At 47.9% G+C, this 69,147-nt stretch overlaps 3 protein-coding genes across 7 annotated transcripts; 2 read left to right on the top strand and 1 right to left on the bottom strand.

Annotated features, from left to right (window-relative positions):
- The first annotated feature begins 16,352 nt into the window (after positions 1–16,352).
- Positions 16,353–51,352, top strand: Rassf4 (Ras association domain family member 4). Of its 2 annotated transcripts, XM_052174659.1 has the most exons (12): positions 16,353–16,461; positions 21,616–21,687; positions 28,727–28,820; positions 31,213–31,288; positions 41,830–41,972; positions 43,672–43,754; positions 44,366–44,529; positions 46,438–46,539; positions 46,741–46,792; positions 47,842–47,963; positions 48,660–48,757; positions 49,911–51,352. In XM_052174659.1, exons 3-12 carry the CDS (start codon positions 28,759–28,761, stop codon positions 49,969–49,971), a joined length of 963 nt encoding a protein of 320 aa, XP_052030619.1. In that variant the 5' UTR covers positions 16,353–16,461; positions 21,616–21,687; positions 28,727–28,758; the 3' UTR covers positions 49,972–51,352. The 2 variants fall into 2 exon arrangements, with proteins under 2 accessions (XP_052030619.1, XP_052030620.1); XM_052174660.1 differs by lacking the exon at positions 21,616–21,687.
- Positions 37,151–38,886, bottom strand: Depp1 (DEPP autophagy regulator 1). 2 transcript variants are annotated; one of them, XM_052174663.1, is made up of 2 exons: positions 38,680–38,886; positions 37,151–37,811 (listed from the first exon to the last, which is right to left on the bottom strand). In XM_052174663.1, the coding sequence occupies exon 2, from the start codon at positions 37,807–37,809 to the stop codon at positions 37,192–37,194; it is 618 nt and encodes a 205-aa protein (XP_052030623.1). In that variant the 5' UTR covers positions 37,810–37,811; positions 38,680–38,886; the 3' UTR covers positions 37,151–37,191. The 2 variants fall into 2 exon arrangements, with proteins under 2 accessions (XP_052030623.1, XP_052030621.1); XM_052174661.1 differs by having other exon boundaries at positions 37,151–37,814; positions 38,680–38,884.
- A 7,232-nt stretch (positions 51,353–58,584) lies between the features above and the next one.
- Positions 58,585–62,659, top strand: Znf22 (zinc finger protein 22). Of its 3 annotated transcripts, none has more exons than XM_052174656.1 (2): positions 58,585–58,642; positions 60,485–62,659. In XM_052174656.1, exon 2 carries the CDS (start codon positions 60,581–60,583, stop codon positions 61,319–61,321), a length of 741 nt encoding a protein of 246 aa, XP_052030616.1. In that variant the 5' UTR covers positions 58,585–58,642; positions 60,485–60,580; the 3' UTR covers positions 61,322–62,659. The 3 variants fall into 3 exon arrangements, with proteins under 3 accessions (XP_052030616.1, XP_052030617.1, XP_052030618.1); XM_052174657.1 differs by having other exon boundaries at positions 58,633–58,673; XM_052174658.1 differs by lacking the exon at positions 58,585–58,642 and adding an exon at positions 58,777–59,164.
- Positions 62,660–69,147: the final 6,488 nt, after the last annotated feature.

Genomic DNA, 69,147 nt, shown 5'->3' with positions numbered 1-69,147 from the left:
AGAGGGTAGTGAGCAGGCAGGCATGGCTGCATCCTGGAACTGCAGAGATGGCAGTGAATTAGAGTTAGATATTTCTCAGTAAAAAAAAAAAAATAGCAAAATACCTTTTAATTCTAAATAGTATTATCGGTCCACAGGATTACTGCCCAGAAAAAAAACATGTTATTCCTCATAGCTGACCCCCAGTTAGTGAGCAACGGGAATTTAATAGTCCTATAGTTTGTGTCTGAGGAGAGGACTCACTTCAGGGCTCTCCGATAGGTGAGCCTCAAAGCATATACTTTATAGTCTAGATAAGGGGTATGTTTACTGGACAATGATCAGCAACTATAAGGTCTCTTTCTGTTTTTGTTTTGCTTTGTTTTGTTTTGGAAATGTGTAGAAATGAGGCAACCTAGAAGTCAGTGTCAGCCTGATGCTTAGCACACCGCCGGTGTTCCAGAGACACAGAACACTATTTGCAATAGAGGATGTGTTTGCTAAGATTGTAAGGAGTGAAGGCAGAAAGCAAGCCAGGGGGCCTGGAGTAGGTAGGGAAGGTCTACTCCACTCACCCCTCAAGTCAAAAGATAGACGGCCAATGGCTGACCACGGGGGCATTTATGCTGTTTCTTTGACTTTTCCAGTGAAGGATGTTAGATAGTGCAGTCAGGAAAAAATACAATTTATGGAATAGGAGGTTTGGGTGGATACGTCCCTATTACTACAGGGACCTTACAGTGAGGAAGAACAAGAAAACACCACCATGGCAACAGTGAATCTGTGTGAGATTAGGCCAGTGCAGACCCAGGAGGTGGTTAACTCCAGATTGAAAGGCTGGATCTCAGAGAGCAGAGCTTCCAGACCCACTGAGGCCAGAGGCCAGAGGGAATAAATCACTTAACCAAGAGGAGCCAGGTCCTCTGCCTGTGTCTCTGTATTAGTTACTTTCTGTTGCCGAGATAAAATACCACGGCCAAAAGCAACCTAAGGAAGAAAGAGTGAATGTGGCTTACGGTTCTTACAGAGAGCTGGAGTCCACGATAGCAGAGAAGACCTGGCATGCAGCAGGAGCTCAGAGGCCAGCTGGTCACATCCCAGCCACACACAGGACATGAGGCAGAGTGGAGAAGGCAAAAGTGACATGAGGCTGTGAACCCTCAAAGCCCACCCCCAGGGAGGCACTTCCACCAGCAAGGCTGCACCTCCTAAAGCATCCATAACTTTCCCAAACAGCACCACCGACTAGATGAGTGATGTGTCTCATTCAAACCATCACAGTCTCTATCAGCTTACACAGTGTTAGAAATCTTTGATTCTTGGTTGACTGCTTGGTTGGTTAGCTCGTTTTACTTTTCTTAAACATCCCTATTAAGATCTAGTTCGCTGTCATAAAATTGATAACTTAAAGCTAAGTGGGCCTTAGTCTATTTCTAATCTGAGTTTGTTATACTTGTTGCTATCTCAAGTTCATAATACACGCATCACTGCCCCCCAACACAGAAATCCAGTCTGGTAACCACTAAGCTCACTCCTTACCTCCCAGTTTCTATCCTATAAAACCATTAATCTGCCTTGCATCCTTGTAACTTTTACTGTTCTGAACACGTCATAATTTGAATCACATAATTTGAGCCTCCACACCCCCTGACCTGACTGCTCCCAAATGGGCACAGGTTGCACTCAGCCATGGTTTCTGCTGATCCCACAGGATTCTCCTTGGTTCTGTGTCTCGTTCTCTATTAAGTGAGGATTCCCCAATTGATTGTTTATTGCTACCAGCACCGTGGAGTTCTGAATGCCCTCTTATTTATTTATTCTCCCCATGATGTATTTACAGTGTTTCTGAGATTCATTGTGAATGAAATTCCTCACATCCTGTTCCGAAAGAGGACTTCCCCCAGGGCAGATCTCTAAGCTTTCCAGAGGTCTCTCCCCATCCCCCACTACCCCCCCCCCCCCCCCCCACCACCACCACCAGCAGATCTCTGAGCTTTCCATTCTTCCCTTCTGGCCAAGCCTTCAACAGCAAAGGTTCCCGAGGAATAGCTTTCCGGGACGGGTAAGCACTAGAGGAAGAGATCTTTTTTTTTTTTTTTTAATTTTTTTTTATTCGATATAATTTATTTACATTTCAAATGATTTCCCCTTTTCTATTTTCCCAACTTCCCAGCCTGGAGCCTCTACTGTAGGAGTCAGATTGGGTGGAGCCATGAAGGCTGTCATATATAAGTTTCCTGGAGATGACTGAGGGCTCAGGATGCACAAGACTCTAAGTGAGGCAAGCCATTAGAGGCAGATCCTTATATTAAAACATGTTCTGTATCAAAAGCATCTTTTCCCTTATTCTTAACTATATCTCAACGTATACTGACTTTATGATACAAGGTGAGTGTGCCCAGAAGTGTTTTTGTTTCTATCATTTAAACAGGTGCTACCCTGGGGGTGGGGAGGCTGCAGCTCAGCTTGGTATCCCTAGCAAGCCCCTCCCTCAGCGGTTTCCATTCAGGTAAAGGCAGAGAGCATTGACTCCACAGGAGAAAAGAATTTCAAGACAAGTGAGAGTGGAACCAAGTTATAGAGTTGATTGGATAAAGATGAGGACAGTACACCATTCGTGTATATGTAGGTGCTGGCAGAGAGAGGGGGATGGGGGAAGAAGTGGGGGGAAGGACATTACATAACTGATACATGAGGGTGATAGTGCGGACTTCTCCAAAGGAGATTCCCCACTCCCCTACTTGAGAGTCTTCACAATAACTGTGTGTAGGACTCAACGCCCTCTGAGACCACTGCTCCAAGGGTATCATTTACAGCAACATTTAGTGATTAAGCAAAGTTTAAAAATTAAGCAGTCCAATATGGTAAAGAATGCTCTTCTGTACATGAAATGATAAGGTGAGATCATTTGGGATTAAGGATGAGACAGAGGTACTGAAAAGGTTTAACTTGGGGTTACAAATGTCCTGGCCCTAAGTATGCATGCTTTATTTAGTGCTTTATAACATTTTTACCGGAGATATCTTCAGGAAAACCAGCATTTCTATAAACTGTTTCAGTTTATCAGTTGTATTGGCATTTCTTTAAAAACAAACTAAGTCTCTAAGTGAGGGCTACTTTTCCCTTCCAACGTTCCCATAGTCTTCCCCTGTCTTTCTATCTTACCTTACCATGACCTTGAACTAAACATGCCCTAAAGATAGGTCTTAAATCATGACCTTAAAGTAAGCATGCTCAGGAAAGAGTCCACCGCTATGTAAATGGATATATGTTTCCTGGATGAGGTCCTGGGCTCTCTTGGTTTGAGGGCATTGGTTTTGAACTACTCTGTTCTTCTCATTGCCTACTGCAGGTAGTAAATCTTTCTCCTCTCTTTGTGACTTGGCTGTGTTTGTTCTGATTCCGTACTCAAAAAAGATATGAACTTCTTGTATTGGGTTATAGGAGATTCTGGGTGAAGGCTCCATCATCCTCTAGGCCTCCTGGAACGGAACTTCAGAAACACAGAGGCAAGAGACATGAGGACACAGCATCTTGCTCTCTCAAAATGGGACCACAGCTTAGAGGGGAAGCTGAGGATATAGCTCTGTTGATAGACACTTGCTTAGCAGGCATGATGCACACTGGGTTTAATCCCCTGCCTCACAAAGTCAGGGCATGGCTTCCTTGGTACAATACAGCACTAGGAGGTAGGAGCAGGAGATAGGGAGCTCAGAGTCATCCTAGTCTTTGTATAATAATTTCCAGTCTAGCCTGGAATGGGAAACTTGAGGCCTTGTCTCAGAAAAGAAGAAGGGAAGAGAGCAATACCACGACTAAAGACTACACATGGAGTGACCCACGGTGCTGGACACGTAGGTGTCAGAGGATGGCCTTGCTGGACATCAGTGGGAGGAAAGGCCCTTGGGCCTGAGGGTGTTTGATGCCCCAGTGTAGGGGAGTGCCAGGGTTGGAGGACAGGAGTGAGTGGGAGGACCCTCATAGAGGCAGGGGGAAGGGGAGGGGATAGGGGGTTTCTGAAAGGGAGATCTGGAAAGGGGAAAACATTTGAAATGCAAATAAAGAAAATATCTAACCCCCTCCCAACAAAAAGCAAACCCTCAGAGGGACAAAGAGTTGGGTTTCAGCTGTCATTGGCTTTTTGTGACTATTTCTCCATTTGCTGTGCACCCCTACCTTTCTCAGAGATTTAAGTGATTGATATTACACACTTTTCCAAGATGGAAGCACATTGTATTAAACAGCAATCCTTTTGATTTTTGAGTTTTTTTGGTTGTTTTGTTTTTGTTTTTGTTTTGTTGTTGCTACTGCTGGGAAGAGGGTTCTCTGAGCCACTCTGAGTCCGGGAGAGTTGCTCCACTCACTCCTTGCTCACTCACTCACTCACTCGCTCGCTCGCTCGCTCTCTCACTCACTCGTTAGCTCACTCCCTGGCGCACTGGCTCACTCACTCTCCCATTCCTTCCCATGGTTGTGAGAACATGACACACGTCGATGAGGATTTCCCATCACATAGGCAAGCCCCAGTCTTGAGCCCTGTGTCTGCTCTTCAGTAGTGATATAGCTTATGGACCTCCTGTCAGCCACCACTCCCCTGGTTGTAAAGAGGGATTAATTACAGTCTCTCTCCCTGAGATTGGCTGAGGCTTAGATGTAATGACGCAAGCTACATCTTCACAGAACCCCTCTGCCCTCCTTTGCTGCATTCCTGGAATGTGTGTGCCTACAGCCACTCTGAGACAATGCTCTCCCTTCTTGGTTAGCTCTCCAGCCCACAGCTATCTCTCTAGGCTGCAAGGCATTTCCTATCAAGTTCCATTTAGTTCTTTGATCCCAGCCAAGGGTGTGTTTGTTTGAGAGAGAAGCAAAGCCTCTTTTCCTGGGTTCTATCCCACCCTACTCCTCGCTGAAGTCTCAAAAGAAGAAAAACCTTTATCTCATACCCTGTGTATGCTTGAGTCTCAAGTTGTCTGTGTTGACAGATTCACCTATCACCTGGCCCTCAAAGCTCTGGGCACAGCTGCTGGCCTACCTATTGGACTATAGGATATTTTACAGGCTAGAAATGGAAGACAGGGTGAAGTCTCAGGGGTAAAGGACTGCCCATGATAGCTGGAATGAGACTTCTTCCTGGGACTTAGTGAAGTGGCCAAGTATCTTGTCATTGTAGGAAATGAGGGAAGAACTAAGCCGTGACTTCTGCCCATGGAAATGAGAAGTTGAATTTCAGTTAAGTGGAATACTGGTTAAATTACAGTTTGGGTTCCACAGCTTGACAAGAGAGAAACAGCTGTGGAGGGATTAGATTGCCCAATGGCAAAAGGCTCAGAGTAGCACAGGTCTGCTAAGATTTGAGGCCTTAGGTTGTTCCTCACATGAGACTATCCGTAAGGGTCCTGCCACTCTGATCTGGAGGCACCCTGCTTTGAGTATTAACAAGAGATTTGTGACCGGGCAACAGAGCAAGCCGAGGGGGTATCCAGAGTCTAGAATAAAATGTGATTTTTTTTTAATAGCAAGTATTTCTGAGACTTTGTATAAACTCTTAAAGACAGCCTGTACGAGTGGAGACTATACTAGGCCTGACTGAGGAGTCTCTGGAAGGGACTGTTTACCAGCTCACAGATACAGAAGCGCCAGGAAGTCTCAAATCAAAACACTCTTCAAAGCACAGATAAGTGAAAAATGACTCATTTGTCCCCAAGCTGCTGCTCTGTTTGAGGCCACACCCATCCCCAGCCCACTATCACTTGAGTGTCCGGCTTCCAGGAAACTGAGCCGTAGATTTTCAGGCCCCAAGTGCTGGTTCCTCTTTCCAGAGTGAAACAGGAATGTTCCTTATTTCAGACTACCAGAGCCAGTGTAAGCACCAAGAATGGTGTTAGGGAAACAAGTCAGTTTAGCTCAGCAAATATTTATTAAGTACTTACTGTGTGGACTTGGTAGTGGGGCTAAAGAGCCAAGTCTAGCTACTCTGCCAGATCCCATAGATGTACGCTAAATGTGGCTACCAGGAGGCAGATAAGGCCTCACAATGCTATTATTACATGATGAATTTGGACAGCTTAGAAATGGAGGAAGGAGAGTTGGGTTGTATTTATTGTGTGACTTTTCCTGGGGAGATGTGAAAAAATGTCTTTTCACTCTAGTCAGGTACCAACAACAGACAAACAAGGATTCCACCCACGTCTAGCCTCATGAGTCAGTGAGTTAAGTTTATTGGGTTTACTTAGAGGTAGGGAGATGCTCCTATGAGCTTGTACGATTCCGAAGTGGACTGCATCACTTCAAAGCCATTTTATCATGAGAGGGTTCTCAGGAGCATCATTCATCCCTGACCAGGTGCCTCTTCCTCCCAGCCCCTCATTTACTGCTTGTATTACTGTGCTGTGGAACCCTGGGACTCTCCTACATTCCAGCTTCCCTGGGCCTGGAAAGGTTTTGTTTCCTTCCTGCATTTCCTCAGCCTCCCTCCAGAGTAAGAGCAGACTTCTGGTCAGATACACCATCATCTGTCCTGGGACCTGGGGAGTGTGGCCAAAGGCAGCAGTCCAAAGCGATCAGGTTAGTCTTCCACTGAGATCAGAAACAGTTCCTCGGGCCATGGAGCGATCATAAGGCAGATCACAGGGATTCTAACCACTGACAGAATAAAGTCCCGAGTGTGCACCCTGCTCAGGAGGACATTTCATATCCTTTGATCCTCATGGTCTAGAAGTCCTGGTCTACTTCCATCCCACCTTGTGGATGGGGAAACCAACGCATGAAGAATTCAGTCATGTGCACATTAGCCTGTGGCTGAAACCAGTACAGTATCTTCCCCACTGGGCTCCAGACAAGGATTCTAACTCCAGCAGGAGACCACCATAGGCTGGACTGGCTATAGACTTCACCCGTGGGTGGCTCTTGGTCCTAGAGCCCACTCAGAAGCCCCTCCTGCTGTCAAGTGTCTCTCCTGGAACACTCCCTTCTAGTTGGAGGATGGGAGCTCTTAAGACCCACAGGCTAAGGAAACTTAGAAGACCCAGAAAGCCAGAGTTACAGGATCCCTAGGCCCCAGCCCCTGTGAAAGCAGTGATGCTCAGGATGGGGGTGGGGGGAGGGAGTCTGCCTTAAAGCTATGCATGAGCCCAGGGATGCAGCTTTTAAGAGTCATCACCGATGCTAGCCTGAGCTTTCTGGTGGTATATCTGCCTTGGAGTCCATATTTCAGTTAATAAACTATAAACTCACTGGCTTACGAGGCCAGACTTGGTGGAATTGTTTCTGTGGTCTGCCATCGGTGACCTGTGTCAGGTGGACAAACATTTGTTCTTTTTCTCCCCTCATCTCTGAGTCAGGAGAGCTTTGACCTAATGCCCTGGCTTAGCTTGGGCAGCAGAGACAAGCAGACAGTGCAAACCAGACTTAACCAGCACACACTGGTATCTCACTGTTCTGACAGCTCAGGGTCAGGACTCCAGCATGGGAAGGGGCTTGGGAGGGCCTGCTTCCTGGTTCATACAACTTCCATGTAGAAATCATCTCTTCGTGTCTCCTCTTACTGTGACACTGTTCCCATTCCCACAGACTCCATGTAAATAACCCAGGCATTTTCCAGTGGCCTTACCTCCCAACCCCATCCCAGCACCATCACACTGGGGACCAGGCCTTCGAGAGATGAATTAGAGTGCAGAGGACTAGCAGATGGACATACAAGCATCCAGTCCCGATGGACACTTTCCCTTCTACTTAAGTCACCTGTGGCCCCATTTATCAAGGAGGGGATGAAGAAGAGGACAGGAAATGGTTAACAGGGAGGATGAGGAAGGTGGGGTGTTGAGAGGCCAGCTTGTGTAGACCCAGACGTGCCAAAAGCTCCCAGAATAGATCTTGACAAACTTATTTTCACCTTTGTAGACTACAGACACAGAAGAGCTCTCACAGTAAAGGTGGTAAGTGATGCTAAGCCAGATACAGAGGTGAGAGATAGATCAGTAATAAGCCGACTACAGCCAGCCCAGGATAATTTCAGCTGTGGTTCTGCAGCACCCAGGCTCTACAATCATGGCGTTCTACTTAGTCTGTAGAATCCTCAACATAGGTGTGGCGTTTTAGGGAACTCAGTTCTGGCAGTTTGCGGTTCTGTCTGGCTGAGCACCTGTTAGCTCACTCCCCAACGAGCAGAGAGAGTCCTCCACCTGCTGCCAGGTGAGCCTCCTTGTGCGCATGTGCTTGGACCCTCCCCCACCTCTGATGGGCAGAGTGTTGTAACAACTACCCCACGCCTCTCCACTGCCATCTTCAAACCTGGGATAAGAATCCTAGACTCAGCAAGGCTTCCTCGGCCCAGAGCCTGTGAGGAACAGCCCCAATGCCTGGGATCTCTAGTAAAGTTGACAGAAGACACCAACCCAAACAGCATCTCCAAGATCCTATTCTCCTGCACCAGCGCTTACAGGCTATCCCCAGCCCCAGGCAAATCCCCTTAGCCCCAGGGGCTGTTCCTCATTTCCTCCATTTTCAGTTCCTAGTGCTGTGGTTATGGGTAGTGCGCTGTGCCCCATGGTGATACTGCCTTTCTCTAGCAGGGAGGCTCTCAGTTCCCTAGAGCTGTGGTTTTGGGGGCATGGTGATCTACAAAGAGAGTACCCACCCGTTGAGCCTTCTGTCTGTCCAGCGAGTCCCCTCCTCTCCTTGTCACCTGCTGGCTCAGCACTGCGGGCCATTATCTCCAGCTGAGCTTCTTCCTGTGAACAACAGCCTTTGCTCCCTGGAGCCTCTGGAGGTCCCTAAGCTCCCAGCCGCCCCTGAAACAGGCACAGTCACCCAGCCTCAGACAGGCACCTTCCCTGGCTTTGGCCAGTGGAAGTGAGAGAAGAAACCCTCTGCAAGAGAAACCCTCAGCACTACAGGAGCATAGCTGTGACCTTCCCTCCCTCTTCCCCCAAATGCCAATGTATCCTTGGGAAGCTCAGAAGCCTTTGACAAGCAGCAGGAGTTGCTGGGCCGAAATGTTGAAGATGACCAATGGCAAACAGATGGCGGTCCCTAAAGCCGGTTTTGAGACACTGAATAAACCAAGCTCAAGACTATCAGTGTCTGGGCTTTTCATCATGTGAGATAATGAAGTCTTCTTTGTTTTGTTTGTTTGTTTGTTTATACCCAAAAGAATCTGGAGTCACAGTGCAGCTTACATGTCCTTCCACAGGTTTGGCAGAGAGGAAAATAAATGGAGTTGGGCTTTCTGCTTGTTTTATAAATAAAGTTTTATTATTATCAAACAGCGATACCCACTTATTTCCTTATGGTTGATGGTTACTTTTGCCTGAGTGGTTGCAATACCTTGAAAATATCCATTGCCCCTTCACAGAAAATGTTTGGCCATCCATATATAAACTCATAAAGCCGAGGAGAAACAAAAGTTCCCTGAGTTGCCACAGATAGCACGGATACACACATCCAAGCATGTAATTCCAGCTGCATGTGGTACCTGATTCTGAGTTCAAGGCCGGCCTGAGCGATGTAGTGAGACTCATAACCCAGATACAAGGAAAAGACGATGGCTCCATCCTCAGCTGCAGATAGCGAGCTCCCAAGGGAAGCCTGCCTGGCTAGCGGGAAGGTCCTTGCCCAGAAGGCGGGGCTGTTCTCGCGTGGCCCCATGTACCTGTAGAGGAAGCCTGGCTGGGCAGGAAAGTCCTGGGTCCTTTCCAGCGGCTGGAGATGCTGAGGCCTCTTTCACTGCTCCTACAAGGTGAGTTTTGATACGAAGAGGCAGCTCATAGTTTCAAAGCTTTATCATATAGAAGTAGGAAGAGAAAAAGAGAGAAGTAAAGAGGGAAAGAAGAGATAGAGAGGTGAGAGCTGGCGATGACCACATGGAAAGAGGAGAGAAGAATGGGGAGAGAGGGGGAACAGGGGGACAAGAGCGTAAGGGCAAGAGAGGAAAAGCAAGAGAGCTAGGAGGGGCCAAGAAGAAGGCTTTTATAGTGGACTGGGTTACCTGGCTGTAGCCAGGTGACTGTGGGGGTGGGGTCCAGCCAGAATGCGAGGGACCAGGCCCTACATGTGACTGATGGCCACAGGATTATGGAGTTGAGGAGTCAGGAGTGTGGAGATGGTGTCGAGAGCCTGAGTATCTGGGAGCATTGCTCACTGATTCTGCCCCTTGTAGAATATTCTACTGGGTCTCTGGAGTGAGCCTCACTCAACCAGGCCACAGACTGCCTTTCACAGTCCCACAGAAAGCCTGCTATAGCTCACACTTTGCATGGAGTCATGTTCCTTGTGGGGACATGAAGCAGTCTGGAGTATTGGTCACACTCCAGAATAGGCCTTCGCTGTGTGTGATGGCTAATTCGTGCAGCAGCTTGGCTGGCCTATAGGCCCAGAGGCCCCACTGTCGGATCAAATGCCAGTCTGGTTGCTATGGTGGAAGGATTTTAAGTGAGATGAACATATTACCTAATAAACCCTTGAATAGAAAGACTAGCCTCCGCAGTGTGAGCGGGCCTTACTTGGCCAGTTTGTGTCTCCAGAGGAAAGCTTGAGCTTTGATGACACAAGCACGTCACTGTCAGCCATTTTCCTCAGCTGAGTTCCCGGCTCACTGGTGTGCAGACTTCAGATTGCAACATCAGCTGTTGTCGTGATCTCCAGCCTGTGGGGCCTGCCTAACAGACTTTCCATTCGCCAACCCAAAATCTCCTGAGCCACTTTCTTAGTCCACTGGTTTCAGCCAAATGGGTATACCCAAAGATGCTGATACCCAAGGCCCTTAGTGAAATGATGTGGTATTTCCATGTAAGCCCCCTGTATGCTTCCACACACTGACTGATCTCATCCCATAAAACAATGTGAACATAGCATAAGTGATTCTCACTGCAAAGCACAGGGACTGATACCGGGAAGTTCTATAATGTCAGTACAGTTGCAATGCTTTTCCTGCCGAGAGAGACCTCCTGAGATGTAAGGCCAGTGCCCATTCCAAAATGGAGAGAAAGCATCAGAGGTCCAGCGAGCCCATGACTCTGCCTTTCCCCAACGCACAAGTCTTTTGGGACTCAGTCACAATTCAGAGGGTGGGCTTTAGCATCAGAGAGGGGAGGTCAACTCAACTGAAGCATCTTTTATTTCTTCATGTCAAGGCCATAGGCTGGAGGCCAGTCTGCCCCTGGCCCTAGGAATGTTTTGCATTCCTTAGAAGCCTCTTAATTTTGGTGAATTCCCTGGAATTCTCTGTTGTTAGGAGACACCCAGAGCTGGACAGATGGCCCTTGTGTGTATGTGAGTGATCTGTATTCCCTGAGGGTCCTTGTCCCTCCCTCTGGGAGGTCTCAGCTTCCTTTGACGGCCTCACATCCTGGCTTGAGGGAAGATCCTGGTTCCTGTGTCTCTCCGGCTGGGACTCCCCATTCTCAGGACCTAGGGCTCCCAAGCAACCCCAGGCTCTTTGTGGAGAACTGCACAATGCCCTCTGATGATTTCTGGGAAGAACAGTGTCCTCCTGTATGTAGTCCTTCCTGCCCTTGAACCGTTTGCTGTGGAATAAAAATATGGACCAACATGAAGCCACTTTCTGCTATCACTAAGATAAATTCTGTAGAAATGCAGCAGGCTGGGGACCCATGCATGCTGAACTGAACCATCTGCATCTTCTTTTTATTATGCAGCAAGTCACAGCAATGGTAGTGTAGATAACAGCACTTAACACTCCCTGTGCCCCACAACCCTCCCACCAACGCACCCCAACTACTGCAAGCTTAGAGGATGGGGCTGGAGATCTCAGATGGTGCTGGCCAAGGGCTCTGAAGGCAGGGCAAGCCTCGGAAAGCACAGGCAATCCCTCCCTCCCGTCCTTCCTCAGCCTTCTAAGTTGTGCTCTTGGACGGAGTTTCCTTCTCTTTCAATGTGTTGTCTTTCCAGAATCAGGAAGATAAGAAGGTGAGAAGAATGAGCAGCTACTAAAGGCTCTCTCCAAAGGTGACTTCAGGCCAGCCCTTCCTCCCACACGTTTTGGGAACAACTGTTGGTTCCACCTTTGTCCTCTTCCTCCAGAACTAAAGGGAGGAAGGGCTCCCAGACTGTTCTCTCTCTGCTTTCAGCAGCACTTCCAGCCACGTGACCTGGTAAATGCTCCTGGGAAAACCCAGCGCTAGCTAGCATTAAGAAGTTACACGGCGTGGGTACAAAGGCAATTCCAAAGCATTGCCATAAAGAAAAAAAAAAAAAAACATGCTCAAGTCAAGGAGAAGGCAGTTGTGAGTATGCCACTGAAATTCATGTCCATTTAGGGACTAAATGATCACCTCCAGCCAGGCTCGGATACGGGTTAAGAGTCTCACATCAGCCCAGAGTTACTATTTGCCCTTTAACAAATGGAATTGCTGAAAACCATTTGACAGAGAAAAGGTAAATAGGCAGAATTCCAAATTTTAGAGCAATTACCTGAAATCAAGAGCAAGCCCTCACAAAACCTCCTGCGCATTCAGAGAAAACAATGTCCTCACTCAAGGACCACACCCAAGCAAACAGCACTGGCAGCAATGTGTGACAATGTGTACTGTGCGACGGGGACTCCAGCAGATCGGGTACAATCACCAGCCACAGAAGTTCCTTTGGGATCACACATAAGTTCTAGAACAATTGCTCAGCAAAGGCACTTTCTCTGAATCTCATATTGGAGACGTTGAGAAGGACCACACAAAGCCATCTGCCAAGAGACAAGGGAAGTCAACAACTAGTTTTAATTCAAAATTCCAACTTATTCTTTGATTTTTTTTGTTGTTGTTGTTGTTGTCTGTTTTTTGAGACAGGGTTTCTCTGTGTAGTCTTGGCTGTCCTGGAACTCACTCTGTAGACCAGGCTGGCCTCGAACTCAGAGATCCGCCTGCCTCTTAGTACTGGAATTAAAAGCCTATGCCACCACCGCCTTTCCCAATCTACTCTTTTAAAGGAACTGCCTTGGAAATGGTTCTCAGTGATGCGCTCCCGTCATCCCGTCCTGACAGGACTCCCGTCATCCCTGACAGGACTTGGGAGGTAGAGGTGAGAAGACCATCCTCTGCTGCTCAGTCACAGTGAGTTCCAGGCCAGCCTGCGCTGTCTGAGACCTTGTCTCAGCAAAGGTGGGTGGGTGGGTAAGATGGCTCAGCGGGAAAGACAGCTGCCCCTAAGTCTGAGATTTAAGTCCTGGGAACCCCCCATGCCCAGGGAAAGAAAAAAAAGTAAGTGATTTTCATCTTAAATCATTTATATGAAAATCTATGCCTGCTTCAGAATTCATGTATCTAAATTATAGCTCAGCACATGAGGCCCTGAACAGAGGAACAAAGATGATTTCACAGTTGCCTTAGAACAGAACCGGTTGCCCAGATTCCTCGAGGCAGCCTATAGCAGGGCAGGCCCTGGGTGGCAGCCTCATCTTGGGCTGTGCTGTGGGCTTTAGCAGGGACCAGGGAACCTTAAATTCCCCCTTTTGCAAATCAAGACAAAACTCTCTCTTTCGGGCTCCTGCATGAAAGAGCGGGTCAAGAGTTTTTCCATTGGCCATTTTACAAACCCAGAAAAAAATCACTCTGGATTGTGACACTTCCTATAGATATCCCAATGGCCCCATGCTGTAAGAGTGGGCCTCCCATGAGCTCCTTGCAGAAATTCCTCAATGACTCCCACCCTTTGCTATGGTACTTCAGATTTCTGTGAGGCCTCAACCCCTGAGACCTGAAGGGGTCCTTCAGACCTCAGTCCTGGAGGTAAAATGTGCTCCCCAGAACAGTGCCAGCAGAGGTTGAACTCCACTCTCACACTATCTATGCCTTGCCTGGAATGGAACTGGGACTCGAGAGTCTGTGTCTTTCCTGAATCTGCAAAGAGACAGGAAACCAAGAGCACACTGGGTACTGACGCAACCCAATGACCTCCAGGTGCTCAGCAGCTGAGGGAAGGGCATTCCTCAGTTGGGGAGCCCAAGATGAGGACACGGAACACAGAGAGGGGTATGTGTAGGTTGGGAGGAACGTACTGAGGGCCCGAGAAGATCTGGAAGAAACCGTGAGTCAAGCCCTGAAGGAGGTGAGGGGTCAGCCTGGCAGTGTCTGGAGAAGAGACTTAGGGACAAAGGAACACCAAGTGCAAAGGCTGAGAGCCACGTTCCGTGTGACCAGAAGACAGGGGGCAGGAAGGGTGGAAACTGAGGAGGCGAGATCAACTGGGAAGGAGCTGTCACACGGGCCATGCATCACACGTATTACACCACCATTTTTGTAAAGCCTTATTGAAGACAGTACCGTAACTCCAAGATGTTTAATAAAGACCAAGATTCTTTTTTCCCTTTATAATCCAATACCTTTAAAGCATGTGGGCACACTGGGTGATGATCTCACGTTGGCCGCTAGTGCTCCAGACATTGTTATTAGATCCTCAGGAGACAAGAAGGCAAGGGAGACAGCTCTGCTTTCTACTAAGAAGACTAAAGTTTTCTCCACCCTCCCCTCAAGTCCTTCCTCCTTGAATTCTGCCTCCTCTCGAGGCCCAGAAGTAAGTGTGAAGACCAAGTCTAGCTTCAAAGTAACTAGGAAAGGCAGAGATTGTCAAGATTGAAACTAGTTTTACCTTGTTTCCTACAGTAGGACACATCTTATGCCACAATCTAATAAACACAGTTGAAGCATAGATAACAAAGCAGAACTTCTGCAAAAATAGGACGTACAATGTACACTGTGACCCGACATTTTATCAGTTACCTGTTACAATTCCAGCCATCCCGGCCTCTTGTGAATTGAGTGTAGCGTGGAAACACAGGCAGCCGTGCTCCATCACAGGCAGGGTGCTGTGCCTAACAGGTGGGCTTCTCTGAAATGTCTCCCCCCCCCCACTTCCTTCCCTTCCTTTGTCACAGAAGACAGAGGATGTTCAGTAGGCAACTGTGGGTAGCCACAGACTCCACCACAAGTTAGAGGCAACCATTACTGGGCAGCAGGGTGGCCCTTCCTACTTAAGGAACTAGAGTCTCTGTAAAAGACAGTTTGGTCTCCAGAGTAAATACTTGGATTTAACCAAGGCTGCTGGGGGCTGTGGAGCAACAGTAGTCTAGACCAGCAGCACATGTCAAACATACACGGAGGATTCTGGACACCTGAGGCCTTTGTCCCAAGCCAGGTGAGGGAGGCAACAGGGTGAACTGGGGCGGAGAGCATGATTCGCACTGGAGAGCCCCAGGGAGGCTCGCCCTCCCCACAGGCTGTTTACTTCTTCTGTTGGGCAAGGTTGATTGGAGAAGTTAGGCGTTACAGTGGAATTTCGTGCATTTGGTTTGTAAAAACTTCTAGAAGCACCCAAATAATGATCTCAGTTCTGATGACATCTAGCATTTGGGCTGTGGAAAGAAGTGTGTATTCCAACAACAGTTCCGTCACCCACAGGAAATCTGAGTTGGTAGAGAATGGACCACTCTCTAAGAATACAAGCAAAAGCTAAGTTGAAGAGGGACTGCAGGCTGGTCATCTTTAGCCTGCTGCAGGTAGGGAAATAGACACAGAGAATCCGTGACACAGGAAGCAAACGACAGGATACAATCTCTCTGCCATCTCTTCACCAGTCACAAATGGCACACTGCGCTGATTTAGGGTCCAGAGACTCTAATGCCGCCTGGTTTCAAATATGTACCTACACTTTTAGAAGACCCACTTCATACTCTTAAAAGGCCCTGTGACTCTAAGAGGGTTAGGAACCAGGGAGTGAGCCCAGCTGAGATGGCTTACTTTGCAAGGGAGGGCAAGAGGTTCTGAGGTCAGGACTGGGAACCATGAAATAAAACAGCCAACAAAGCTCCCAATCCTCACGGTCGCCTATGGCCTGGGCTCTGCCTCTACTCAGAAGATGCGACTGAGAGAGGAAGCTAACCTTTTTAATTCACCAGCTCCAATTTCTTAGTGTAACTTTCTGAGAAGCTACAATTTTGATTGTGGGTGCCACCTGAACAATAAAGAAATGTCCCGGGCGAACACACACACTCCACCCTCCCCAGGATGCGCACAGTAGTAGCGCCTGCGCAGAGGTCTTTGTTGAAATCCAAGTATCTGCGTTACCCAGGCTCCCTGGCCTCTGCTGTAGACCGCCGGCCCCTGGGGGCCCAATCCTACTGCTTTCTCTGTGCGTCCTGGGGTGCCCTCGAGGACTGGGGACTTAAGTGGCGCGCGGAGCGCTTTGTGGTGTGCGTAAAGATCGAAAAAGTGAGCAAATGCTCGGGGTCTTCTTGAGGAGTATCAGTACCAAGCACCCTGGAAGGAAGAGATGGGCTGATGGGCAATGCTGCTGACCAGAGAGAAGGGGCGTGCCCACGGCGGAGAGGGGCGTGTTCGGGGGCGGGAAGAGGTGTGTCTAGGGTGGGCTGGGACGGACTTGATCCCTGCGGCAGATGCTCTGGAGTCCGTGCCGGCACAATTCTGGTGCAGGCGAACTCTCGTGCTGGTGGCCCCTGGACCGCGCGATGACTGGACGGTGAGTGATGCTCAGACTGCAAAGGTAGTGGGCGTCCTTGGAGCACCCCGCCCTCGACCCTGGGGCGGCGAACAGGCTGGGCGCTAGAGCCTGAGCACTTGTGCCCCAAGCCGCAGTGCGCGAGTCTCCTCCCCCTGCCAGCCTGGCGCACTGCGGGCTTCCAGCCAGGGCTGAGGGTGACAGGCGCCTAACATCTCCTAAGATAAGGGCACTTTAGGAGCTAAATCTTAGCAGGACACGTGAATCCATCGGCCGGCTACAGTTGTGCTCGCCTCATCCTCCTCTCAGCTAGCTTCCTAGAGGCGCGGATCTTAGAGGCGGGAAGAGGGTTTCAGCAAGACCTTAAGGTTTTACAGCTGGAAAGCCAACGCTGCTAGGATGATTACTCATCAGACACTTGTTTCTCAGTCGCTGTTGGTGCGGTGGGCCATAACCAAAGGGCTACACAATACTCGCGGCTAGTTTCAGGGCTAACCTCCACCTGTCTCCTGATTCTTAGGGGCCGTTCTCCTCTGAGTTCTCCATTCCCTCCTCAGCACCTCGCTATCTCTCTCGGGAGCCTGAAGCCCAATGTCAACAGTGTTTATTACGGATGAAGTCCTAGGATCTTAGTTGTTTTGACTGGGGATGAACTCCAGTTCGAAAACAGAAAGGATTTGACAGGGTCATGCAACCGGGTCAGGGTAAGCTTTGAGTCCAGACACACACACACACACACACACACACACACACACACACGCTCGCACGGGGTGGGGGGGGGGTGGTGAAGATCACATGTACATGCTGTGGGTCATAGTGGCTGTGTGGAAGACAGCTCTGTGGAGTCATTTCTCCCTGTCCACTTTTCCATGGCTTCTGAGGATTAAACTTAGGTGCCCTTTTACACATAGAGCCCCCTTGCCAGCCCTTGGGACTGTTTAAAAGTAAATTATCAGCAACTAGGAAGTAGCTGCTGGCCTAAAGCTTTCGAAGTTTCCCCAAACTTGTAGTTCCCCTAATCTCCTTCCTGCCCATGGGATTTCCCCTGGGACATACCCTGAGGTACAATTGGAGCCCTGCCCACCCCCTTGCTCGACCTTTGGTAGCAAAGATGGGCTGTGCTATAGTCCTCTAGATGCCCCAGGGACACTCTATACCAGCTGCCACTACAGCTAACTAACTCGAGGCCTAGAGATGGCACAATATTCGAGGTCACACACCAAGTCAGTGACAAAGAAAATCTCAGCCAGAATGTTTCTCTGAGTCGCAGTAGACATTCTCAATCTGGAATCCGGAGCAAGTGTACACAGGCCTCCTAATTCACTTATGGTTATATGACTGTGTGTGTGTGTGTGTGTGTGTGTGTGTGTGTGTGTACGTGTTTGCATGCACACATGAGCACAATCACACTCACGCATTTCTCTTGTTCTGGGATGGAGGTGTTATGTTTTCAGAAGAATCCATTTCCCAAGGGATTCTAAGACATAGCAACTCGTCTCCAGAGAAACCTCTCCTAGCATCTGCACCTGGTGCGCAGACTAGGCCAAAGGTCGCATACATATAGTAGATACTACAGTGTTGAGGACAGCCGGCAGCAGCTAGCACCAAGTAGTCAGGGGGTCTGCTCAGCTGGGCTGCACTCCTGGACCCAGGCAATCTGAGCATCTGTTTGGTCCTCAAACCATAGCTGGGAGGATCCCTGTTTCCTTGAATCGTCTCTTCCATAGGCAGGGAGTGTGCCTGGATTGCAGCGGCGAGGACACAGGGCCAGGAAGTATGAGAAGGTTGTATGAGGGGGAAAGGGAGGGTTGGAAATTACTTTATTACCTCAGATTACCGGAAAGGACACTGGAGGGCAACAGCAGAAACCATCAATCTGTCCTGCAGGTGTGTGGGTGGGGCCCTGCCTCTGGGCTGCAATTTACCTCCGGGAGTCACAAGGGAGGAGAGATGGCTGCAGAGGGGACAAGGACAAGGACCTGTGTCTTTGGAGGAAGAGAAACATTGCCAAGGAAACCAGCATGGCAGAACGGGTTCATCTAAGGTCACCAGGACCATAGGGGTCACATGGCAAAGGTGACCTGGCTGGGTAGTTGCTGTGGTAGGAGTGGAGATTGTGATAGCTGTGCTTTGTTTGACTTCCTGGATCTCCATCACCTCCAGCTGGCAGTGTACACACCCTCTCAGGGCTTTCCCAGCTGGTGGGACTGAGCAGCCTAGGACCAGAGTAGGAGGGGTGTGGCTGAGCCAGCAGAGGGTAATGTCAGGGGACAAGGGAAGAGAGGCCATTGCAACTGAACAGCAGGAGAGGGCAGCAGCTGCTAAGTGGATGCCTGCTGTTTGTGCCTAAGTAGCAGGCCATCTAGGTGGCTGTACAACTAAGGACAGACAGCCTGTGTCCAGCCTGATCCCCTCAGAAGACAGCTGGCTGCTCTCTGGGGAAGGCCGTCTCTGTGAGGGCTGACAGGTGCTGGAATGGTCTTTTAGAGGCTCATTGTTTTCAGAGTCTGGGCTCCCGTCCCCAGCATTAGGAGCAGGGGCCACAGGCTTCTCAGTTGTGCAGGGCAGTGTAGCCTGCATCTGCCTCCCTTCTGGCCCTGCTAGAGGGAGAGAGGCCCTTGGCTGTGCCTGGCCCTGTCTTCTTTGTCTTGCCACTCAAAGTGCCTTATTTCTTATTTGGTTTGCATCGACGAATCCAAGACAGGTTAGAACAGAGACAGCCAAGTTCTCTCTGGTTTCACTGACCAACTTACATTTTACTTTAGATGTTGACCCATTGCCCATATTGCCAAGTGAGGCCAGAACTACCTATATTCATCAGTTTGGGAAGGGTCCTCTACAGACTGAAAGGCAGGCTGCCACCCATAGGCTCATAACAAAAGGCAGTTAGGTGCAGTCGAGTTCATTTCTTGAGTATTCCGCTTCAGTGGTATCTATCCCCTTGCTCCTTCTGCAGCCAATCCAGAGGGACTAGACCCCCATAGTGATGTAAACATTCAGAACTGGCCTTCTGTGGAAAGAAAAAGAAAAGGGGCCTGGACCTAGGAGTTGTGAAAGCATCTGTGGCCTTTGTCACTCCACAGCAGGCTGTGTGCCAGCTGTCCCTGCCTCCGCATGTGGGCAGAACAGCGCAGTCGCTGAAGCGGAAAGTCTGGACAACTCATCCCGTTGGTTGTCTGTTCATAGAGGGAAGGTAGCCAGGTATGCCACACTGCCTGGGGCTCCTCTGAGGGACAGAGAGAGCATCTATCTGCCAGAGAAGTGAGCTCAGAGGCCTGAGCTGCGCCTGCTGGGGGGTAGGGAGAGAGCAGGACCAGGACAAAGGCTGCTGGGGGAGGGGAGCGGCCCTGCTGAATTGGCCTGTCCAGTTACATCAGGGGCTGCTTTTCAGACTTTCCCGGGTGGCCGGCCAGGTCTCTCTCTTCATCTATTTCTACCAAGAAGCTTCTATCTGAGCATTGGATTCCAGATAAGATTATGATTATGATTTTTTAATTGCAAAAGAATGAAAGTAGGCCATTGGAGATGCTTGTGTGTGGACACCCTGCCCAGAGAATAGGGAGATTCAGGACTAAGGAAGAAGTTTCAAGAAAGTGCCCCCAAAATAGAGAGTGCTCCACTCCGCTTCCTGGCAGGTGTGGATGTGCGCCCTCTTCACGCTCTCCCTGACAGCATTAGTCTCTAAGTCACCCCTTAGGAACACTGCAACTCACTGAGGCACTGTGAGCTTGCGAATAAGTGACAGCAGGCTCCAATCAACACAGTGAGGGACCTTAAAGGCAGGCCAGCGCTCACATGTTACCACCCCCCCTAGTCAGAACCTGTGCCTCCCCTCAGCTGTGGCCGCCCCTCTCCGTACACAGATTCAAAGACCCAAGTTGAAAGTGGAAAACTGAACTGGTGCAGCCTTTAATCCCAACACTTGGAAGGCAGAGGCAGGCAGATCTCTTGAGTCTGAGGCCAACCTGGTCTACAGAGTGAGTTCGAGGACAGCCTGGGCTATAGAGAAACCCTTTCTCCAAAAAAGGAAGAAGGTGTAAAACAGAAAAAGGGGGATGTATTCAATGTGGCCATATTGGGAGGAGGGACAATGAAAGCCAGAGAAACCCCCAAGTCCATTTTACCTCCAGGACCCTGAAGTGAAGTGGAAATTTAAACAGAGGGTCAGATATATAAGGTGTGGTCCGCCCACCTTAGACCTGGCCTTCTCTGGGCTCCAGTTTGGTCCTGTAAAGTTGTGTAACCAGTTATTAGAACTCTGTGAAATCTTATTCTGAGAGATAAATTTCCCTCTAGTTCCCCTTTTCCTTCTCCCAGATGAGCTTTCTGGGGAAATTCCCATTTACTTGAGGTCCATTGTTTCAATAGTCCTATAGGCAGATTGAAAGACACAACATATCTCTAGAATATCTTCATTTCTGCAAGGCCAGTTAAACAAATAAGGAGGGGGGAGTCTGTGGGACATCCCAAAGCTCAAACTCTGGAGTTCAGTGAGGGTGGAGTATGAGCGCTCAGGGAGGAAGGATTTGACATCCAGGGAAGCCAGGTGACTCACTGAAGGCCATGGAGCGGATGAGAACAACTAAATCACGGGTTGTTCCACGTCAGAGGCTGTTTTGCTAAGGACCCCAGGTCCTTCCCCCATGAGACCTATTGCCTATAGTTGCAGCCTATAATTTGCAAGAGCCTCCTCACCTCCCCCTAGGGCATCCCGATTGAGGCTCCTCCTCCTCCCATGATGCTGTGCTGTGCTCCTCCCTGCCAAGCTTCTCTGTTTACCCTGTGAGAAACCAGGGCCTTCCCCAGCTTCCATGCTGTCTCCTTTGAGGTGCTGCTATGTCCTCAGGGACCTGCTGAGGGGAAACATGGGAAGAGCAAGCAGGAGCCATGACTGGTGCTCTGGTAGATGAGCTCTCTGCCAACTTCCCTACTGTCAACCAAAGCAGTCCTCTGAAGTTTTACCTGTGTACACCTTCCATTTGAACTAGAGCACTGCCGCTGGGAAAATGTCAGAGCCAGTGGAGAGCAATCTTCTTATTGAGGAGATGGAAAAGCCAGGACTCAAAAGACAAGGCATGCATCTGCAGCCACCCAGGTCTTAGTAGCTCCCTTAGGAAGAAGGCCTTTCTGTTACTAAGTAGCCACTGCTTAACTTAAAGGAAATTCTACTTGCAGGTGCTTCTGCTGTGAAGTAAAAGAGAAGAGGTATTCTCATTCTGAGGAAAAGTAAAGCTACTGTAAACTAAGGTAGGCCATGAGTCAGCCCAAAGCCACAAACTAGTCCCGTACCTGTCTTGCAAGTATTTGCTTCATTTGGTCTCTCCCCTCTTTCTGATTATTCTCTCTCTCTCTCTCTCTCTCTCTCTCTCTCTCTCTCTCTCTCTCTCTCTCTCCCTCTCTTTCTCTCTCTCCTTCCCCTCTTCCTTTCCTTCTCCTTCTCCCTCTCCTTTCTTCCCTCTCCCTCTCCTCTTCCCTCTCCTGCCTCTCTCCCTCCCTTCCTCTTTCTCTCCCTCCCTCTCTCTCCCTCTCTCTCTCCCTCTCTCTCTCCCACCCTCTCTCTCCCACCCTCTCCCTCTCTCTCTCCCACCCTCTCCCTCCCTCCCTCTCTCCCTCTCCCCCCCTCTCTCTTTCTCTCTCCTCCTTCCCCTCTTCCTTTCCTTCTCCTTCTCCCTCTCCTTTCTTCCCTCTCCCTCTCCTCTTCCCTCTCCTGCCTCTCTCTCTCCCTTCCTCTCTCTCTCCCTTTCCCCCCCATCTCTCTCTCTCATTCACTATGTAGCCTTTACTGCCTGGACTTGTGTGGCCAGGATGGCTGCTGTCAACTAATAGAGATCCACCAACCTCTGCCTCCTGAGTACTTGGAACTATCTTCTAATTTAAACATATTTAAATGTATACAATTTAATGGCACACTTCCAGATGTTAGTCAGTCTGGAACAGGTTATGCTACAGTAAGAGATGCCTGAAACCCCAGTGTCTTAGCCCAGCAGAGATGGCTTCTCTTCCTAAATGCAAATCCACTGTGGTGGGGTCAGGGCTTCTGATCCACAGAATCCCTCAGGGACCTGGGCCGACCATGTAGTGGCTGCATCCTTAGAACATGTTGCTTTCCAGCTGACTATAGCAATAGACAGTCACTGGTTCTTTTTCTTTAGAAGAGAAATGTATGGGGCCTGGAGAGATGGCTCAGTGGTTAAGCGTGTATACTGCTCTTCCAGAGGACTGGAGTTCACAATTTGAAATCTAGGTTCCATACTCGAAAGAATATGAGATAACTATCTTCCTGAGTCTACCTTAGTTCCCTTTACATCATGATCTCCAGCTCCATCCATTTTGTATCTTTTTCTTACTGATGTGTGCCTATGGCAATAGGCAGAAACTGGTTCTTTTTCTTAACAACAACAAAAAGTTCACAGGTGTGCTGACTTAGAGCCCCTTGGGCATACACATAAGAGTGGTGTAGCTGGCCTGTATGCTAGTTCTTTTTTATTTTTTCTTGAATCTCCATATTGATTCCCATGGTGAGTGCACAGACTGACTTTCCCACCAGTGGGAAATGAGAGGCCCCTTGCCCTACATTCTTGCCAGTATTTGTTTTCGTGGTGACAGACATTCCAACTGCTTTAATTTGCATTTTTACAATGGCCAAGAATGTTGAATGCCTTTTCAAGTATCTATTGGCCATTTGTATTTCTATTTTCAAGTCTGATTCATTAGCCTGTTTTTTGATTAGATGGTTCAGATTTCAATGTTTAAAGTTTTTTTGATATGTATTCTAGATATCCATTGTGATGTTGCTAGAAAATTTCCCCACACTCTCCAGGTTCCTTCCACCCCATTGTTAGTTCCCTGTTCACATAACATCATCTGTCCATTCTTGGGATTATTTCATACGTTCTTGGAATTCTTTTCAGGACACCCTTACTAATGGGACTTGATGTGTTTTACCTGTTTTCCTCAAGCAGTTTTAAAACTTCAGGCCCACATTCAGGTCTCCTTTCGTTCTTCTACACATGAGAATTTAGTTTTCCTAGAAAGTTTGCCAGGTAGGCTGTCTTTCTGCAATGTGTGGTTTTGATAGAGTCATCAAAGTGTAGTTGGCTGTAGCTATGTGTTGTATTCCTGGGTCACTGGTTCTGCTCACGGATCTAAGGTCTGCTCGGCTCTTCCCGAATGATGACTGTGGGATAGGATGCGATTAGGTGTGGCTGTGCCTCGAGCACTGCTCATCCTGCTAGGAACCAATTTGACTATTTGGGTCTGTATCAATGTTAGAGTTGTTTTCTCCATGTTTTGTGAAGAATGCCATTGAGGTTTGCATGGGGATTGTGTTGAATGTGGGCATTGTTTTTGGTTGTATAGCCACTTTCACAACATTAGTTATTGTGAAATAATTGTGAGTAATAGGTTGCTCAATCCTTGATGGCCAGCCTATGGTTAATGTTATATTAAGTAGGGGGAAATTTGAAGCATTTCCAGTAAAATCTAGAGCAAGACAAGTCTTTCTACTCTTTTGTTCAAAATATAGTATTTGAAGTCATAGGACAGTAGAGAAGAGAGAGAAGGACAAGTGATACAAATTGGAGAGGAAGAAGATAATCATTCCCATTTGCAGACAACATGGTCCTGTCCTTAGAAGGCCCCAAAGAGTCTCCAGAAATGTCTCAGAACCTATACACTCTCAGCAAAGTAATAGGATAGAAAGTTGGGGTGGGGTGGGGGAGTGCATTTTTTATATAACCATAGCAGACTTGCCAAGGAAGAAATTAGAAAGAAGAGTACCACTCATGATAGCCTCTTAAAAACCAAATGGGTAGACCTGGGAAACACTACATTAAGTGAGATAGCCGGGTTTGGAGAGACAAATACTGCACATTTGCTCTCATGTGCAGAGCCTCACTTCTGATTATCTAATTATGTGTGTGCTCACGCTGGAGTAGCTCTGGGTAGCTGTCTGGAAACCTGTTGTTAATGCATCATCAGGAAAATGATCCACATGTGTCCTTTTTATAGCAGAAAGGTGACATGACCCCACGTTCAAGGAGCTAGGAAAGATTGCTAATCATTTTTCATAATTATTCTGGGGCATCGAGTGATTCTGCCCAAAGCACCAAACTTTAAGTGGCGGTACACAAACCCACAAAAACCCAGATTTCAACTGGGCATCATGGCTCATAAGCCCATGGCTTGTGAGGCAGAGGCAGGCAGACCTCTGTGACTTCAGTTCTAGCCTGGTCTATAAAAAGAGTCAGGGACAGCCAGAACTACAGAAACAAATCTTGTTTTGAAACACCAAAGCAATTCAAACCAAACAAAACCAACCAGATTTCTGGTTTCCTATGAGCAAACCAGAAGATCTTCATTTTGAAAAGAGGACAGTGTCCCCAGTTCCCCGGGGCCTCTGTATCAACTGTCCCTAAAGGAAGCCAGCCCTTTAATCCCCAGACACGGCTACAGTTTTTGTTTTTCTTTCTTAGATAGAATCTCATTCTGGAGCCCAAGCTGAACTTCGATTTGCAGTGATTCTCCTGTCTCAGTTTGGGATTACAGGAATGAGCCTGACTTATACCTTGTATGTACAGCTCTGGAAAGACTGACTTGTGGGGGAGCCTATGAATCTTGTACTCATCTCACAATGGGCCATAGACAAGTGTGAGGCAGAAGTGCATCAACAACCCCCCTACACACACATACTCACACACACACACACACACACACACACACACTGCACTGGTACCCCTAGGGGTATCACTTATTAAATGGGATTATAAATATTGAAGAGGCCCCAGGTCAGAAACTCTGCCCCACCCTGGCCTGGCTTGCTCTGCTCCTGTGTGCTGGAGGAGCAGCTGAGGATAGGTAGAGAGACTCTTTCGGTGCGTAGCACCTCACAAGCCGCATGAGAGGAAAGAGTGTCAAGTGCTCTGTGGCTGCGGAGGTCTGTGTTTCCAACCTCGCTGCTGGAGTGGCAGAATGCTGCCTGTGTGCTACTCAGGGAGGTGAAATGCAGGGGTGTGTTAGGCTGCATTTATTCCCCACTGCTGGGGTGACAGGCCGCCAACAGGCCACTCAGGGAAGGTGAAACACTGTTTAGGATAGGGGGTTCCAGCAGGTGTTTCTCTGGGTGAAAACAGCGGGGGGCTGGGACAGAGGCTGTGGCTCTCAAACTCCTGTGTACCCAGATGCTGCTGGGGGCCATGAGGAGTTCAGGGTTCATGAGCCGGTGATGAGCCCAGGATGTGGGGAATCTGGCTCTGAGTGAGTGCTAGGAGCACGGAGGGGCCTTCTATGGGAGACTTAGGTGAGGCTCTGTATGATGAAGCCCCTCCCCACCACCACTCACAGTGGTCCTTGATGAAGGAGACAGTCTTTGCTTGTCCAAACTGCTAAATTCATGGCGGATGAGAATGCCTAATCTTACTCAGGGTGAACCAGAGATTAAAAACCTTTTGCAGGAAGGGATACCCAGGAAGAGAAGCTCATTAGCTAAACACTCTAGATACTTCATTAGCATGGAGAACTCTAGGTTCTGTGCTACCTAACCCAAGGTGACCAGCTGTCATGGTCCTCTTAGTGAGGTGTCATGGTCATGTGCTGCAGGAGAGGAACCTGGTCAGGAGCTAGTTCAAACTCATGCTGTTCTCAATTATGAGGTTTACTAGGGTCCTGATCTTGCTGCTACCTTACCAGCTCTTCTGTCTGGTGGCACAGTCCACTGCCCCATAGGGCTGTGTGTGGTGAGTAAAGCTGGGGCATCATGAAGGACATGGCAGACACAGGATGGAGATGCAGAAGAAAGCAAGGAAAATTCCCCTTCTCATGATTTCTGAGTAAACGTTGCACTTCCTGTAATGAGCTTGCTTAAAACTTAACAGTGCTGTGCTGTGTGTCTGCGGAACCAGTGCAAACCCAGAACTCCCAATTCAGGCCACTCCCCAGTGCCAAACAGTTCTGCTCAGCAGTGTTTAAGGAACTAGCCAGACAAGGAGTACACCCACACTTTCAACAAGCCATGCAGAGGGAACCGGTTCTATTTTGAAACTCCTGTTGCTGGGCCAATGAGAATACACAGAGAGTCCCCAGCTCTGATCTCAGGGGGGCAGTGCTGCGTTGCTATGTAGGTCAAAGCCTGCCCTGCAAAGGGCCTGGCTCCTCCACAGGCCGTGGCTGGGCTTGCTTTACGGTAGACAAAACCTTTAAATTCATCTTCTCCAAGTCCTCCCATTTCTCACGGCCAAACAGTAATTCTCCTGCTTCCATCATCAAATGTCCTTTCAGGGACAGTGTCCATCTTGAGGGTCATAAGCAAGGAATCAGGGGATGAAGAGTAGAGATTGCATTGGTCCTGAGGGTGTACTGGGCTTCATCTTACTGCCCAGCAAATAGGAAGGACCCTCAGTGAGGGTCCTCAGCCAGGAAGCAGTAACTCCTGCCTATCTCTCCTTTCCATAACCGGGGCAACAGTGGTCTCAAATTATTAAATGGAAAAATGTGGAAATAAATAACTGGTGAGTTTTAAGCCGAATGCCATTCTGAGGAGCTGACGAAATCTAACCATCTGACTCCCTCCTGCCTAGGCACAAAGTGTCCATGTCCCTTATAGGCACACTCTACGCACCTGTTAGTCACTTAGAAGCCACCTCTGTCATCAGACCGGCTGCCAGGGTATCAGTGCTTGAGTTTAAAGAACTTAAAACTCTTGTTTTACTTGTTTGATTTAATAATGCAGCTATTAAATGCCCCGAAGACAGTTATGCAGTCTAGCCAGACACACCAGGGAGAAGTGAACTGATCAAATTCCTCCCTCATTAAGAAATAGTGAGGTGTTGTGTTGCTAGGATCTGGTAAAAATGAGTCTTCTGTCCATGAATATTCTGACAGAAAAAGAATCCATGTGAGGTTTTTTTGTTTGTTTGTTTATTTGTTTGTTTTTTACCTAAAACGTTACAAACTGTGGCCACGATCCAGTCAGGTTTATAACTAAGCTGAGGAGACATTCAATCACAGGGTGAAGGACCTTTCCCAGTCTCAGGAACCCACTGGGGACTCCAAAGCATACCTGCATGCCACAGGGGATAAAAACTGTGATCCAAAGGAAGCCAGAAGGATAGAGAAATGATCTCACACTTCATATTCCATGAAAGCAGTGCAGGCAGGCATGAAGGTCCTCGCGCTTCCATGGCTGCGAGTGGAAAAGAGACAGAGAGAGCTTGACTTTTGAGTCTGCCTCAGAACCTAAAGGCTGGACACAGCTCCACATGGCTTAGCATGGGTTAAGAATTTGCCAAGAGCCATATATAGTAGAAAAGTTAAGAGACCAGAATCAACCATCCAGACTCTTGTGTCTAAAGAGTACCCTGTTGTTATGCATTGGTTGATTTTTGGCTTCACCTCTGTCTTGTTTTCCCACCCATAAAGTGGGAATATTGGTTAATGCGTCATAGTGTTGTAAGGACTAGAAAATTCGCAGAACTGCTCTGCAGTCCGGAAGGAATATGTGAGACACAGATGACTCCCCGGGAGAGCTGGCCCAAGGGTTGGACTCCAAAGCAATTGATGGGATCACCACCCCATCTCAACGGGAAAGGAAGAAAGAGTAACTTTGGAAGACTCTAGAAAAAAACTAGAAGAAGCTGTCATCTAGAATGTTCACCCAAGAGAAAAGAGTGTGTGGCTTAAAATGCTTAGGAGCTGATCTAGAGTCTTGGAGATCCTGTATAGCTTTCTGGAGGGATAGCAGCTCCTTGGCCTGATGCTTCCAGCTTTAACCAGCCTGCATTGGGATGGGTATGACGTGCGGGTGGATAAGTGTTCTCCTTCCAGGGATACTGGTGCTGGACAACACTGAATGTGGCTCCTCCTGCTCCCCCATCAGCACGTCTGTCCTAGCTAGTCAACTTGACGTAAGCTAGAGTTATCTAAAAGGAGGGAACTTTAACTGAGAAATTGCCTCCATAAGATCCCCTGTAAGGTATTTCCTTAATTAGTGATTGATGGGGGAGGTCCTGGCCCACAGTGGGTGGTGCCATCCCTGGGCTGGTGGCCCTGTGTGCTATAAGAAAGAAAGCTGGGCAAGCCCTGATTGATGGACAAGCCAATACACAACACCATTGAATGGCTTCTGCATCAGCTTCTGCCTCCAGGTTTCTGCCCTGAGTTTCTGTCCTGACTTCCTTTGATGATGCACAGTGATATGGAAGTGTAAGCTGAATGAACACTTTCCTTCCCAACTTGCATTGATCAATAATAACTCTAACTAAGACAACACCCTTTGTCATCTTTCTGACAGGTGACTTCTGGGACTGAGGACGAGAGTTGAAGATGAAGGACGATTGCTCGTCCAGCTCCCATGTGCCCATCAGCGACAGCAAGTCCATTCTGAAGTACGTTTGAGTGTGCAGTGTCGGGTCGGGGGTGGGGGGCTCCACAACCACCTATGGCCTTCCCTATGTGGCACTGTGCCCTGGGGACAGTGGTCCATCCTTTTGTTGGAGGGGGAGTTGCCCCTCCTTGGAGATCAAGGTATTCTTTGAGATATGAGCAACAAGGGTGGTGACCATGGAGCTTACAGTGACAGTATTTCATTTGTTGACAGACTACAATTATATGAAAACTCTTACTGTTTAAAACAGTTTAAAAATCCAGTTGTGGGTTTTAATGAAAAAAAAAAAGTGTATTCCATTGGTATATTTTAACTTTGCTTATTTTTACTTACTCTGTCTTATAAAAACTACTTGGAATATTTTCTCTGAACCAAAGAAAAACATATTTTTATCATATTTATTTTTATGTGTATGTGAGTGTGAGCGAGTGTGTGTGTGTGTGTGTGTGTGTGTCTGTGTGTGTGTCTGTCTGTCTGGTGTTGAGGGTGCCTGTCACAGCAACTATATGGAGGTCAAAAGCAATGTTTGGGAATCACCCCCTTTGTCTACCATGTGGCCCTCAGGGTCACACTCAGATGGCAGTGAGCACCTTTGTCTGCTCAGTCATCTTGCTAGTCTGAGAAGCATTTTTCATTTAAGTTTTTTTTCATTTAAGTTTTTTTTCATTTCATCTTTTACTTTGAGTCCTAAGTATGAATACTTTCTAAAATTAAGCATGGTTAGCTTCACATACCTTTGTATTTCTCAATACCTTTGTGTGCAGCCTCTGCACATTTGTGGCACAGGACAAACACGGCATGGAGTCCTCACCACTGCTGCTCAGGTGTACACGGTTACCCCTGTTGGGTCCCCATCTCCACATCATGCACAGGACACACCCACCCAAGCCCCAGAATGTCACTGTTCTCTTGCGCTGTGAGTGGGGTTGGGGAGGATGCTGGGAAGGTGACAGAGCAGCACAGCGGGGCCCAGCCAGGGACCACGGCCAGGAAGTCAGAGCACACTCTAGTTAACAAACAACGTACACACAACACCGTACCAGCTCCCGCTAATTCCATGTTGACAGGCGAGCATCCTGGGCCCTCAGTTCAGTGAGTACACCGTGCTAGTTTTACCTGCTCTCTTCCCTTTTTCAACCTGCTGGGAGGTTGAAAAATCACCTGCATGCTTCATGCCCCATAGCCCCTTGGCCTAGACCCATGGCCGTGCTGAATGTCTTCCACCTGACCCTCCCTCGGGCACGATCGCTTCCCAGTGTGCTGGGAGAAAGTGTTTGAGCAGAGCGGCCTGCTTGGGCCTGTCGCCCTCATCCAGGACTGACCTCTGGACACTCAAGGCAGGGAGCCAGCTGGTAATCCAAGCCACTGAGACCTCCAGAGGCAGCAGGTCACAGGAGAGCACAGGGAGGCTGTTAGGACTGCTCATAGGTGGTAGTGAACATACACACACACCCTGAGTGAGCATGCACACACGCCCTACAGTGCACATGCACGCACACCCTGAGTGCACATGCACACATGCCCTACAGTGAACATGCACACAGGTCCTATAGTGAACATGCACACAGGCCTTATAGTGAACATGTACACAGGCCCTATAGTGAACATGCACACAGACCCTATAGTGAACATGCACACAGGTCCTATAGTGAACATGCTCACAGGCCCTATAGTGAACATGCACACAGGTTCTATAGTGAACATGCACACATGCCCTAGAGTACACATGTACACAGGCCCTATAGTGAACATGCACACAAACCCTATAGTGAACATGCTCACAGGCCCTATAGTGAACATGTACACAGGCCCTATAGTGAACATGCACACAGACCCTATAGTGAACATGCACACAGGTCCTATAGTGAACATGCCCACAGACCCTAAAGTGAATTTGCACACGCAGGCCCTATAGTGAACATGCACACAGGCCCTATAGTGAATTTGCACACACATCCTATAGTGAACATGCACACAGGCCCTATAGTGAATTTGCACACACAGGCCCTATAGTGAACATGCACACAGGCCCTATAGTGAATTTGCACACACATCCTATAGTGAACATGCACACAGGCCCTATAGTGAACATGCACGCATGCCCTAGCACTTCCTGGGAATTATGCTCACTTCCCAACACCTTTGTCTTTGCTGCCCTCCTCCTCCTCCTCCAATTCCCTCAAGGGCCAGGCAGGATACAGAAGCTGCTGGGGACGAGGGTCAAGTGTCATGATGGGACAGTTGGGTCTCTTGGTTGAGCAGATATGTTTGGCAAATATGTACGCTGCTACTACATGTATTTCCCCGGATGGAGAAAGTGTGTTTCAATGATGCCTTGCCTGAGGGCAGCTTCTCCACCCTCCAAGTGTCCACGTGTGTCTGTGTCGTTTTAGGTCAGAACTCTTAAGCCTGCTCAAAACCTACAACTGCTACCATGAGGGCAGGAGCTTCCAGCTAAGACACCGAGAGGTGAGACCTACACCTTCATTTGATTGAGGGGCCACCATCTGTCCCAGCTTGTGTAGACCGCTGAGATTTGCATCTGTTGTTCTCAGGGTAGTTATACAACCAAGGAACCAGGTTACCGGCAGACAGAGTTGGGCGGGGTGTCCTTGTGTGGTTTCCTAGCAAGGAAATCTCCTGTACGTACTATAGCGCTGCACTTGTGGGTGTGAAGGCTTGGAGCCTGCCTAGCCCCGTTGTGCCTCTGCCTGTCTTGCTGCTCGGTGGGAGGGTGAAGGGAGTTTTGCCCCCCTGTGCTCTTCACACACTTTACACACAAAGGTGTGCCCAGCTCCCACTGATCCCACACGGAGAAGGACGCATTCTTGACATGAAGCTCAATGAGTGTGACACACTAGTTTTGTGTATTGTGTGGATGCTTTCACCTGTCAATTTAAAAGAAAAACCTATGGCCTATAGGAAAGGGTAGAAGAGAAGGTGGGACATCCAGGAAATGGGATAGAGCGAAGGGCAGGAAGTTGTAACAAAACGACGTGTGGTACCCAACACAGGTGACCAGCCAGCCATGTGGCAGAATGTAGATCAGGATAAATGGATTATATTATAAGTTATGATCTAGTTAGAGAAGAGCCTAGCTATATGGCCAAGGTATTTGTAAATATATTCTGAGTCTGCATCTTATTTCTGGGAGCCTGGGGCTGGAGGAAGAACCAGACCTCACGTCTCGAGTTTCACCTGCCTGTTCTCATCCCCAGCACCTAGCCAGCTGTCGTGAACCCCTCGCCTCTGTGCCCCTCACTGTGGCACACTCACCTCAGACATGTCTTGTGTAGAACACTATCAGGCTCATATGACAAGGGGCATCCGGGGAATGGGTCCTAATTAAAGGGGAGAGCCACCTTATCAGAAGTAACCCAAGGTGGCAATTTGAGAATGTGCCCTGGAACAGAAGGAATTTCCAAAGGAGGCTAGGTATCTGGAATTCCATGAGAGTTTTCTTAAACCTTGAAACACTCTGGGGAGTGTCTAACCGGGTCCAGGCTGGGATCGACTTGAGGACAGATCAAGTCAGCCCTGGGCTTCCACCATCCTTAACCTCACAAGGGTTCTTTAGTTGTGGCTTTGTCCTCTGAGTTGTGTCTAATCCTGTACACTTTACAGTCTAATGAGAAGGCTCGTAGTGTAAGGATTGCATTGGGATATTTCCGGGGTTGAGATCTCCTTGGCTGCTGGAGATGCTCCACCTCTCAGTGTCTGAAAAGGGCTGGTGGAAACTCACAGAGGCCTCTGCCAGGTGGCAGTTGCTGGGTCCCTGAATCTCTCTCGTATTGCTTATTCATCAGCCCACAACCTTCCGTAGGATTAGACTAGAACCAGCCAAACAGCATCAGGCAGGCCATGGGTCAGCACAGCGGGACTTGGTACCTCCACCCACGTGGACTGGGAGAGGCCCCAGGTTCCTAGTCCAGGCAGGGCAGCACTACATGTGCCATCTCTAACAAATGCGCTGAGCTCTACCTTTTCTTGTTGTGCCTGCCTGAGCCCTCAGCTTTGGGCTTTGGCACCGGTGCGGTGCTGATGTCTCCAGAGAAGCTATGTCTTCAGGGCTCGCCCACAGGCCCGCCCCCAGCCCTCTCAGCTCTACACAGCCTCGTAGGGCTCTGACCTGGCTCTGCTCCTATATCCTTACCTTCCATCTTAGGTTCTACTGGCTCTTTGCCCACCTGACTGGTGAACTTCTGGGTGCTGGGACTGAGCCCCACTTGGTACTGAATATGCTGGGCCAGGCTCTGTACAGAGCTGGCAGGTGTAGACCCGGGCCATTCTGACAGAGAGAAGAACCCTGAGGTATGAGTTCAGTGTGAGGGGCAGCAAGAGAGGAAGGAGGCAAGTCCAAGTGGTTAGAGAGGCTTTGGTCTGTGACCTGTGCTAGTAAGTGGGGGGCCTATTACAGGCACAGCGTGTAATAGGTGGGTCTTGGCTGGGTTTCCCTCCCTCACCCTTGAGTTTTTCTGGGACTGATGTTTCTAAGGCTGGGGTGGTTCTCTGCTATGGCCTCTATATCAACATCTTCATTGTCACTAAGGAACTGGCTGGAAAGGGGAATCTTACATATGTGCACACCCACTTGCATGCCCGGGCACACACACACACACACACACACACACACACACACTGCATGAGACACTGAACAAAACCTTTCCTTTTCCCACCAATGTTTTTGCAAACTTTTCAGGGCATTCTGATAGAAGCTCAAGTTTGAGACCAATTAACAGACTCCTCTAATCCTGGCATTCTGAAGCTAATGCAGGAGGATTGCCAGGACTTCATAGCCAGTCTGTGTCGCCTAATAAGTTTCAAGTCAGCCTGAGCTACACAGAAAGACCCCGATCTTGGTGCTTGAGAATCCCTTCTGTGGGAGTAGCTGTATGATGAAGCTGGGGAACCCTGAGGGGGCCGTGAGTTTTTGTGACAGTCCAGATGGAAATAAGTAACTTTGCAGCTGGCAAAATTCATGCCTGAGAGCCTGTCCCAGCAGAGAGCTAACCAAAGCAGGGGTCTTGTGTTTCTAGCTCTAAGCCCAAGGGGAAAACTGACTTGATATCCATGAAACCAGAAAATACCTTTCAGTGACTTTCTGCAGTATTAACAGACTCATCGAGCAGGCGGTCTGAGAAGGTGTGTGCTTTTCCCAGGGTAACAACCACCATAGAGAAAAGTCTGTAAGTCCAGAATCTGAATTCTGGCAGGCAGGAATGTCTTAACCACTGCAAATATCTCAGACCGGCAGTTGGCCAGGGTCCCATGTCCCAGGTACTTACTGCAGGACAATCTCAGAATGCCCTGTCCTTGGCTGTCACGAGGACAGGCAGATGGAGGAAGTCACAGTTCCCAGTGGAAATCTAATACACCAACCACTTTGCCTTCCTTTAACTATTACCATGGGCTTTTTCCTGCAAAGAATTGAGGCTCTCAGAAGTTAGGTCTCTAGTTGTGTTACTTGAGAAACTTTTCCTAGGGCGATAGAGCACATACACGTGCTACTCACCCTAGAAGAGGAAACTGCTACAGACCAAAGTCCAGCTTAGAGTACCTGGGGGATTCTAACAGGAGCTTTGGTGAGGGGTGACTTGGAGGAACAGAAATGACTCAGAAGCCACTGTGTCTCTAAGAAGCTCACCTCAGCATGGGTGGTGACTCATGAAAGCTGGACCCTTAGGAACTTTATACAACTTATAGGTAGGAAAACTCATCTCACCTCACAGCTGGACACACACACACACACACACACACACACACATATATAAAACCAAACCAATCCCTGGGGAGGACCCTGGTGAATCTTGAGTTTCCCAGACATGCACAGTTTGTTTGCTTCTGGAATCTCTTGAGCCTCCCCTTCTCCTTCCTGGAGGGCATGGTTCAATCCACAGGACTTGGGAGTAAAGGAAGCAGGCTCCGAAGATGGAGTGTCGAGGACAGCAAAGCCCTTTCTGGTGTTATGATTTAGAACTCATTGGAAGCATGAATTGGGGATCACTGACTGGATCTCAGACACAGGGCAGTTTGTTACTCTTGATCCCTAGGCTCTAAGGTACCTTCAAGTGCTGAGGTGCTCACTTTGAGTGTGCCCTGGAAGAGACACCCCCCACCCCCCCACCCCAGCCCCACCCCTCCTACCCCCCACCCCCCACCCCCTACCCCCCAACCCCCACCCCCCAGTCCCGTTATCAGGAGCCTTACTCACTGGTAGCAACTACAGCCTGACTGTACAGTTTGGGGGCAAACTCCCTCACTGCCGTGTGGAATGCCCGTACAGAAATGAGGTACCTCTGTGGGTGGGGCCACAGGGTGGGACCACTGTTTCCCAATGACCTTTCTTCTAATTACTAAGAGCTAGGGGGAGCAATATTGCTCTCTGGAGAATGGGGTGCTAGACCCCTCTACTGTAAAACTTGCCTTTGAGAGAAAATCGTAGAATAATCAGTACCTTTTGAAGTTGATAGTTTTCTGGAAATGCTGATATATAAACCTAATAGGGTGATCAGAGACTTACTAACCCCACCCAGGCTGTCTGATGAGGATTTTCCAACCAGCCTGGATACCAACCGTTTAGTGGTTCATTGTCTCCCCCTGGTGGCCATGTGCCACACTTGCCACACTGCATCCAGTTTTAGTCTCTTCTAGATCTCCAGTGTGTGAGATACTCAGAGTGTGACCTCTCCTACACTCTTATTCTTCCTTAGAAGGGTGGGACTGCCCCCTCTCTTGGGCCTGGAGAACACTTAACCCTGAAGTAACCCTGGAGCCTTCCATCCTGAGCTCTACACAGCTATTCCCTGGGGGCACAAAGTGTGTACTAGACTGTCCTGCCAGATCTTTAGTGCAGTCCACTGGGTGGCAACAGGTATGGCGAGGTCTCCCTCTGACCCAGTTTAACACCTTCACAGAAGGGGCATAAAGAGTCTGGGTGTAGCAGCCCGTCTAGTCTCCAGCAAGGTCCCCCCTCTGCAGTAGGTCAGTCTTCCTATCATACATGGGGACATTTTGCCTAAGGCGCCTTATTGAAGGTCAGTTTGAGGCTACAGATCCTGCACTTTACAAATAAGAAAACCGAACAAATCGCTTGTCTTTTCGGTGTGTGGTTTGCATTCTGATTCTGAGAATATACATGCAAAAGAGAACATCGAAGTGGTTAAAGTCTCTCTTTTTCTAGATCATTCTATCTTGAGTATGGCCAGCTGGCTCCAGCCCAAACAAGGGAGCAGGTGCTGGGCCTTGAGTCCTGATTCTTTTCTGATTTCCAAGACCACACCCACCCCTCTGAGAAAGGAAGCCCTCCCATCACTGACTCGCCGCCTTCAACCTCCTGCTTGGTAGATGCCTCCAGGAGCTGAAATTCTCTGGGCTGGGGGTGCTCGGTGCTGGTCTGGACATCCAGACTTAGCCAGGATAAGGGGGTTGGACAACTGCCTGCTGTGCCCCTTTGTGTAACAGGGCCTGGGTGAAGCTGGTGGGGACATGCACGAAAACCAGACATGAGGCCACTAGACCCAGTATGTGCCAGCCTGCAGGCTGCGTGCTGCATTCTGTTTTGGTCCTGAGCATGGGACCCAAAGTGGGTCCCAGAGCCAAGGGAGCATGTTCCCCGGGTACCTAGGTGACAGTCCCTCTGAAACACAGTAGTACATCCGCTGAGACCTCGTGTCTTTTGTTGGGCCTCTGGAAATACATGTTTGAAGGCAGAGCATAGGGACCAGGCCCTTCCTTGGAAGCCTTTAGGACAGTGTTTTTCAACCTGAGTCATGGCCACTTTGGGGATTGAATGACTCTTTCACAGGAGTCACCTAAGACCATTGGAAAACACAAGGATTTACATTATGAATCATAGCAGTAACAAAATTACAGTTATGAAGTAGCAACAAAAATAATTTTATGGTTGGGTTCACACAACATGAGGACCTGTATTAAAAAGGTCACACCATTAGGAAGGTTGAAAGCCAGGGCTTTAGGGAGCTGAGACCCTTCCCTTGGCCCTTTGCCCTTGGTTTCTCGAGACTGTGGCGACCACCCAGAGTACACCTCGCGCCACCCAGAGCACAGCCCACATCTCCTCATTAGAGCCATCTGGGAGGTGGTCATTATGCCTACTCTCACTTTAACTGTGATAAAAACAAGGAATAGAGACACTAAGTCACTTCAAGGTCACGGGCCAGCCAGTCACAGATGGTACCAGTCAAGTTGCATTGTGGGAGCTAGACTGTCATCACTCTTTAGAGGGTGGGTATCACCAGGAATTGCCCAGTCCCTGCAGACCTGCCAGGAAGTGTCCACCACAGGAAAAAGAAGCTGGGACGGCGACAGGGATCCACCATATTCTTTATTGTGAGATTTTTTCTGGGGAGGGGTCAGAGTTCATGGATCACTGGGAGATGTGAATAGAGAGTGCCAAGGATGCTGCCCGGGTGGGAGCTGGCGACGGACACTAAGGCCTGGCGGGGCTTTCTAGAAGTCCAGCTTTTCAGGTCGGAGGTCCTGTGCCCCTGCCCTGGTTTTTTTCCCAGAGGGTGCTCAGGTACCCTGGCCTCCCACAGCCTCCCTGTGTCCTTGCCCGTCTGTCTGGGCACACCCCAGTGCTCTGAAGAACTGGTCCTGTTGGGTAGATCTCTTCCATCTGTCTGCTGTTCCTGCGACTTCCCAAAGAGCCAGTCCAGAGGGTTGTCAGTGCCGGGAGAAGGCAGTGTGGGCAGCAGGCTGCTGAAACAGGGAGAGCTGTCTGCTAGAGGCTCCGCCTGGCATCTTTTCTCTCTGGTCCAGGCTGGGCGGCAGGGTCTGTTGGGACGGCTCCGGGCTGTGACCGTGTCCAGCACTGAGGTGGGCTGTGCCAGCTGGCAAATACACCTGACATAGTCATCCAGGCTGGGCGAGGCTGGGGGTTCCTGCCCAGGTGCCCCATGTGATAGCTCTTCTGAAGTTTCCCGAATCGTCGGCAAATGGGGTACAGGCAACAGAAGCCGGGACCTCATGGCTGCTAGTAAAGCAAAAACAACCTGTTAGCCTAGAGAAAGCCAGTGCTGAGGGCCCATCCTGCCACCCCGACTCCCTCCTGCTTCCTCTCCCGTCGTAGAAGCTATACCGGGCTTGGGTACCCAAAAAGCAATAAGAAACCTGCAAACATGAGACCAAGGCTCACTCCCTGTCCCCACCTCCACTCATCCTTCCTGCCAACACCAAAGTATGCAGCTAACTAAGACTTCATCATTAGTGTAGTTTAAGAATGCCCAGATAATTGGGGCCGGAGAGATGGCTCAGGGGTTAAGAGTACTTACTCCTGCAGAGAACCTGAGTTCAGTTCTTAGCACACACATGGTGGCTCAAGCCATCTGTAAATCAAGTTCCAGGGGATATGACTGCTATGTGTGTAGTACATATACATTGTATAGGCAAAATATCCATGCATATAAAGTAAAATAAATTAATTAAAAAATTTTAAATGAGGAATGAACAGATAAGAGAATGGGGTGTATGTGTTAATGTGGGGCCAGAGAACCCCCAGGTTAAACTGATCTCTGCCACATAATGACCTGGAGACCTTCTGCAATGTCCCCTCTCTAAACCTCTAATTACTGGTCTGAAAAACTGGGTTATAAACAGCCCACTGGCAGGGACATTATGGGAAATTCTTGGAATTATAGCTTTGACATCCCAGCTCTCGTATAAACACAAAGGCCTTGGATAAAATACCTTGCTACCATAGTGGTCAGTGGCACCCGCCACCCTACTCTCTGTCTAGTAGCCCGGCTGTGAAAGCTCAGGGTGAAAGATACTCTCAGAGATAAACTAGCCCCCGTGAGTTAAAAGTATCAAACCGAAGGACAGTTAGTTATTCTTCTTACCTATAAGTCAGCAGTCAGGGTGGCAGGGAGTCTAGACGGGTAAAGATTGTCTAATCCAAAGGAAGTACCAGAGGCAGACGGTCACGGCTGGGTCTCCAGCTCTTGGTCACTGGGAAGAGGACAATCAGGACGATGCGCTGTGGTTTCTTCCCCTGAGCTCTCTGGCAAACTCAACACCCGCGGCTGCTTTTAAACAGTTCCACCAGTCATCAGTCACTGTCAGGAAAAGCTCAAAATAGCAATGCTTCCAAAGGTTCTCAGAGGAAAGCACAGAGGGAGGGCGGGGCTTGGCCCAGCTGGCAGCCCGGTGTTTGTGTATGTGCCTGCAGGAGGTTGGGAAATATTTACACTGTAGGGTGAGGTGTGGGGCAGCCACTATGCCCTGACTTAGACAGCTCTACACTCCGGGTAGAGACCCAAGCCAGCTTAGGGGGTGCTGGGTGAGCCTGGGAACTCCATAGCACCCTCACGGGCTTCCACCCCTGTCTGGTATAGCACGGTATTTTCTACTATGGATTACACCAGCACCTGTGATCCTGTGACACACCAGCAGTGTGCTAATTTTTGCTGAGTCCCAGGCCTGCACCTATGGCCGAGATAACACATGAGCCTTGCAAAGTGAGGGAGAGATCTCTTTACACAGACGCCTGGGCAGCCCAGTGGTCTGTCTGGCTCCTCTCATAACATCTCAGATGGGTTGCTTTCAAGGAGAAAGTTGCTTACTCATTGTTGGCCAGACATGTGCCAGTGACTGCTAGTAGTATAGCAAATATGGGAGACAAATCACCACACGTGAAGCCTATTTCCCAGTGAGAAAGATGACCAAGTCATCAGTGGGCGGGTTCAGTGGCTCAGCACTCATGATGGCTGCAAGGCAGGGCGCAGGTCTGTGGAGCAGCGGCAGAGTGCATAGTGCAGGTCAGGTGGGCCAGAAGATACCAAAGCAATGGCAGTGCACTGCAGGTTGAGTGAGGGGCTGTAGAGTGGCTTCTGCCAGTTCCTGGGCTGATGATAGCAGCTGTGAGGAGCCAGGGGACTCCAAGGGTGATACCAACACAGTATCAGCTGAAGGCAAGGCGGACAACCCTGGGGAGGAACCTGCAGTGCGTTTCTCAGGCCTCAGAGCCTCTGCTCACCTGCCCTCAGAAGTGGGAGGGAGAGGCGTTACAGAGGGAACAATACGTTCAGGTCTGATACACGAGGGCTGGACAGACATTAGCCTTCTGCAACATGGAGTGCTGCTGGCCTTGTGTCTGTGCATCCCAAGTGTGGCGTTAGTGACACCCGTAAAGGCAGGGGACATGGGAGATGCTGAACAATGCTTAAGTCAGGTGACAATTCCCAACTTACACCTGAATGATTCCATAGGACTCCAGCCTCTTGCCTGACTGTTAAGGCAAACACTGTAAAGCCATATCAGGAAACTGTGTGTGCTTTTGAGAGCCTTAGACAGCCTTAGACGATTCTCTCTGTGGTCAGTGAGGTGTTTGAAACCAGACATGACTGTTAACGGACCGTGAGATCCACACTGTGAGTCGGGCGGAGGTCATGCTCACGGGAAGAAGGTTTCATGGTGTCCCTGTTATCGTGGGGACTTTCTAGGACAATGAGGAGAGAGTAGACTTCATGGGGCAGGGGGCACTGCGTGATTTCACTTAAGTGCAGTGTGGAATCCAAAATGAATCAAATTCATAGAGGCAGGAAGAATGATGGCTATCAAGAATGGTAGGGAAGAGAGAGAAGTAGGGATCGCGGTTCTTCAAGCTGAATGAATCGTAGAGATCCGCTGGGCGGCACCATGCCCACTGCCATCCCCTGCGCTGTGCGTTTAAGTAGTCACTCCGTACGTGAGTCTTCAGACCTCCCTCAGCATGCCCTTCGCCACTGTGCCTTAGAATCCCTCCGGAGCAGAGAACTAATCAATTGCAGACTTCGCTTAGGCCTCCTGTTCCATGGATTAGGAAGCTTGACTGAACTCCTAATTAGGATCCACATCATCACCATCATCCCTTGCATTCACAAGCATCTTCAGTGGGCATGTTAGTCATCATGAATCGTAGCTGGCAGGCCCGTCCACGTCACCATCTGGGATGGGAACCGTGTTGCAAATAGATATGAAAAGAGGTTAGCAATGGTTTAAGCAGTAACTGGATGTAGAACAACACTGAATAAATGCCCGAAGAGAAGAGAAGAGAAGAGAAAAGAGGTAGAGGGAGAATAGGGGTGTATGTGCGACTCTTATATTGAATGTTCTTAGCCCAAAACATATACATAAATAAATAAAATACGGGGTGAGAGCCGTGAGCGAGTGAGGCTGGAGCCTCTCAGAGGTGCCAGAGGTATCAGGTAGGACTCTGACAGTACAGTTGCTCATGGAGTTGTCAAAGGAAACAGAGAGCCTAGAGGGCCCCAAGGAGACAGAGGCTGGAAATATGTCAGAGACAAAGAACCAAGGACTGGAGGGGTTTGGGCCAGAGTCGCGAGGGGTGCCTGTGGGATGGAATGCCGTGCATTAGGGTTGTGTAGCAGTTGTTTTATTGGTAGACCTAAAGAAGTCTGAGCAGGTTGAGGGCTCAGTATGAAAACAGCATGAACACTTGTGATAGACCATGGAAATGTCCCAGAGGTGTTAGGCAAACCAGCACCCACCATCAGGGGGAGAAAAGGGCAGTTGGTACCGCCACTGTCTGGATATGTAGAGAGAAAGCCAAAGCAGGGCACACAGACGGTAGGATGTCCAGTAGAACCTGGTGGCTGTGGGATTCTCTGTCCCAGTGCAGCTGGAGTCCAGGAGCCTAGCCCGGCACAAGCCAGCCTCCCCAGGCTGTGCTTCCTCCCGGCAGTGTGGACGTGCTTGCCAGACACTTGCAGTGTCCTAGGGGACACCTGACGCAGCAGCTCTGTGCTGGCCCCAGCTCTGCCCTTGGCCGGGCCTGGACTTAGCAGCGGAAGGAACACCTCCTGCGTCCTCCTGCAGGTCCCTGCCCTCATGCACTGAAGCATGTCCACACTGCTCAATCTTCCCTGAGAGGGTGAGTGCATCTGGGGGACTGAGCATCGTGTTCCTGAGCAGGTCAGAGAGAGGAAGGACAGACGTCTTTAGGGAAGCTGCTGTTCTTTTGAAGAGGCTGACCTGTGTTGGTCCCACAGGAAGAAGGGACTCTGATCATCGAAGGACTCCTCAACATTGCCTGGGGACTCAGACGACCCATCCGGCTCCAGATGCAGGATGATCGGGAGCGAGTGCACCTGCCTTCTGCCACGTGGGTGCCTGAGCGGCTCAGCGGCCTCCAGTGAGTGCCTGGCAGGTAGAGCAGAGCCAGGGGCCTCCGTGATGTCTATTATCATGAGCACCACAAGATACACCACATTATACCCACCCCAGGACAAATCTCACTTAGGGTGTCCTCCTGTGATATGACCTTTGTCCCTCCTCCAGGAGAATACTTTCATGCTCCCATTACCTGCTTCATGGTGTCAGGGACTGACCCCAGGGCTAAGTGCTATACCAATGAGCTATGTCCTCAGCCCCCTGGGATCTTCTTGAAAGGGAATGTTATGTCAGTGACAGATTCTGTTTGCATAAATTTACCAGAATTTAAGATCCAATTTATTTTACCATCAGGACAAAGGCAGTTTTGCTTCTTTATGTAATGATTCTTCAGAGGCAAACATTCAGAATTTTGTCCTTGCCAAAATATGCAGATAAGATGGGCATGGTGATGTAAGTGTGCCTGAGATTACAACCTTCAGTAAACTGAAGGGGAGAGGGATTCTGTTTGAATCTGGGCAAGGCTTACATACTGAGACACTATTTTAAAAACATAATATATGAAGGACCTGGAGAGATGGATCAGTAGTTATTAGCACTTGCTTCTCTGACCTTAGTTCAGTTTCCAGCATGCGTACAGTGGTTCAAAGCTATCTATAACTCCATTTCCAGGGGATCCAGAACCCTCTTCTGGCCTCCATGGGCTCCTGCAAAATGTGGTGCATATAAACTTACATAGCCAAGTACACATGCACACTAGATAGATGATAGATAGGTAGATAGATAGATAGATAGATAGATAGATAGATAGATAGAAGGATCGATAGATAGATAGATAGAATAGGATTAGATAGATAGGATAGATAGGACAGGATAGATAGATAGATAGATAGATAGATAGATAGATAGATAGATAGAAAGAAGGATAGATAGATAGATAGATAGATAGATAGAAGGATAAGATAGATAGAAGGACAGGATAGATAGATAGATAGATAGATAGATAGATAGATAGATAGATAGATAGATAGATAGAAGGATAGGATAGATAGAAGGACAGGCTAGCTAGCTCTTACCCCAGGTGTCCCTGGTCACTGGTACAAAATTTTGAGCAACATGACTTAGAATATAAAGACTCCTATAAAGCTTGCAAGTATGACTCATGCTCCCCCTCACCCCCGTGACCCACCTCAAGGTAGAAGCAGTCCTACTAGCCATCTCTCCCCAGCCCATGTTCCAGGCTGCTCCTTTCTCATTCCCAGTCCCTCTACTGAATGCTACCTCTCATGACTACCGGCTCCTTCTCTATCCTGATGCTGTCTTCTCTCGCTTGGGGTAGACATCAGTCCTGCCAGGAAAGCTGGAGATTTGATCCCCAAAGTAAACCTTGCCTGACTCCTTAGACCCACAACACCGTCAACAAACCAGCAAGCTCTTTCAGCACACAGCTGTCCAGGCACTGACCTGGCTGAGCCTGCATCCCAGGAATGCCTGGGTACTGACTTTGCACATGGCCTGTGATGCATCTTGGAAGGATTGCTCGTTTGAAGGGACAGCTCCTACTCCTTCCAACAGATGCTATGGAGAGCTTTCTACTATACCGATCAAATTCCCCACCCTGAGCTCTGAGCTCCTCACCTGTGCCTCTGCCTGTGAAAGCAGAGAGGCCATTTTCTCTGTCATAGCCACTTGAGTACTGTGCTTCTCTACTGTGTTTTCAGAAAGGAAGCTTCCCCCCAGGACAGCAAGACCCCTACTGAGGAGCCTAGTGCTCAGCCTGCAAACAAGGCAGAGGTTTCCAGAGGTAAGCAAAGCCCAGAAGACCCCAGCCCGTTTTGGGGGATGTACACAGTCTCCAAAGAACGGGTCATAGGGAATCACAGAAACAGCTGCATCTGGCTCATGAGAGAGCCTCGCTAAGCACGTGCACAGGCGGAAACAGGTTCCACACATTCTTCTTTATTCCTTTATGGAAAAGAAAGCAGAGGCTTAGAGAAGGGTCACCTTTGGTCCTTGGCCTGAATCTTCTGAACTGTGATATAAAAAGGAAGTGGGCTCAGCGGACACTGCTGTTCCCTTTTGACCCAGGCCTTTAGACCTCATCCTCACAGCCTACTCCAAGATCAGGTTCAGTCACCTGTGTTCTTTGTACCCTTTCTTTAGCACCTAGTGATGGAGCTGTCCCTGAGTGAGTGCTCAGAGGACAGGGATGGAGTGACCACATATCTCAGTGGGGACCATGAGAGACCCTGTGGCACCAGCACAACCACTGCCCGGCATCCAAACCAGGACCAGCGTTACTACAGTGTGCCATGGCTCCAGGGCTCCAGGGAGCCACAGCGTCCACAGTCAGTGCCACTGCTGGAGTCATGACCACCTTCCCCCCTCCACCTTCTCGTCTACGTATCTCTGCAGGACCCCTGGAGGAGGAGGAGGAGGAGGAGGTCCCACAGCTTATGCGGACCAAGAGTGATGCCAGCTGTGTAATCCAGAGGAGGTCCAAATCCCGGGCACCGAGCGAAGCCCAGAAGATACGACGGCACCGGTTCTCCATCAATGGACACTTTTATAACCACAAGGTGAAGTCCCCACCTTCCCTTTCCTGGGCCCTGAAGCCAAGAGAATAGGAATTATGCCCAGCACAGAAGAGCAGGCCCCTAACATTCAGCATTAGTCCCGTTTCCTCCATTAGACTTGGAGATAGCTGCTGTTGTCCTATGTGGAAAGCTCAAGAGAGCCTGGCTCTCCCCCAACAGCACAGCAGCGTAACATTCCCAACCACAGCCAGCGCTTCCACACACACAACACTACCTCCGCCCCATTCTCTCAGCTGTATGGATTTGGAGCAAGAAAGCCCTAAGCAGGCAGTAATGCCACGTGTATCTGTAGTTGGCCCATTCTGAGGCTCCCTTTCAAGGGCATGGGAACTTCACGTACACAGCTGTCGCTCTCACGGGGTAATTAAGCTGGCTTGCTAGGTGTGCCCAGAGGCATGAGTATCTTTTCCCAGAGAACCCGGGGACCTCTGAGTTCCCAGCACTTCTTCTTTTGTACAAGTGTGCATTGTACTGACCTTAGGGAGAGATCACCTTCCCCTAATTACATCACTCCCTTAACAAGTGAGCTATAAAGGGATAGGTCGATTGTTACTATAAATGGACTGAGTGGCAGTCTGGGTGTGGCCCTGCCTGGAGCTGGAGTGTACTCTGACAGGCCACATCCTGCCATGCTGGGGAAGGGAGAGAGAACCTTCCAGCTGAAGCAGTTGCCTTTCTAAAAGGTTGACTCATAGGAAGGAAAAGTGGACTGCAGAGAGTCTAACCAAAACAAACAAGCCAGTTTCCCCTCCTTTTACCTCTACACACAATGTTCTTAGAAGTTGGGGAACAGATTCCTTAAGACACAAACAACAATGAAAATTACTAATTCTCAGCACTGACTCTTTTTTTTTTTTTTTGGTGGGGGTACTTGTTCTAGGTTTTATTCCTGATGACTGTGCACTATTGCTTCACGCTATCATTTCTCTAAATTGTTATGACTAACAGCATGGGTTTTATTCCCAGACCTGTCTAATTGTCGGCGGTATCCCCACTGTTTTGTCCTGGCTACTCAGATCCAGATGTGATGCACTGGAATGACAAAGCAATCCAATGACCTTTGTTGCTACTTGGTCGGTGTATGTGCAAGGCAGGCGCTGTGCAGAACAAACACAGCCTTGTTGACAAGAATGCTCCTCTCCTTGAAGTAGTTGAATGAACCCTCCATGCTTCCTTGGCACTGAAACAGTGGTTCTCAACCTATGGGTCACGACCCCTTTGGGGGGGGAAGGTCAAATGGCCCCTTCATAAGAGGTCACCTGAGACCATCAGAAAGCATGTATATTTATAATTCATAACAGTAGCAAAATTAGTGCTATGAAATAGCAACGAAATAACTTTATGATTAGGGATCATCACAACTTGAGGAACTGTCTTAAAAGGGCGCAGCATTAGGAAGGTTGAGAACCTCTGCCCTAAAGGCTCATTTCCTGTACAGCCAGTATAGCCTGGAGTGCTTGTGGGTCTCAGCTAGAGTCGGTGAGCCCACTGCAGCAGAGGCAGGTTTGCTGGGAGGCGTCAGCTTTAAGCAGGTAGGTAGCACATAAAGTTCCAAGCATTGCTGAATCCTCCGTCATGGCACTGTCCTTTCCAAATGGCTGAGCCCCGTGTCCTACCCCCAGTGAATTACGTCCAGTGTCCTGGTTTCCAAGATTCAGTGAGCTGCTACTGATGGATATGTACAGTGTTAAGTATCTTCTTCAGAGTGCTCTGAGGACACATAGCTCCTTGAGTGTCCCCAGGTCTAGGAACAAACATCATGGCCATGGGTTTGCACAAATGAGAAGGGACAGGTAGTCTAAGAAGTAGTCTCCTGCTGTTTGGGTCTGCTCAGAACTTTAGCTATGTCTCCTCTGGGCCTGTCCTGAGCTATCCATCTTCTCTACACAGACCTCAGTGTTCACTCCTGCCTATGGGTCTGTGACCAACGTCCGGGTTAACAGCACTATGACCACCCAGCAGGTGCTCACCCTGCTGCTAAACAAGTTCAGGGTAAGTGTGACCTTGCCAAGAACCTGGTGCTTTGCTGAGTGGTGAAAGGGCTGGAGGTTGCTGGGATTGGCTGACTTGTTTCTTGGGGGACGCCTGATGTGCTGGTGTCCCTGGGATTCTAGGCTAGGAAGGGTGTGGGGTTGGTCTGTTCCTTTTTGCTAAAAAATGCTGTGGTCTAATTTCTTGTGGCTGCCTGTGCAGGTTGAAGATGGCCCCAGTGAATTTGCACTCTACATTGTCCACGAGTCTGGGGGTAAGTGCTAGCTTCTGGTGTTCATGTGGCGTGCGTACTTCCCCACACCTTCCCCTCCACTGTCAAGCTTGGTTCTGTTCTAAGAACCCCTCTCCAGGCTCTTCTCATTAGTGAACCATTGTGTAGCTCAGTTAGGAGAGTAGGCCTTGTGTGCCAGTGACAGCAACCTGGATCTGCTCTTGTGGACCCTCTGGGTCCCTCTGCAGTCCAAGATAGCTTCTTGTTGCTAAGCATTTCCTGTGTCCACAAGTCTGTGTTCTCCTGTCTGCTCTGCCCCTATTTCCTCTGTGCCAAGCCTTTATTAAATGATATATAGGACAGGACAATTATTTTCCCTCTACTCCCACTCACTGGATGGTTCTACAAAGTACATGAACCAAATGCAGTTCTATAAGAAGAAACCAAGCTGGTTTGCTAAAGGGTCGTCACATATAACCATGGAAGGTCCCAGAGATGAATCACCCAAAGGAATACCCAGAATTCTTTTGTCATAGCAAGGAAGTCAACTTTTAGAGAGGTGAGAAGATGGAGGTGGCTGTGGGGTGGAGGGGACTCTGAGGCAGGATGGCGACCAAGTATCAGCGGCTGGTGGAAGAAGAGTTTGGGTTTTAGCAGCATTCACTGTGTGGATTCCTCTGTCCCTATCTCTGGGCTAACAAGTGTCTAGATTTGGGGCTGGTGATTAACTTCTGTCCTGACAGTATCTAACCTCTGACAGTAGATGAGGCGTCTCAACAGATTGATGTCATGCCGCTGGGCAAGTGAGGAAGGCATTTGTTTCTTCTCACTAAACTCAATCCCAAGTCCAGAGAGCTGACCTAAGGTGGCCAGTTCTGCTGCTCTTCAGTGGAATCACGTACCTCCCAAGATGCAGATCCACGGAGGCCTGAGAAAGATTCTCTAAATATCTCCCTTTTATCATGCCCCTGTCCTGACTACATACATACATACATACATACATACATACATACATATACACATACATACATACATACAGGGGTAGGTGGGAAATCCTAACATCCCATGATTTTTCTAAAATTCTATTTCAGAGCAGACAAAATTAAAAGATTGTGAGTACCCACTGATATCCAGAATCCTGCATGGGCCCTGTGAGAAAATTGTCAAGATCTTCTTGATGGAAGCTGACTTGAGCGAGGAAGTGCCCTATGATGTGAGTGTGGCCGGAGCTGAAAGTCTGCTCCACAGAGAGGGACTGAGAGGCAAGACTTGAAGGGGATCTTGGCTACAGTACTCCCAGGCAGTGTGTCCTAGATCCTTACAGCTGACCTGTCAGCTCAGAGGATAGAAGGACTCAGGTCCTAGGAGAGCCCAGTCCTGCCTCATAAGTAAAACCTTTTCTTCAGTGGTGCATGCTTTTGTTATCATGTTAAAGACTCACAGGGGCCCTTAATTAGAGCCAACTCAAAGGCAGAAGGTGTTAAGTCTTGCTGATAAAACTATACACATATGTCTAGACCCTAAACAAAAGGGCCTGTAGAATATGGGTCTCCAAGAAGACCTTGTGGCTGTCTCCCTCAGCTTCCCAGGGCTGAGACAGTTTCATTTCATTGTTGAGCACAATGGTATTCCCACTCCCCACCCATGCCAAGAGCCCTCAGTGTAACAATGACACAGACTTGAATGCTTTTCCCAATTTTCAGCTGAGTGGCATTTCCTCCAATGGATGATCCTTGCCTTTGAGATAAGAGCAGCCCCCACTCTCCCAGAACACAGCAGAGCAATGCCAACAGCAGGGTTGGGAGGAGAGGTAGCTCCTGTGGGTACAGGACCTTGTCTTTGTCCACTATGGAAAACACATCTCAGGCCCCTCATCTAAAGCACATATTAATGTTCTTGGATTTTCTAGGTCGCCCAGTACATTAAGTTCGAAATGCCGGTGTTGGACAGTTTTGTTGAAAAATTAAAAGAAGAGGAAGAAAGAGAAATAATCAAACTGACCATGAAGTAAGCATTGCCCCTTGGCCAGACACGGTTCTGGCCATTAGAGGACATCGACATTGGCAGGACACACCTCTGTCCAAGCAGGCGGGCTTCTCCCTTCTGTAGACACCAAGTGCAGTGGGGAGGCCTGCCAACCTTGGTCCCCAGTCCTCCTACTTCACTGCTCAGTACCCACAACAAGCAGGGGTGTTAACTTTCTGAATTAGAGCATACACTCCTCCAGGCTGGGCCTCTTCTCCAGCAAGGGGCTTGGAGCATAAGACAAAGGGCAGGAGGCTGGCAAGCCCTGGGTTGGTTCTCTAGTTCTGCTAATGATCAAGCTCAGGTAAAGCAATCACAGAGAGACAGCTGGATAGAACCTCAGGCTAGTGCACAGTTTTCCCACAGGCAGGAAGGTTGAGCCCAGTGGGAAGCAGTGATTGTTAACACTCAAGCTCTGGCTGCTGCTTGCGGGAGCAAGGGTCACCAGCATCAGGACAGGCTATGTGACATTAATGATGCTTTGGGTCCCAGTGATCTGTTTGCACTTTAGAGATGTGTGACATGGGTCAGGATGTGTGAAGAACATTCAGGAGGGCTGGGCAGGGAAGTCAAGCTGTTCTCTCTACTCTTGAGAGCCTGGGACTTGGGACTGGTTTGGATTCTGACCTCACACTAATGATCCCTAGAAAGCCATATCTACCCACAGGCTTCCTTCTGTGCAACTGGGCCTCACTCAGATTCAGCAGAGACTCTACAGTGTCCTGCCCATCAGCAATGTCACTATAGGGTTTTAAAGACAGTAGAGACCTGGGAATCACCTCGCCAATAGATTGATGTTGGGATGAACAACCTGAAACCCAGGCTAAGGATGACAGCTCAGGTTATTTGCACAGCCCTGGCACAGACATTATCTTCTTGAAACCTGATCTATAGCCTTGATCTACATCCCAGCACATCCCTATCCCTACTAAAGAGTCTGGAATAGAATTGCCAGCACTTTCCTTTGAAGTTCTGCACAGTCCGCTGCCCTGTTGAACCTCCTTGGTAAAGGACAGAAGTGGTGACTGCTGATCAACCAGCTAGGAGCAGTGGTCTCTCTGCTCCCCTCTCCCTCTTCTCTCACCTGCCTGGCCCTCCAGCCTTAGTGAACCCCCTTGGTTTTGTCTCTCTCCAGGTTCCAAGCCTTGCGTCTGACAATGCTGCAGCGTCTTGAACAGCTGGTAGAGGCCAAGTAACTAGCCAGAGTTTGACTTTTGTGGTGCTTGTGGTAGCCAGTGTGCATAGAGTTCTTGGGACCCAGCCCTAACTGATAACTGACCGATGGCTGCTGCCCGAAGAATCCAGTACCTAAGAGCATTACACCTGTCCACAGACTTCATAGCATCCTGCATCTCTAGTCTTGGTACCATGGTGAGCGTGCACAGGCACACCCAGGCACTTGCTGGCTAGGATCTATGTACAAAGCTGGCCTAGGTGGTAATAAAGAGCCTTGGAACTGTGATACCAGCTGCTTTGCATTGTTGAATAGCATGGCCAGCCTTGTTCCTGTGTATTTCCAGTTCGAGAGAGCAGTATAGCACCCAGCCCCTGGAGAATGGGCTTCATCTGCTTGCCCAGTGCCTGTCTCTGAGCCTCTGCATGGCCACAAGTCCCTGCCCTTCTCTCCCATGTGAACTATGAAGTCCCTGTCTTCCCTTGCTTCTTATTGACACTCAGGATCTGTACTGAGCGGGAACTGCCAATGGCCATGAGCTACGGCCTGCTTCTAACTACTGCTTCACCATGAAGTCCTGGCCTCTGAGCCTCCTTTCCTAGCCAACATTCCTGGCCTAGAGGTTAGATCAGGACTAGGACTACCAAGATCATCAGTTCTTGGCATAAATCACCCTTAACTTGTGAGTGTGATGCAAAAAAATCCTTGAAAGGAGTTGTCTTCAAAAAAATATGTCCATCGAAGTATTTCTGAAGTTGATTTGTGTGGCATTGGAACAGCTTGCAGTGACTCCAGAAGGCTCAGTCCCCTTCACTCCATCTTGTGGATGTCTCTTGCTTTCCTTGGGACTGAGCTTCTTTGTCTCTAGTGGATAGGGACAGCACTCAATCCATCCTATCAAAGCTCAGCAAAAAATGGAAAATGTCTATTTGGGGATAAAAGGCTTCTAATCGCCTAGAAATGGACACAGAACTGTTTGTTTCCTGACTGATTGAAATCCCTGGAATGAATGAGAAAACTATGCAATGATTTACATCAGTTGTGAGAATGATTGTCTGACAGAGCAAACTATAGGCCAGCTTCTTCCCCTGAGGTCTGCGGACAGTGGCTTTGAAGAGAAGACTGATGAAGGCCTTAGAAGACAGAGTTCCATCTTCAATGCAGTGCATGCGAAAGCCACTCCTGGAGTCCTGACCAGCAAAGCATGAGGACAGCTGTGCAGTGGGAAGCCACGAGGCAGGGTAGATGTCACCCCTAGATTTTCCAGACCCAGCTCTGTTTCACAGAAGTACTTAGCTGACAAGGGAGGAGGCCTCTTGCCTCCTGGCCTCTTTGGCACTGTGCTTTCTTCGGTGCTTAATAAAGGCCTGCTGTGTTGAACAGAAGCTGCAGGACCAACCCTTCTTGTGCTTCTTCTTGTGTTTATTTCCTTGATTCATTTTTCTAATCTCTGAAGCTGTTGTGCTGCACTATGAAGAGTTGCAGTTGGCAGAGGAACTGTTGGAACCTGTCGACATGGACAGGACTCCTGTACTTCATGCATGGACTGAGGGTTGGTGTGAGGCCTGAGGCAAGAATGCCCTACCTTTAAAACATGAGAAAGGATTCACTGGTGGTAGTCTGTGGGTGTCCTGAGCGATAGAGTCACCCTGAATTGCAGAATTTTAGCATCAGAAGTGTGTAGGAATCTTCCAGCCAGAGACTCTGGAGTTGAAAACCCGAACTGGATTTTTAGCCCCAAGGCAACCTGTCCGTTGTTCAGAAATAATTGACTGACTTGATTGTTTTATGCCTGTACTAGACCCCAGAGGAACAGATAGAGCCTTGTTAATTCCTCTTCAGGAGAAGCAGACACGAGGACAGTTGAGCTCCTGACATCCAGCAGACAGCTAAGAGTGACTGCTACTATAAGCCAAGAGACACCTCTGTCCCTGACACAGGAACTCAGTGCTGGGGGAAACCACTGACACAGGAAACCCTGGAAGAGGCAGCCAGTCCGGTGGTGTTTCATAGCTGCCCAAATATTAGCTAAGGCTTTAAAAAATATGTTTTACTTTGAAAATATTAACAAAACTAATTTCTAAATAACATAGTTAGGAAAAACTCTAGCAAGTTGCACGGAGCAGTGTTCTCTGCTGCATTCCTGTGAACTGTTCGCAAATGTTAGAGTGACCTGCCACATCTGCTCATTGAGGACAACTGGAGAAGCAGCCTTTGCAGGGCATAACAACCCTGGAACTTGAGTCTGTGGAGGCTGTGGCTTCATAGTGAGCTAGGGCTATCACCTGCGATGGAGGTCACCGCCTTTCTGGTGTGTTCACTTCTCAGATGGTAAAGGTATCTACAGATAAAGTGAAGAGCCCGGTTAGAAAGGACTGTCTCCTGAAATAAATCTGTCCTCAAAGCCTCAAATAATAAACAGCCCAGGTCAAAATCAGTGTAATTACAGGATTGCAAAAGTCCCAAGCTCAGGATAAGCAGGGTTGCTTGTCTCAAGCAAATGACCACAGCAGATTAGAAACTAGAGCAGGGGAAAGACTTGTTTTTCTAAAGCAATAACCTTTAGACTTTCTCTGTGGCAAAACAAAGCCTTATGCCCAGAATACAACTGGCTTCTTAGTCCAAGGGGAAGGAGAGAGGGCTTCTGTACTCTAGTCAGGTGATTTGGTAGGAACTGGACTTATGCCAACTGTGCTGTGTGACCACAGCTGCGGAAAGACAGGCCGTGGAATGTCCTTATCAGGGGTACTCTGACTCCCAGGTCCCCGGGCCCTCTGACCCTCATCAGAGGCAATCAGGAAGTCAGGGAGGTCACAGCCAAGCAGTAATCGTATATAAACAACCAGATACATGTACTATATTTAGGCCCCCAAGAGCTGGACTTGGGTATTAGCCAGATGTTAACGTGCTGGGAGCCTCACAGAACCTGAGGTGGGGCTCTATGCCCTCCAGCAGGGTTGTAACAAAGGTTTTCTGCTAGTCCAAGAGCATGGGAATTCCCAGGGTTTCCTTTTTCATCCAGCCCAAGGGGCACAAGACAATGCCTCAGGCTTGTCTAACTGACTCATTGTCCAGGGTCCTGTGCTGAAGGACCCACCTTGAGAGAAACAGAGTAAGTTTGTTGCTATACTCAGGCCATTCAAGTGACCCATCCTGCTGTACCTGGACTGTGAGTCAGTTCTGCTACTCATTGATACCATGCTTATTCGTGTACATGTATGTACACCTGCATGTGTACCAAAACACATATGTGAAGAATAGGGTCTAAGGAACAAAACCACAGAAAAGGGAAATTACTTTGCTAGGCTGTTTCTCAGCTGTTGTTGTTTTTGTTGTTGCTATCATTGTTGTTCTAGATTTCTTATTCTAGAATTAATTCTTTAAATCTTTAACCCACTGTGGGTAAGTGGCCCCTGTGGTGCAGATCTCCAGAGAAGCTACAGCCACTGGGCTAAGACTCCCCCAAAAGAAAACCTGCTGAGTGCCCAGGCTGTGGCCTCTCCTCTTACCCTTTGTCTCTTCTCCCTTTGTCTAAGGACTACCTGTGACTGTTCTTCATAATTTACTTAAAAATGACATAGTTCCAAAGCTTGACTCTGTTAAGTGTATATGTGTGGGTGTTTTGCAACATCTGGTCCTTGAGTGTGAGAACCAGCTGCCAAAGGTAGAAGGTACTATGAGTCTAAAGGAAGGCACAGGTAGACCCCAGAGTGCAGAGTGTAACTTATGGACTCACAGGCTTCCATGGCTTGAGAAGTGGCCAGGCAGAAGGATCCTCATATCTAAAGTAGGAGTAAGAAGTTTACACAGTACTCTAGACAAGTGTGGGCTGCACTTAACCAGTACATACCACATCACGTTTGTCAGTGACCAGCACAGAATGCGTGGGTGTCCTAATGGCTTTGTCTTACAGGGCCAGTGATGTGCAGCAGGGCCAGCTGGTAGGCACTGTGGTGGCTATGGTGACCATGCCTTTGGTCATGTCAAACTGAATTCTATACTGGGAAAGTTACTTGCCTCACGTTCCGCATCAGTAAAATGGTTCCTAGCTCCCAAGGTTGTTTAGAGTCACAGCTTCATTGCAGTAACAAGGCCAGAAATCTCAGTGTCACAGGAGATTTTACATCTCTCAGAAACTATGGGACTATATAGTTCCCATGACGTGTTCATGTGGCTTAGTTCCACATGTGTTCTGATCCTGGATCATGTTATTGGAAAGAGCAGTCACTGAGGGAGCATGCATCTTGAGGCTACTTCTGGGCCACTGTGTTGCCTCCATCCACTCTTAGCCAGTGTAAGTCCCCTAGTAAAGTCCTTATCTGGAGATGCACACTCTAGAGTAGTGGTGCTCAACCTAATGCTGCAACCCTTTAATACACTTTCTCATGTTGTGACGACCTCCAACCATAAAGATTACTTTCGGTGCTACTTCATAACTCTAATTCTGCTACTGCTATGAATCACAATGGAAATATCTGATATTTCCAATGGTCTTTGTTGACCCCTATGAAAAGGTCATTGGACCCCAAAAGGGGTTGTGACAACCCAGGGATTGAGAACTGCTACACTGGGGGCTCTGAGAATTGTCCCCCCTGAAGAGTACAAAAATTGAAGAGGATGTCCCACGCAGTCATTATGGCCATGCCATGACAGTATTAAAGACCTTAAAAGTTCCTCAGACGGTAACTGTTATGCTAACACACGACCTAGGGCATGGGGCTTTGATTGCTCACGCTGCTTTTCCTCTCCACTTTGATGCCCATGCACTTTCCTGGCCCAGGCCTGGAAATGGCGTACCACCAGTTCTTTCCACTCAAGGTGACTGCTCCTTTCTTTCCTCCTTTCATTTGTCTCCTTTCAAAACTCCATCACTCTTTGACTGCCTGCCTGCTCTGAATCCCTTTGGGCCTTTTGTAGCTGGTGCAGCTGTTTTTCTATACAGGAAAGAAGGATGCTCTACGTGTGAGGCAACAAAGACTTACAATTCCTGACTAGTAGTCCCAATGGATTTTGGCACTTGAGTTTTTTTTCCTATTCCATCAGCACCCACCACTGCTACTCACCTCACTGCCGGCACCAACCACAAATGACAACAATTTAGTAATAAAATAAACAATAAATCATGTTCATCATGTGTCTGTTCCTGTTTAATCTCTATCATTGTGATAAAACACAAACCGCAAGCAATTTAGGGGAAATATTATTTATTTCAGCCAGCAAGTCTAAGGGAAGACAGGGCAGGAACTTGAAACAGAAATCATAAAGGAGTACTGTTTGCTAGCTTTCTTATATAGTTTAAGACGATTACCCAAGGAATGGTGCTACTCACAGTAGTCTGGGTCCTTCTACATCAACTAATAATCAAGAGAATTCTCCACAGACATGTCCATCTCAGATGACTTTAAGCAGTGTCAACTTGACGATTAAAGCTAATGAGGACAACGCTGTGCATTTATTTCATTCCATCTTTGATAAAGCTCCCATAGTGTCCAGCTCATTGAGTAGTCCATGATGGGGACGTCCTCAGGCTCAGGGCTCTGTCACCTGCAGAAGCAGCTCCCTCTGCTGGCCAGAACTCTTCAGCCAGAAATAGGGACTCCTGAAGTTGGGCCTTCCTTTACATATCTGCCCAGGCAGATACTGTGAGCCCTGCTTGGTGGGACTGTAGCTAGAAGAGAAAGAGGAAAGTATGAGTTAAGCAAAGAAGCATCTTACCAGTTCATTGATGCGACAAACGTGTACTGAGAACCTGCTGCCGTTCTTCGCCCTGCACATACCACCAAGAGCACCACATACCATGGCAGACTTCTGCGCCACAATCAGGTCCCTGGCTTTTGTTTTGAGATGGAAAGACTTTGGGATGTTTTGGACACATGAAAGGCATGATCTAACTTGGATTTTAGAGGGTCACACTGAGCTTTGAAAGGGTACTTGTCAGGAAGCAAATGCAGTCTTGGGGGATGGGAAGAGTAGGACACTGACACTTGAGACTCTGTGGAGATTGTGGGAAAGGGGCTTGGTTCTAAACATACTGTGAAGACAGGCCCAGAATAATGTTTGTGGAAATGAGGGATGAGGAGCTAGAGAGATCCCTGCCAGGCAAGCAGTTAGGGAAAGGGGTCACAAATAAATAATAAAGTTGGCAGACTCCCAGCCTCTAACTCACCTTTCTGACCAGAGACAGAGGCCGGGTGGAATTTTCTGCTGCCAGCAGGAACCTTCCTCTGGCTGACTGGTCCAGGCTTTTTAGATATGTCCAAGGCCAATCTTGAGCATGTTTTCCTAAAGCCGTGGGTCTATCAACTCTCTGTTCTTTGTCTAAACTGACTGTCTCAGAGTTTCTATTGCTGTGATAAACAGAAGTAACTTGGAGAGGAAAGGGTTTATGTCATCCGACGCTTCCAGGTAAGAGTCTATTCCTGAAGAAAGCCATGGCAGAAACTCAAACAGGGCAGGATCCTAGAGGCAGGAACTGATGAAGAAGCCACGGAGAAGAGCTACTTGTTCACTGCCCTCTTTGCCAGCTTGTGCTCTTAAATCACCCGCCTAGGAATCACCCGCCCAGGCTGGCACTGCCTACGCTGAGCAGGGCCCACCTGCATCAATTATTAATCAAGAAAAATGCCCTACAGACATGCCTACGGGCATGAGGAAAATGATGGAGAACAGGGAGCTGATACCCCCCCCCCATGAGGAAAATGGATTTTTTGGTATGCTTTTCAGTAACTGCCTCTGGGGCCTGATTTCTCACTGGCTTTAACTGGGGAACCCATCACTTCCTTTTCCAATGCTAGTGTGTGTGTTTGTTTTGCTGTTATTTTGTCTTTTACATTTTTGTGTCTTGGATTTTTTTTTCTGTATTCTATTTCTTTAATTGGTGAGAAAATAAATCCAACCAGGACCCCCAGATGGCACCAGAAGGGTTGTTTGTAAGTTTAGAGTCGGGGAGAACATAACAAGAGTGACGTTGAGGATTTTGGCTTGAGCAGCTGGAGTGAAGGTAAGAGTGTCAGTTGCTGGGCGGAGACTCCTGAAGGATGGAGTGTTTGATGTGTCATGCTCACTGCACATTCAACAGGGAACCATGTGTCTGGAGCTCTGGAGTGTCACATTTGTCAATGCAAACCACAGCTCTTACTTCCAGTGGGTCAAGAGAGTTCATGGTGGGACCAAATGTAAGTGACCATGGCCTGGGAACAGATTTAGGTTACCTCAAGTCCCAGGCCCCCAACATGGAAGCGGTTTCATGACGTTTCATAGTAATAAAATAAAGTTATAAAGCAAGACACTGAAACAGAGCATGAAGCCCGTAGAATGTGGAGGAACCTCAGCTACAGACTTCTGCTATCAGATGACTCTCGGACTTCTTGTTGTAAATTCAGTTTTGTTAAATTAACACATCCCAAAACATTTTTACCTACTAGTCACAGGAGGTCGGGTCTGACAGAAGTGGGCAAAGTAGTGGTTATTTTCGTGGCTAAAGATACCTCAAAATGTGTTATGACTGAGCTCCGGACCAGCAATATTCCAAACTCTCCATAACCATAACCGTAGAAGGTCACGTGTCTGGCCGGCCCTGCAGTAGAGTGTTGCTTCTCTGTAGGAACCTGCATTCACAGATACCAGGATCAGTGTGAGGTGGCCTGTGAGGGGAGACTGCAGCAGAGTAATGAATCTGAAGCCATTGGACTCCCCTGGGAAGGAGGTAAATGCGTGCCTTTCCAAACTGAGTTGTTCACTCTCAGTGTGAACTTGAGCGAACTTCCTCTCCAAGCTGGGACTCCTGCTCAGGGGACTGAACGCCTTCATTTCCCTCTGGTGGGAGTGGCTGGTGCAAAGCTACAGCTCTGGCCTCAACGTCATAAGAGTTTTATTCTGGAGCCAAACACGAGTGACCATGGCCCAGGGAACACAGATGTAGATTACCCAAACTCCACCTTCCAACCGGCAACCAGTTTCATGAAGGTTTGACAGTAACAGAACAAAGAAAGCCATAAATCAAGATACTTTTTAAATTCCTTTGTGGAAACATCAGAGAGGTGGCTAGGACATCTCAGCTGTAGATGTTATCTGATATAGTATTCTTAGCCTTTTGACTGGAGAATGGGATTTTGTGTTTTATCTATCAGGGTGTTATAGGTCCTTCCATAGAAGTGGGCAAGGAATGGGTGTAGCCAAAGATGAATAGTAATTATACTCTGGACCTATGGCATCCCAACCTCTCTTCACCACTACCGTTTTAATCAATCAGTCAGTCTGTGAATAAAGTATCTTCTAGAAATTCATTCACGGGCCTTTTGGTAATATAAGGCGACCAGTGAAAAACATGACTAACATCTTTGGCTGAAGTTATTTCTCTATACTAGATACTCAGTACTAAGAATGCAATTTACAAGTTGGACAGGTTGGTTTGGGGCTGGGGGCCAGGATCTAACAAAGGCCAGTTTCTGTGTAGGTCGACAGGAATAGAAAGAGAGCAGGTAACAGGCCTTGTGGTCCTTGGGTCTACTTTCTGAGTAGTAAGGGAGGAATAAAGAAGGACCTCAGGAAGAATCTGCAGGACTTGGTGGGGGGGTGGGCCAGGGACCATAGAGGGTCTCTCCGCCTCTTCCTAGAGCGGCCGGCAGCTCGGCTAGCAGCCTGCACTTCCGGCGGGCGAGGCGCGCGAGGCGAGCACCGTGGCGGCCTGCGCGGTGAGTTCACCGGACCTGCGGGTCGGCCTGGGTGGGTGTCGGGTCGGTTTCGGCGCTGCACGGAGCCAGGCGGACGGGCCGGTAGGCGGGCGGGCGGCCTCGGCCTGGGGTTGGGCCTCGGCCTGGGCGCCTCTGCTCGCCGCGGAGAAAGACTCGGTTGTACGAGCGGGTAGGCTGCACCGGGCCATTGTGAGCGACTTGGAGGGAGTCGGTGGACGCTTTGTTGCTCGGGTAAATGTGTGTATGCGGGTTAGACGGATTCCTAGTACTGGAGCTCCATCTCCCAGCTTTACCGAGCCTTTCCCCTACTGCGGACCTCTATCAGAAAACTGGACTTGGCGTTAGAGGAGGGGGCGATGGACTCCCCAGTTCGGCCAGTGAGAAATCAGGCCGGGAGGCGGCTCCCAGGTTGGAATGACTGTGTTAAAGGAGCTTTGTGCCTGTGTTTACAAACCTACAAACGGAGGCAACAGCACAAAGCTGTATAAAATCCTTAAAAATAAGAGCACACATAGGCTACCAGTAAGTATGACTACTTCATCCATAGGTAGATCTCACAGTCCATCAGTTTGCAACCAGTTGTGAGTTCCTTGGTATTTAAAGAGATGTGTTTAAAAGTGTATGATTACCATTATAGCTATTTATTGAGTACCAGGTACCCTCCCACCCCTGTTTAATAGGTATCTCCTGTTTAATAGGTGGTCTGTGCATAACAGAGGCAGTTAGTTAATGGGCAGGGATTGCTGTAGATTTGTGTTATATGCAGTTTGCTCTTTCTGTTGCTGCGATTTTAGCAGATAAAATTATTAAACACCCAGAAAAAGTCCCTGGACACTCTTATGCTTGGAGGGTTATTATACAACAAAATCAAGACGAAGAAAAAAAAAAGGCAGGAAAAATGTCATTTGTGCTTTTACTTACTTTAAATGCTTGTATACAAGGAAACTCAGGACAATTATTGACTTGCAAGTAGGCTTTCTTTTTTTTCTTTTTTCTTTTTTTTATTTGATATATTTTTATTTACATTTCAAATGATTTCCCAGGCTTTCTAACTAACCTAAGACACTGAAAGTCCAACAACTGGCTGTGCTGCCGGAGCACCTCCCACACAATCACCTATTTGGAATTGGTGTGTGTGTAGAAGGGGTTGTTTTGACAGCTTCCAGACAACCTTAAATGTAAACAAATGAAATTAATTTAGAACTTCTGATTGTGTTTTCGTTCTTGGCGTAGTATCGTCTGGGAGAGGAATAATAAGCATTTCTTCAGGTTTTTCTCACCCCATACTTTCTGAATAAGACTCTTGGGAAACTTTTAATTCTTTTTACTGATTAGCTTCTAGTTTTGAACCCGGTTTGCTAGATTATCATCTACAGAAATAGCCAAACAAATAAGGATAGGAATCTGTGGTGTTGTGCTATTATTTGTCGTTTCTTTTGAATTAAATATCTTGGGTAGCAGCCATTAGATGAGAAATTCAGCACAGTCAGTATTGACTCAAGATGCTGTGTGGCAGAGTATCGTTTCTGAGACTTTATCTTGCTTTTACTTCTTAGGCCTTCAAAATACTCTCTGTGGCTCCCCCCTAACCCGTTTGTTTTCCTTCATCTTCTCTTTTGCCTGTCCAAACTCAGTAAAATTGCAAATTGATGATGATATTTATTAAGCTTAACTTCTGGAGTTAGAATTACCTAACAAGTGTTTGTCTGTCTCTTAAAAGTGCAGTCATTGCATTTGTATTTTAGGTGTGCTTTGATTTAAATATGGATGTGATTTTGATAGATTGAGGAGGTGTTAATGTTGCATTAATAGTTGATCTGTATTTTTCTTTTTCCTCTACAGAAGAAAATTCTGAGTTGCGTTACTCTAGGATACGAGATCTTAGTTCACAAGTTCAGAAAACAGTAGAATCTCTTGACAATACACTGGATACGCACCATGAGGTTGGGAAAGGCTAAAGGGGGTATTTCTCGAAGCGCAAACCAAGGAAAAACCTATGAGAACAAGCGCAAGACAGCCCGCCAGCGACAGAAATGGGGGGTGACCATTCGCTTTGACTCAGGTTTAAGTAGACGGAGAAGAAACGTGGATGAGAAGCCTTACAAATGTACTAAATGTTCTAAGAGTTTCAGTCAGAGCTCCACTCTTTTTCAGCATAAGAAGATCCATACTGGGAAGAAATCCCATAAATGTGTCGATTGTGGGAAAAGTTTCTTTCAGAGTTCTAACCTCATTCAGCATCGGCGGATCCACACGGGGGAAAAGCCCTATAAGTGTGACGAGTGTGGAGAGAGGTTTAAACAGAGCTCCAATCTTATCCAGCACCAGAGGATTCACACCGGGGAGAAGCCCTATTGCTGTGATGAGTGTGGCCGATGCTTTAGCCAGAGTTCCCACCTCATTCAGCACCAGAGAACCCACACGGGAGAGAAGCCCTACCAGTGTGAGGAGTGCGACAAGTGCTTCAGCCAGAGCTCCCATCTGAGGCAGCACATGAAGGTGCACAAAGAAAAGAAGCCACATAAAAGGGGTAAAAGTGCCAGGGCGAAAACTCACCCGGTGTCCTGGAAAAGGGGTAAAGGAAGGAAGGCAGTGTCTGGCCTCCGCCAGGTAAAGGGAGCCACTTCCGGCCTCTTTAAAAAGAAAAAAGTGAAAGGTAGAGGTGAAAGCCGCCCCTGAAAGGAAGGTTGCTTTACAGCAGAGCACTTAGACACCGGTCCTCCCTAGCATGGAGACTGCAGGAGTTTCAGGACAGTGGGCTGAAACTCCGAGTCTACCTACCCTCATTTCCTTTAAAAATAAATAAATTTATGTGACATGGAGCAGAAAGAACTGAAAAAAAAATAGTTTGCTAAGAATTTAATATCCTTAGCCTCAGTTGAAATTTCTTCCCTTCATCTTGATAAAGAGCATCATGTTTTCACGATTCGCTGGCGTGCCAATAATTAATCTTGGTTTTAGGGATTTCTGAATACGAAATCATTAAAGAAAGAAGGAATGAGTTTTCAAGTACTAGGACCGACTATTTTTTTTTATGTTTTTAATGTTTTGTAGTTTATTAACCATTAGTATCAGCATTGACTCAGTATTTGACATAATAAAATGCATTCAAGTTTTGTCTTTTTTATTAGTGTATATTGTAGGAAGTAATGAGTTCATTTTCTTTAATGCGTATGATGTATCTGTACGATGTGCTTTGATCCACCCCTGTTACCCTCGCCCCCACCTCCTCTTGGTTCTCTTTCTCTTCCCAGGAGTTCCCTTCCCACATAAAAGGTTGATCCTAGATTCTATGAATGACAGAAAATGTACTTGGTTATTTTTCTGCATCTGCTTTACTGTGCTTACAGTAATGTTTTCCAGATTTTGACTTTTTTTATATATATATATTTTTGGCTAACAATAGTTTATCGTAAGAAGGTCTCCATGTGGCTGTTCTTTTGTTCGTTTTTGTTTACCATATTCTTAGAGATTTATAAGAATCCAAAGTGAGAAACTGCAGACCTCCTCCTCCTCACCCCACTCCCTGTGATGCTGATGCTGATGCTGATGCTGATGCTGATGCTGATGCTGTTACGCTCTGGCACTTGCTTTCTTGAAATGGGAATGGGTTCATGTTGTGTTATGCCAGGGGCCTCTCCACATTCCTTTGTTCTCTTGTAAACAGCACCTGCATGAAAAACTGTTACCAAGAAAGCCTCTACTTGCTTCTGCCTGAAGAACTACAATGTCATAGACTGAGCTCTGAATACCACTGACTGAAACAGATGTTTGTCTACAAGTTACTGGCCAGCACACTGTAGCCCTGTTAGAACTTAACTTCTTTTTACTTTAGAGTAATTGTTTAAGAAGACTAGCAGACATCCTTCTTTCAATGCCAAGCATAGGTTCCTAATCAGCCTTCAGTTCAAGTTTTTGTTTATTGAATGCTAATGTTTTTCTGATTTTTATATTAGTTCTTCCTGTATTAATGATTATTATCCTTAAAAATAAAGATTGAGATATTTTCGCATAGTATCTATTTTTCTTTTGGAATATTGTTTTCAATGAGTTTAAAAAAAAATCACAGCTTTTAGGAGACTTGTTCCCCTCTTTGTGATTTTTCTCAGATCTGAACTTTACCTCCCTTCTACCACCACCACCATCCCCACAACCCACATTTTAATGGAGAGCCATAGCGTGTGGCCTGTCGACAATAGTTACATCCAACAGAGTGTCCACAGTGTCTTATAAGGCTATTGCAGACATCTTTTATGAAAGACTTGATCCTTGACATCCTGTTGTAGCCAAATCTCTAGCAGGAATGTATCCATGGGGCCCTTAGTGAGCATCTGTCAGTCTTAGATTTGTGTCTGAGGTAGTTTCTTGGAGGGGGGGTGGGGGGTGGTCACAGGACTAACACCATTTTCTTAAGTCCTTGAGTTGCCCATTCTGATGACAACCGCAGTAATGCCTCTCTAGTAGTTCTGATAGCTTGTACTCCTATCTCATAGAGCCACCCGTGTTTCTAATTAAAGCAAACTCTTTAGATTTTAATGTAGTTTGTATGTATTCTGAAATCCTTGAAGCTGACAGACATCAAAGACACTGATTTGTGGGAGTCTTCTACGGGTGACCAGTGTACTTTGTATTTCTTTTTAGAAACGGCAATAAAACTGAGAGATCACAAGTATATGAAATTAATAAAGAAATATATAAACAAACTGCTCCTCAACCCTGTATTCTGCTGAGTTTCTAGTGTCAGGTGTTCACCAATACAATTCTAGTTATGTTGCAGGCATCCTTCTCCCGCATCTAGGCACGGCAGTTTAGGGCTTATTAGGGAAGTGCTTTATTACTGAGCAACATCCCAGCACCACCAGACTGCTTGACTTCATGTTTTATTGGGAAAAGAAAAAAGAAATGTTCCACAGGTTTAGGGTTTGTATTTCTCGTGGGTTTTTTTTCAAAACCAAAATGTTTTTTGCCCTGTGAATAAGGCTTAAGAGTGGCTTGGTCTGAAACAAATGGAGTGGAATAGAAATAGACAAAGGTTTAGAAGCCCGAGGCAACAGTGCATCGGGACTGTCTTCTGTTTCTGTTGGTACCCTGATAGGGTCTTGGTGTGAAACCCAGACCTTAAATTCATTCCCTTGCTTGAGCTTTCCATGGGCCAGAATTACACATAAGTGCTAACAGGCCCAGTATGACTTCCATTTCAATTTTAACACCGTCATCCCATCCACCACAAACTTGACTCTTAAGACAGAAGACATCAGGGTTTAATTATCACATAGTGTGAGCTTGATTCTCCCTTGTTACAGGGATGAGATCTGCCTTGGTTAGTCTGTCGGGTCACATGTAAGAGGGTAACAGATGTTAAGGTATTAATGACAAATTCAAGCAGTTAAAGAGGTATGCAAATGTTAGAGGGTGTAGATATGACAGGCCAAGTCTACTTGGAGCCCTTTGTGAAATTCCGATCTGTCCTGTTTGTGGTATCCTACTGGTAGGTAGGTAGGTAGGTAGGTAGGTAGGTGATAGATCTATCTTGGAAGACTTGTATAATACAAGAGGAACAATAAAGGAGCCAGCAGCAAGTAGCATCTACACAGACGTCTTTTATATATTTACTTTCTACTTTTGAAACAAAACTCACATTGTTAACTTAGGATAATAAATGTATAGCACTGATGAAAATCAAAACCTTAGGACTCTTACATATTAGGAAACTGTGCTACAGTGCTGTTGACCCCAAACATTTATTTCTTATGCACAGGTGGCCTCATACAAATATAAAGTAACTAAGGAAGCAGATGCAGGCCAGGTTCTCAGTTAGCAGGGCTGTCCAATTGTTGGGTTCTTATTTATTTATCCAGATGATACTAATTAAAAAGTGTGTAGAGGGTCCTCCTGCCTCCCACCTTCTGAGGCTGCATATTTCCATTCACTCTGCTGGCCCTCTGAGCTTCCCTCTGTACCCCCACACCTAATTCTGTTCCCCCTTTGCCCTCCCCCTCCCCTCTCCCACTCAGATTCTTCCCTCCCTCTGCTTCCTGTGATTATTTTCTTCCTCCTACTAAGTAGGATTGAAGCATCCTCACTTGTTAAAGTTCTTAAGTTCTGTGGGTTGTATCCTAGGTATTCTGTACGGCTAATATCCACTTATGAGTGAGACCATGTATGTCGTTTTGGGTCTGGGTTACCTCACTCAGGATGGTATTTTCTAATTCCATGCATTTGCCTGCAAAACTCATGATACCCTCATTCTTAATAGCTGAAGGTGGGAGGTGGGGAGACCTTCTAGAAAGTACCAGAGACCTGGGAGGTGAGAGACTCTCAGGACTCAGTGGGGAACAACCTTAGATGAAATGCCCAACATTGGTGAGAGGGAACTTAAAGAGTCCACCTTCAGTAGATTGACAGGACCCCAAAAAGAAGAATGGTGTTACCAACCCACAGTCAACATTTCTGACCCAGAACTGTTGGGGACAAAAATGGAGAAGAGACTGAGGGAGAGGCAGTCCAGTGACTGGCCCAACTTGGGATCCACCCCATGGGGAGACACCAAGGCTTGACACTATTACTGATACTATAGTATACTTAGAGAGGAGCCTAGCATGGCTGCCCTCTAAGAGACCCAGCCAGCAGTTGACTGAGACAGAAGCAGATATTTACACCTAACCATTGGACTGAAGTCGGGGACCCCTCTGGTGAATTAGGTGAAGGAGACCAGCAGTCACAACTAACCCAGACCCCTGGGAGCTCCCAGACACTGAGCCACCAACCAGACAGTATACATGAGTTGGTCTGAGGCCCCTGACACATGTATAACAGAGGATTGCCTGGTCTGGTCTCAGTGAGGAGAGATGTGCCTAACCCTCAGAAGACTTGAGGCCCCAGGGAGGGCAGAGACCTGGTAATGCAGGAGCATCCTCCTGGAAACGGGGGCAAGGGGAGTTTCCAAGGAATGGGATGAGGAACTGTGGGATGGTGGACTAAGAGGGGGCCAATGGCAGGATTATAGATGGATAGATAGATAGATAGATAGATAGATAGATAGATAGATAGATAGATAGAAGGAATGGGATGAGGAGCTGTGGGATGGGGGACTAAGAGGGGAACAATGGCAGGATTATAGATAGATCAATAGATAGATAGATAGATAGATAGATAGATAGATAGATAGATAGATAGATAGATAGATAGATAGATAGAAGGAATGGGATGAGGAGATCTAAGAGACCCTTGCTTCTCCAGCCCCTGCCAAGGAATTGCCACTTGTGTGAATATCCACAGGGCTTCCTGTGCCACATGTCTTCCTGGATACAGTGGACTGACCTGTGAAACTGCCGTTAATTCCTGTGGAGGGAACCCCTGCCAGCATGGAGGCACCTGCCATAAAGACCCTGAGCACCCTGGATGTATCTGCCCTGTTGGATATGCTGGAAGGTTCTGTGAGACCAATCACAATGAGTGTGCTTCTAGCCCGTGCCACAATGGGCCTGTGTGCCAGGGTAGAGTCAATGGCAACTCCTGATTCTGTGTGCCTGGATACCAAGGCAGGCATTGTGACTTGCAAGTGGATGGAAGTGTTTCTGATCCCTGTGTGAGTGAGGCTGTATGCCTCGAGGAGATAGGAAGATACAAGTTCCTCAAGAGCATTCTGGTGTGACCTGTGAGCTGGAAACTGATGAATGTGGATCCCAGCCATGTCTACATAGTGCCATATCAGCATGCTCTTTGGGCTCTCTTCTGTGACTATGCACCTGGATTCCTTGGAAACTGCTGTGAACTCAATTTTGTTGAATGTGCCAGTCAGCCAGGTCTATGTGTAGATGGAGGAAACAACTCCCGTGACTGCATGGGTACTGGATTCTCAGAGACACACTGTAAGACCTTAATGCCTCTTTGTTGGTCAAAGCCCTGTCACAATGATGCAATATATGAAGATACTGTTGACAGCTGTATTTGTCACTGTTGGCCTAGATACACAGGTGTCCTGTGTGAGACAGATATAAATGAATGTGGTAGCAACCCCTGCCAGTTGGGAGGGGGTTGATAAGCTAAGCTGTTCTTAGAAGATCTAAACAGACACACTGCAGGCCTGCCTTCCTCCTTCAATGGCCTTAGAGCATCAGGCTGTGTTTGTATCTGTCAACCCACTTTCACAGACAGGAGCCTAGCATGACTGTCCTCTGAGAGGCTCCACCCAGGAGCTGACCAGAAACAGATGCAGAGACCCACAACCAAAATTTGACAGTGTTCAGGAAGTCTTATGGAAGAGTTGGGGGAAGGATTGAGGAACCCAGAAAGGATAGAGACTCTACAAGAAGGCCAACAGAGTAAATTAACCTGAACCCTTCCGGGCTTCCAGAGACTTAACCATCAACCAAAGAGCATACAAGGGTTGGACCTAGGACCTAAACCCTCCCCACTGAACATATATAGCAGATGTACAGCTTGATCTTCATGTGGGTCCACCATTAACTGGAGTGGGAGCTGTCCCAATCTATTGCCTGCCTGCCTGCCTGCCTGCCTGCCTGCCTGCCTGCCTGTAGATCCTGTTCCCCTAACTGGGATATTTTGTCTGGCCTCAGTGCTAGAGGACGTACCTAGTCCTGCAGTGAGTTGAGGTACCAGCCTGGATTGGTCTCCTAGGAGGGACCTCTCACTTCTCAGAGGTAAAAGAGAGGAGGGGTGGGGGAAGGGCCATGTGATGAGGGGACTTGGGGCTGTAACTGGAATGTAAAATAAATAAATAAATAAATAAATAAATAAATAAATAAATAAATGGAGGAAAAATGGCAACATGAAATTTGCAGGCAAAATGCTGGAACTAGAAAAAAATTAACTTGAGGTAACTCAACCCAGAAGATAAACGTATTTAATTATCTATAAGTAGATATTAACTGTTAAGTAAATGATAATCATCAGACTCAGAGAGGCTAAGTAACAAGGAGAGCTATGCGGGGTGGGGGTGAGAGTGGGGAGACAAATGAATCTCCCTGGGAAGGGAAGTAGAATAGATTTTTGTGACTGGACTGGGAACTGGTGAGGATGGGAACAGGAGGGGTCAGGTTATGGGGAAGAGTGGAGGGATAGAGTACAGAGAGAGACTACTGGGATTGGAGGGCATTTTGGGGGATGTAGGAACACCTTGGAATTTACAAAGAGTGACCTTAGTTAGCAAGAATTCCTAGCAATAGGATAGGGAGGACAAGAAGCCTGGACCATTCATCGTTTGTAACCAGACAAGGCTTCCAGTTATGGGGCTGGGACATCAACCCAATCCACAAAACCTTTGACCTTTATAAACTGTCCTGCCTGCAAAATGTGCTGGGACAATGGTGGTGCAGAACTTGTGGAAGTGGCCAACCAATGATTGGTCTAATTTGAGGTCCACTCTATGTTTAACACTTACTGGAGGGCCAGGAACAAAAAGCTGGAACAGCCCAGAGACCTAGGATAGAACCAAACATGACTGGGGAAAAAATGAATGAAATGGTTCCTAATGATGTTCTGCTGTATCATAGAACAGTGCCTGATCTAGTTGTCACCAAAGAGGCTGGCTCCTGCAGTTGATGGGAGCAGATGCAGAGACAGACTCACAGCCAAACATTAGGCAAAGAGAGAGCCCGGGTTGAAGGTCTCTATCTATCTAAGGTTGCTCCCTCAGAACTATAGGAACTCTATTGAACATAGGAAAGAGAAGTTATGAGAACAAGAGGAATCAAGGAGACAGGGAAAACATGGCCTGTGGAATCAACAAAGTAGTCCTCATAGGGGCTCAGAGTCGTGGTGTCTTGCGTAAGTCTGCAATAGGCCCTCTGTATATAAGTTATGGTTGTTGGCTTGGTGTTTAGAGGAGAATTCCTGGCAATGTGAGTTGGGGTGTCTCTGACTCTTCTGCTTGCTTTGAAGACACCTTTTCTCCTACTGAGTTGCCTGCCCAGCGTTGGTGTGAGTATTTGTGCCTGTGAGTATCTTGTATGGTGTTTGGCTAATGCCCCTGGGTGATCTGTCCTGGAAGAAACCAGGAGGTGGGGGAGACATGGGAGTAGTAGATCTAGGGGAGAGAGGCAGTATGGCAGAACTGAGAAGAGGGGAGGAAGGAAAAGTCGTGGTCAGAATGTATTGTATGAGAGAAGAATAGATTTAAAAAATTAAAGTAACATCAGTGACTGAAAAGAGATATCACTAGTGCATAAGTTCTTATGCTAAATATAATACAGAAGTTAGTATATAAGTAAGGCTCAGACAGACCCACAGGGTTAAATTATTAGAAATTCTGCTTACATTTGTATTGGTTTCTGGTACTTTAAAAATATTTAATAATTTGATTATTTATTTGTTTGGTGTGTGTGTGTGTGTGTGTGTGGTGTATGTCTCCAAGTGCCCAGGGGCCAATAGATGTTGAGTAGTGAAATTAATATTTGGAATGTTATCGGCCAGTTGTATATATTAGATATGCAACAATGCCATATAGCTTGTGATACTAAATTGCCACACTTTGTATTAAACAA

Source organism: Apodemus sylvaticus, chromosome 2 (assembly GCF_947179515.1).
Source record: "Apodemus sylvaticus chromosome 2, mApoSyl1.1, whole genome shotgun sequence".
NCBI lineage: Eukaryota > Metazoa > Chordata > Mammalia > Rodentia > Muridae > Apodemus > Apodemus sylvaticus.
The sequence above is the reverse complement of the archived record's forward strand: the minus strand, read 5'-3'. Positions and strand labels throughout refer to the sequence as shown.

Coding starts and splice junctions, on each gene's coding strand:
- Znf22 (XM_052174656.1), top strand. CDS start 60,581: ATGAGGTTGGGAAAGGCTAAAGGGGGTATTTCTCGAAGCGCAAACCAA.
- Depp1 (XM_052174663.1), bottom strand. CDS start 37,809: ATGAGGTCCCGGCTTCTGTTGCCTGTACCCCATTTGCCGACGATTCGG.
- Rassf4 (XM_052174660.1), top strand. CDS start 28,759: ATGAAGGACGATTGCTCGTCCAGCTCCCATGTGCCCATCAGCGACAGC. Junction 31,289..41,829: donor TCCAGCTAAGACACCGAGAG/GTGAGACCTACA, acceptor TTGGTCCCACAG/GAAGAAGGGACTCTGATCAT. Junction 48,758..49,910: donor ATAATCAAACTGACCATGAA/GTAAGCATTGCC, acceptor GTCTCTCTCCAG/GTTCCAAGCCTTGCGTCTGA.